General features: G+C 41.2%; 1 protein-coding gene and 1 pseudogene across 1 annotated transcript; both read left to right on the top strand.

Annotated features, from left to right (window-relative positions):
- Positions 1 to 25,673: 25,673 nt before the first annotated feature.
- SDE2 (SDE2 telomere maintenance homolog) lies at positions 25,674 to 41,214 on the top strand. The gene is made up of 7 exons (XM_019976733.2): positions 25,674 to 25,836; positions 31,266 to 31,383; positions 32,863 to 32,974; positions 33,304 to 33,473; positions 34,307 to 34,421; positions 37,314 to 37,818; positions 40,880 to 41,214. The coding sequence occupies exons 1-7, from the start codon at positions 25,717 to 25,719 to the stop codon at positions 41,099 to 41,101; spliced, it is 1,362 nt and encodes a 453-aa protein (XP_019832292.1). The 5' UTR covers positions 25,674 to 25,716; the 3' UTR covers positions 41,102 to 41,214.
- A 24,195-nt stretch (positions 41,215 to 65,409) lies between these two features.
- Positions 65,410 to 67,355, top strand: LOC109570126 (deleted in azoospermia-like; annotated as a pseudogene).
- The last annotated feature ends 4,734 nt before the right edge of the window (positions 67,356 to 72,089 follow it).

Here is a 72,089-nt window from a genome sequence, read left to right as displayed (position 1 = left end):
GCAGGGGCCCAGGAATTTGTATTTCAAACAAGTTCCCATTTGACCCTGATGTTGCTGGTCCATGGACCACACTTTGAGAACCACCACTCTAGCTAAACCATCTTTCCTAAATTACCCTGTTTAAGTAGTGATGTAGATGGACTTGGAGTCTGTCATATAGAGTGAAGCAAGTCAGAAAGAGAAAAACAAATATCGTATATTAACACATATATATGGACTTGGGAAAAATAGTACAGATGGACCTATTTGCAGGGCAGGAACGGAGATGCAGACGTACACTGGATGTGTGGACACGGTGGGGCAAGGAAGAAGGGATGGGTGGGATGAATTGGGAGAATAAGATTGACATAAATAATGCTACCACGTGTAAAGTAGGCAGCTAGTGGGAAGTTGCTGTACAACACAGGGAGCTCAGCTCTGTGCCCAGTGACGACCTAGGGCAGTGGGATGGGGAGGTGGGAGGGAGGTTCCAGAGGAAGGGGATAAATGTATATATTGCTGATTCACTTCATTGTACAGCAGAAACACAACATTGTAAAGCAATTATACTCCAATAATAAAAAATAAATAGAAATAAACTACCCTGTTTCACTTTTTCTGTCACCAATTCCATTCCTTTTTAATTTAATGTCAAGTATGAGCTTTAACTGTCCACTTTGGCCAGCTTCTGAGCCTATTTAATTGATTCTAGAATATGCTGAGAGTCAAATCTTGAGACTTTAGAATTAAGATTTTTCACTGTTTGATCTTAATCTACTCAGCTTCCCAATCTTATCATTCACTCTTCTCCCAACTCCAACAATCTCAGGTTACCTGACTTCTAAACAAGTTAGTCAGATTCCTACCTCAGTCCCTTTGCCCATGCCATCATCCCCTCCTGGAATGTGCTTGTGCACTTAACACACACAGACTCACACACTGAGTCCAGTCCGAGTACCTCCTCTTCCATGAAGCTCTCCTGGGCTACCAGCATCCATGGTGATGTCCCCTGCTGAAAACCTCTCATTTTAAACTAATCAAATCCTGCCTTGTAATAATTCTTATATTATTATTTGTTGGATACTTGAATCTTGTCTCTTCAATATAGTGCCAACTTTGCAAGGGCAGGGGCCATGCTTTATACAGAACTTCTTTGTACAGGCCACAGACTTCAGCCTAGAACTATAGGCAAGGTCATTTATCCTATAAAATGGGGCAGAAGATACTTTTTCTCTAAAGTAAATAATGGGATAGAACCTGAAATCTGCAGATGCGGAAGACATGTCAGTAAGAGGTAATAGAAACCTAATATCTGTTTACCTCCAAGCAGTGTTCTGAGACTAATTAATGTTTACATAGGTCTTTGAGATGTTCAGATGGAAGGGGTTTAAGAGAGTTGGAACGATGATGATGATCCCTGGGACTCTTTCAAAATTTCATACCAAATTTCACAGCACCCCTCAGGTTTACCCAGGCTGGGAAGAGGGTCGAGGGCTACTCTGCTGGTGGCTGAAAGGTGACTTTCCAACAGCGCTTGAGATTTTCAGGGAAAACAAACTTTAAAATAAGGCTGATGTTGTTGAAAATCCCAACATAATAAACCCTTGGCTTCCTGAGCAAAACTGAAACCAGAACGCTCCTTTTCATCCTCCTGTAGGGATGCCGGACCCTATAACTGATTCTCTGCTTCACTTCTGCAATCACGGGCTGTCTGGTGTCAGGACTGGGCCTGCAGCTACCTGGATTATATCTGTATTATGGCAGCTCAAAGGTATTTTTGGCCTGAGTTTATATATATATATATATGCTTTATTATATATATTAATATATATAAATTATAAATATATAATACATATAAAGTTTATATATACACATACATATAAAATATATGTGTGTGTGCATGCTCAGTTGCTAAGTCCTGTTTCACTCTTTGTGATCCCACGGGTGGTGTGATAGTAAAGAATCCACCTGCCAAGGCTGGAAACACAGGAGAAACAGTTTCAATCCCTGAGTCGGGAAGATCCCTTGGAGAAGGAAATGGGAACCCACTCCAGTATTCTTGCCTGGAGAATTCCGTGGACAGAGGAGCTTGGCTGGCTACAGGCCATGGAGTCGCAAAGAGCTGGACAGGACTGAGTGACTGAGCACACATGTATAATATACATATATAAATGTATATATACGGTGGTTTAGTCGCTAAGTTGTGTCTGTATATAGTTCTGCTCTTCAGGAAGCATCCTCTCTTTCTCTTAAGAGAGAAAAAAATACCTCAAGAGGTCTCTTGATTATCAATTGAAAATCTGTTTGTGACCTAAGCTGGAGAATGTTGCATCAACATCTCAACTTAGATTTTCTTCAGCACTCATTTTCTTTCTTTCTTTCTTTTTTTTTAAAATATTTATTTATTTGACTGAGTCAGGTCTTAGTTTCAGTACTTGGGTTCTCTAGTTGTGGCATGTGGGCTATTTTACTTGCAGCATTTGGGATTTAGTTCCCTGACCTTGGATTGAACCTGGACCCCTTGCATTGGGAGCTCAGAGTCCTAGCCACTGGACCACCAGGGAAATCCATCTACCCCTTATTTTCCTTGGTAACAACTCTCCTTTCTCTTTTTTCTTTGCTTTATTCCTGCATCCTTGTTTAGGTTGACTTGGCTTGGTACTACTTTGGTTTTATGGTTAATAATTCATTAACCATTAAAAAAAAAATCTCTGAATCCATAACTATGACTGCCTATGTTAGATGAAAAGAGCTCCAATACCTTTACAGGCCCAGGCAGACATAGGTACGGTTATAATTAAATAGTAAATCACAACAAGATACCGTCAGAGGCATGCCTCAGATGTGCTGGGAAAAGTCAAACGTTCTCACCTGCCAGCAGGAAAGAAAGAAAGAAAGAAAAAAAGAATAGCCCAGTCAAGCTTGACCAGACAAGGTTTATACCTGGTATGATCATAAAGCCACTCCTGGCCTGTATTTCCAGGAATAAAAAAGCCAATGTACAAAGAGCCAGGGTCATATTCCACACCAGATGCTAATTCCTTTCTTAGCTGCAAGATCAGATCAAACCATTTCCTGGTTGGCAATGGGCAACTTTGGTTAGACTAATGCATGAGATTAGAAGTCCTCAGACTGCTGTGACTCGTATGCCAAGAAAGTCTGCAATTTAATTAAAACAAAAATGACAACAACAAATCACAGAAAAAGTCTCCCCTTCGGGCCCTGAATTAGAAGGAACCTGAACCTGGATCTGCCATCAGTTAACCAAGATCTCAGGGCTCCTTCCTTTGGCCTTCAAGACTCATTGTTGACATTGTCCTTGCACAAGGACATCAGTATGGGTGGTCCCTTATTCCTGACTCAGACTTTAGGAAAACAAACAAATAAGCAGTGGAGGAGGCCCAGACTCTCAGTCTCTAACTGCCCTTTGAGCCCAATTCAGGATATGCTTCTGGGAAAGAAGTGTGTCTCTCTCCTGGGCTAATGTAAACGGATGAAAACTTAATGATGCCTCCTCCCCACGTTATTTTTACAGGAAAATGTTCCCTGAGGTGTACACGACTGGCTTGTTACCTCTGGGACACAAATCTCCCAATAAGATGGTGACTGTGTGTCCTCATCATAAGGATCTGATTCTGGAAGAGACCTCACAGATAATACAGTCCAAACTCTATAATTTTTCTCTGCCTTCTTTTAGAAGACTCCAAGGTAAAGGGATCAAAGGACTTGCCACAATTACAGAGCCATGGTCTGTAACGTGTCCTCTCAGTGTAGCTCCCGACCATCTGACAGATACAGCCTCACCTGGGAATGTACTAGAAAGGGAACTTCTCAGGCCCTGTCCCAGACTTTCAGAATGAGAAACCCCAGGGATGGGGCCCAGCAATCTGTTTTAACCACCTGACCAGATGCTGTAAAGTTTGAGGACCACTGGATTGTGGTCCTCAAAAAACATATATTTACAGGGGCAGAAAGTTGGGGTGGGGAGGCAGACTTTATTATCTGCCTTGAAAGAAAAGTGAAAGTGAAAGTCGCTCAGTCATGTCCAACTCTTTGTGACCCCATGGAATTCTCCAGGCCACAATACTGGAGTGGGTAGCCTCTCCCTTCTCCAGGGGATCTTCCCAACCCAGGGATCGAGCCCAGGTCTCATGCATTGCAGGCAGATTCTTTATCAGCTGAGCCACAAGGAAAGCCCAAGAAAATTGGAGTGGGTAGCCTATCGCTTCTCCAGCAGATCCCGAGTCAGGAATTGAACCAGGGTCTCCTGAATTGCAGGCAGATTCTTTACCAACTGAGCTATGAAGGAAGCCTATCTGCCTTGAGTGTGGGTATAAATAGCCTTTGTTTTTCTCCTTTCTTTGCAACACAATTACTTCATGTGAAAATATAAGGGTATCTTATTTTGCCCCCTTAGCCAAGAGAGGGCTGACGATGTAATGCAAGAGCATCCTCTTTCTGCTCGCCTTTCATCTCATGATGGAGCCAAGATTCTGCTCAGAGAGAGGTACTGTCCCTGCCAGTGCCTGCCCTGGAGGCTGCCAGGCAAGGAGCTTTCCTGTATAATTCACAAGCAGCCTGGGCAAGCTGAGGGAAGAAATCCGCAGGAGGACTGCCTGCTCAGGAAACACCTGGTAGGGAAGGCCACACATGGTCAGAGGAGCTGAGGGCCTGGGGCCTCCAAGCAAGGACAAATGTCCCCAAAAACCTTCCATGCGCTGTTCCCAGAATAAAGGATGGAAAGGTGGGGTGTGCCCAAAGGGTTCTGAATCCAGTCAGAGAAAGGCATAGGATGAGGACTATTCATAGAAATCCGTATTTATCACACGTGGCTGGCATTTTCCTGTTTATCTTTCTGCCTTGACAAATTCAGCTGGGACTTTTTTTTTTTTGGCTGCCCGCCACGGCTTGTGGGATCTTAGTTCCTTAACCAGGGATAGAATCTGGGCCTCCGGCAGTGGAAGTGAGGAGTCCTAACCACTGGACTGCCAGTGAATTTCTTCTTGAGGAAAGGGCCATTATCTGGACTTCATAGCCCTGCCACTGGATACCTAGTGAAGTCATTCAGCACTGTGTGTGGAGACAAGTTAGCTGGTTATTGAACTTGGGGAGGCAATATAGGATAACAGTTAGGTGTAGGAATCAGACTGCTTGGCTTTTGCATTAGCTAGCTGGTTGAATTTGGGAGAGTTATATGACCTCTTTGTGCCCAGGATTTCTACAGGAAAAAAAAAAAAATCAGTAATAATATTAGATCTACGTAGTGAGACTTGAAAGAGATAATCCATATAAGTGCCTGGTATGTCAGTATGAACAAAATCAAAGTCCCCAAATCCATCCCGACCCTGCTTGCACCCGCATCTTTGTTTCTGCCATTCTGCTCTTTGGGGATTCCCTGGGCCCAGTCCTCACCAGTCACAGAGGTTAACCTATGCCTCCTGTTTCTCCAGAGTTCACCTCAAGCACCACTTTCTCTCAGAGAGCCTCTTGCTCAATCTCTTGTCCCATCAGCCACACAGTCCTGTGTTTTTATACTTTTGTGGTATTCATCACGTTTTCCCTCCAACTGTATAATGTACAAAGGACCTCAGGTTACTCGCTCTGTTTCATCTCTGTTTCCCTCTGAAGTGCCAAGTGAGAGGCTGCCTGAAAGTGAAAGTTGTTCAGTTGTGCCCGACTCTGCAACCCCATGGATTATATAGTCCATGAAATTTTCCAGGCCAGAATACTAGAGTGCGTAGCCTTTCCCTTCTCCAGGGGATCTTCCCAACCCAGGGATCGAACCCAGGTCTCCTGCATTGCAGGCGGGTTCTTTACCAGCTGAGCCACAAGGGGAGTGCCAAGTGAGAGGAGGCCTAGACTGAACATATTGGTGTTTCTATGTTTTCCTGTCACAAGGATTCAAAAACCCAGTTCAATTCGACTTATGATGTGGAAGGATTTTTCTTTTTTTTTTTTTAGGATTTTTCTTCCTTCCACATTTTTCTCCCTTTCCATGAAATGGAAAATTCCTGAAGAAATACATTCAGGCTTCACGTGTGGTGCCATCAGAGCTCAGGCTCTGTGTCCTGGAATTCCCTCAGCTCTGGTTTCTGAGGTGTCATCTCTGTTCTCAGTACAGTCAGTAGCAACAATCTTCTCAGTTCAAGTCTAGGGAGAGAATGTATTTCTCTAAACAGCAAATGAGAGTCTTTAACTTCACTCTGGTCAGGCCAGTTTACATCAGGTACTCATCCCTTAACCCATGAGAGACAATTGAGGCAAGAGGGTGGGATCCCCCGGTCATTCAGTTTGCCCTCAAATGAGGTGACATTCAACTCCTCTCAAACTCCTGCCGCTCCACACTGGGGACGCCAAACACAAGTGAGGGGCTGCTGAAGAAGGAAGAGATACTGGACAGAAAACCCTTTATTACTCACAGAGTACTCAATCCATGCAGATTAAATAAAAGAGCATAGAATAAATAGCAGTGTGTGTGTGAATATATATATATATATATATATTTATCAATCACACTTGTCTGCTAGTCTTTACAATATCTTTGTCAGGCAGTTTCTGGGTAACTTTTTAGATAACACTTAAGTGCAGCAACAACAATCATTGGCCTTGGAACATTTAGAATTCAACATACCTTATTAAAGTCCATTTCTATATCTTATTTTATTTCATCTTTCAAACCTCAGAAGTAAACATATCCTCATTATTCAAGCAAGTCTCTCCTTTATTTAGTTATTTTTAATCATGTAACAGCACTGGTCATAGAAAACACCCTCTTCCAACAACACAAGAGAAGACTCTACGCATGGACATCACCAGATGGTCAACACCGAAATCAGATTGATTATGTTCTTTGCAGCCAAAGATGGAGAAGCTCTATACAGTCAATAAAAACAAGACTGGGAGCTGACTGTGGCTCATATCATGAACTCCTTATTACCAAATTCATACTTAAACTGAAGAAAGTAGGGAAAACCACTAGACCATTCAGGTATGACCTAAATCAAATCCCTTATGATTATACAGTAGAAGTGAGAAATAGATTTAAGGGCCTAGATCTGATAGACAGAGTGCCTGATGAACTATGGAATGAGGTTCGTGACATTGTACAGGAGACAGGAATCAAGACCATCCCCATGGAAAAGAAATGCAAAAAAGCAAAATGGCTGTCTGGGGAGGCCTTACAAATAGCTGTGAAAACAAGAGAAGTGAAAAGCAAAGGAGAAAAGGAAAGATATAAGCATCTGAATGCAGAGTTCCAAAGAATAGCAAGAAGAGATAAGAAAGCCTTCCTCAGGGATCAATGCAAAGAAATAGAGGAAAACAACAGAATGGGAAAGACTAGAGATCTCTTCAAGAAAATCAGAGATACCAAGGGGACATTTCATGCAAAGATGGGCTCAATAAAGGACAGAAATGGTATGGATCTAACAGAAGCAGAAGATATTAAGAAGAAGTGGCAAGAATACACAGAAAAACTGTACAAAAAAGATCTTCACCACCCAGATAATCACGATGGTGTGATCACTGACCTAGAGCCAGACATCCTGGAATGTGAAGTCAAGTGGGCCTTAGAAAGCATCACTACGAACAAAGCTAGTGGAGATGATGGAATTCCAGTTGAGCTCTTCCAAACCCTGAAAGATGATGCTGTGAAAGTGCTGCACTCAATATGCCAGCAAATTTGGAAAACTCAGCAGTGGCCACAGGACTGGAAAAGGTCAGTTTTCATTCCAATCCCAAAGAAAGGCAATGCCAAAGAATGCTCAAACTACCGCACAATTGCACTCATCTCACATGCTAGTAAAGTCATGCTCAAAATTCTCCAAGCCAGGCTTCAACAGTACGTGAACCGTGAACTTCCTGATGTTCAAGCTGGTTTTAGAAAAGGCAGAGGAACCAGAGATCAAATTGCCAACATCCGCTGGATCATGGAAAAAGCAAGAGAGTTCCAGAAAAACATCTATTTCTGCTTTATTGACTATGCCAAAGCCTTTGACTGTGTGGATCACAAACAACTGTGGAAAATTCTGAAAGAGATGGGAATACCAGACCACCTGATCTGCCTCTTGAGAAATTTGTATGCAGGTCAGGAAGCAACAGTTAGAACTGGACATGGAACAACAGACTGGTTCCAAATAGGAAAAGGAGTACGTCAAGGCTGTATATTATCACCCTGCTTATTTAACTTCTATGCAGAGTACATCATGAGAAATGCTGGACTGGAAGAAGCACAAGCTGGAATCAAGATTGCCAGGAGAAATATCAATAACCTCAGATATGCAGATGACACCACCCTTATGGCAGAAAGTGAAGAGGAACTCAAAAGCCTCTTGATGAAAGTGAAAGTGGAGAGTGAAAAAGTTGGTTTACAGCTCAACATTCAGAAAACGAAGATCATGGCATCTGGTCCCATCACTTCATGGGAAATAGATGGGGAAACAGTGGAAACAGTGTCAGACTTTATTTTTGGGGGCTCCAAAATCACTGCAGATGGTGACTGCAGCCATGAAATTAAAAGACGCTTACTCCTTGGAAGGAAAGTTATGACCAACCTAGATAGCATATTCAAAAGCAGAGACATTACTTTGCCAACAAAGGTTCGTCTAGTCAAGGCTATGGTTTTTCCTGTGGTCATGTATGGATGTGAGAGTTGGACTGTGAAGAAGGCTGAGCGCCAAGAATTGATGCTTTTGAGGTGTGGTGTTGGAGAAGACTCTTGAGAGTCCCTTGGACTGCAAGGAGATCCAACCAGTCCATTCTGAAGGAGATCAGCCCTGGGATTTCTTCGGAGGGAATGATGCTGAAGCTGAAACTTCAGTACTTTGGCCACCTCATGTGAAGAGTTGACTCATTGGAAAAGACTCTGATGCTGGGAGGGATTGGGGGCAGGAGGAGAAGGGGACGACAGAGGATGAGATGGCTGGATGGCATCACTGACTCGATGGACGTGAGTCTGAGTGAACTCCAGGAGTTGGTGATGGACAGGGAGGCCTGGCCATCATGGGGTCGGGAAGAGTCAGACATGACTGAGGGACTGAACTGAACTGAACTGAACAGCACCTATATAGCCATCCCCAAGAGACTCCTGCCTTCCTCCATCTCAAGGAAATTCATCCTGAATCCTGTGTTCTCACTTATTTGCTTGTCTTTTCTTATTACTTTATGTCATCTCTATGTATTTCTACAAAGTACATTTTTATTCTAGTCATTTTTAACTGCATCAAAAGGGTCTCATCATGCATGTAATTGTTTGGAATTTATTTTTCATATATTGCTAAGATCCAACCATATTGTTACATGAGGCTGTAGTTCATGTTGTTGTAATTTCTGAATCATATTCCATTGTGGTAATAAAACAGAGCTTATCCATCTACTCTCCTTTTGATTGGCACTTGAGTTGTTTTGGGGTTTTTTGTTAGAGTGAAGAGAACAGATACTTATAAAAGAAGATCAACAAGGAGAAACTTACTCTGTAGACAACAAAACCTATCATGAAGCTATAGTAGTGAAGCTGTGTAGTGCTGGCTCAGGGACAGACAAACTGACCAATGGAATAGAATGGGATGGTATGAAACTTTGCTGTGTGTCAGAGGTGGTATTTAAGATTAGTGGGGAAAGGAGAGACTACTCCATAAGTAGAGTTGGATAAAATTATTATCCCAAATTCCTACCTCAGAGTATAAGCAAACGTAGACATCAAATGGATCAAGATCTTAAATAAAAAAAAAAAATTTTTTTCTCTTTCTGACTTACTTCACTCTGTATGGCAGATTCTAGGTCCATCCATGTCTCTACAAATAACCCTATTTCTTTCCTTTTAGTGGCTGAGTAATATTCCATTGTATATATGTACCACATCTTCTTTATCGATTCATCTGTCATTGGACATTAGGTTGTTTCCATGTCTTGCCTGTTCTAAATAGTAATGCAATGAAAAATGGCACAGATGAACATATTTGTAGGGTAGGAATAGAGACACAGACATACAGAATGGACACGTGGACACAGAGGGGAAAAGGGAGGGTGGGACAAACTGGGAGATTAGGATCAACATATGTACACTATGGCCGAGAAGGCAACGGCACCCCACTCCAGTACTCTTGCCTGGAAAATCCCATGGATGGAGGAGCCTGGTAGGCTGCAGTCCATGGGGTCGCTAAGAGTTGGGCACTACTGAGCGACTTCACTTTCACTTTTCACTTTCATGCATTGGAGAAGGGAATGGCAGCCCACTCCAGTGTTCTTGCCTGGAGAATCCCAGGGACGGCGGAGCCTGGTGGGCTGCCGTCTATGGGGTCGCACAGAGTCGGACACGACTGAAGCGACTTAGCAGCAGCATATACACTATGGACAAAGCTAGTGGAGGTGACGGAATTCCAGTTGAGCTCTTCCAAATCCTGAAAGATGATGCTGTGAAAGTGCTGCACTCAATATGCCACCAAATTTGGAAAACTCAGCAGTGGCCACAGGACTGGAAAAGGTCAGTTTTCATTCCAATCCCAAAGAAAGGCAATGCCAAAGAATGCTCCAACTACCACACAATTGTACTCATCTCACATGCCAGTAAAGTAATGCTCATAATTCTCCAAGCCAGACTTCAACAGTACATGAACCGTGAACTTCCAGATGTTTAAGCTGGATTTAGAAAGGCAGAGGAACCAGAGGTCAAATTGCCAACATCCATTGGATCATCAAAAAAGCAAGAGAGTTTCAGAAAAACATCTACTTCTGCTTTCTTGACTATGCCAAAGCCTTTGACTGTGTGGACCACAAAAAACTCTGGAAAATTCTGAAAGAGATGGAAATACCAGACCACCTGACCTGTCTCCCGAGAAATCTGTATGCAGGTCAGGAAGAAACAGTTAGAACTGGACATGGAGCAACAGACTGTTTCCAAATCGGGAAAGCAGTACGCCAAGGCTATATATTGTCACCCTGCTTATTTAACTTCTATGCAGAGTACATCATGAGAAATGCTGGACTGGATGAAGCACAAGCTGGAATCAAGATTGCCAGGAGAAATATCAATAACCTCAGGTATGCAGATAACACCACCCTTATGGCAGAAAGCGAAGAAGAACTAAAGAGCCTCTTGATGAAAGCGGAAGAGGAGAGTGAAAAAGCTGGTTTAAAACTCAACATTCAGAAAACGAAGATCTTGGCATCTGGTCCCATCACTTCATGGGAAATAGGTGGGGAAACAGTGGAATCAGTGAGAGACTTTATGTTTTTGGGCTCCAAAATCACTGCAGATGGTGACTGCAGCCACGAAATTAAAAGACTCTTGTTCCTTGGAAGAAAAGTTATGACCAACCTAGACAGCATATTAAAAAGCAGAGACATTACTTTGCCAATAAAGGTCCATCTAGTCAAACCTATGGTTTTTCCAGTAGTCATGTATGGATGTGAGAGTTGGACTATAAAGAAAGCTGAGCACTGAAGAACTAATGCTTTTGGACTGTGGTGTTGGAGAAGACTCTTGAGAGTCCCTTGGACTGCAAGGAGATCCAACCAGTCCATCCTAAAGGAAATCAGTCCTGAATATTCATTGGAAGGACTGATGCTGAAGCTGAAACTCCAATACTTTGGCCACCTGACGGGAAGAACGTACTCATTTGAAAAGACCCTGACACTGAGAAAGATGAAGGCAGGAGGAGAAGGGGACGACAGAGGATGAGATGGTTGGATGGCATCACTGACTCTGTGAACATGGGTTTGGGTAGACTCCAGGAGTTGGTGATGGACAGGGAGGCCTGGCATGCTGCGGTTCATGGGGTCGCCAAGAGTCGGACACAACTGAGCAACTGAACTGACTGACTGAAATATATATATGACTGAAATAAATATATACATGTTGCTGATTTACCTTGTGGTATAGCAGAAACTCACACAACTTTGTAAAGTAATTATATTCCAGTTTTAAAAAGTACATAAGAATTCTAATTAGACAATGTGGGTGAATCTTTTAGAACTTAGAGTTGGAAAAGACTTAAGACACAAAAAGCTTTTAACTAAAAAGGAGAAGCTGACAAATTTGACTACATTCAAGGTAAGAGCATTTGTTTGCCTATAGATTTTAGGCAAACAATTGCCAGGACTAAAGATTATTCTGCTGCTTTAAACCCCACCCCCATGATAAACCTTTTATAACCTGAGATTAGATTTGAATATACATTAAATTGTAGCTGACTTCATCGTCTTAAAGAGAACCATTGTTTCCTTCAAACTGTAAATAATAGTCTTATTGGAGCCAAATGACTCTCTTCAGTGGATATGGCTCCCCTCAACCAGGCGTTCCCCTCTTGCTTCCTGATTGCTCTCTTACTCCCACTTGAATGTGAACATCAGAGCCTTTACAGGCTTGAAATAGGGTTGGGAGGAAAAAAGATTAAAATCTGCAATATTAAAATAAATGGGATGTTATTCCTATCCCAAAGTAAAAATTTGAAGTTCCTGAAAATAAAGTTACTAGGACTTTGCTGGTGGTCCAGTGGTTAAGAATCTGCCCTGCAATGTAGGGGATGTGGGTTTGATCTCTAATCAAGCAACTAAGATCTCACATGCCACGGGGGCAACTAAGTCCTCATGCCGCAATGAAGACACAGCCAAAATGAAATAAATAAAGTTTCCAACGTGAACGTGAAGTCACTCAGTCATGTCCGACTCTTTGCGACCCCATGGACTGTAGCCTACCAGGCTCCTCTGTCCATGGGATTTTCCAGGCAATAGTACTGGAGTGGATTGCCATTTCCTTCTCCAAGGGATCTTCCCAAGCCAGGGATTGAACCCAGGTCTCCCGCATTGTAGACAGACGCTTTACCATCTGAGCCACCACGGAAGTCTAGTTTCCAAAGAAGGTAATGAAAATTAATAAATTTTCCTTCTTCAAATATGTGTTGAGCACCAATGATCTGTCAGACACTGTGCTAGAAGCTATAAGTACAAAAGTAAATTAGATACAGCCCTAACCTTAAGGAGACTGCAATCTGTCACAGTAAGACAAGGAGACAATAGGGCAACAAGCATCCTTGGTGCTGTTAGAATTGTCGTAGGGTCCAGTAGGGCACCAAGGAAGAGATGGCCCATCCTACCAGAAGGGGCAGGGAATGTGGAGGAAAAGTAAGCATAGGAGAAGCTTGAAAGACGCAATTTAAGCAAAGACATGAAGGTATGAATAATAGAGTAATTAGGCTGCTGCTAAGTCGCTTCAGTTGTGTCTGATTCTTTGCAACCCTATGGACTGCAGCCCGCCAGACTCTTCCATCCATGGGATTCTCCAGACAAGAATACTGGAGTGGGTTGCCATTTTTTACTCCAGGAGATCTTCCTGACCCAGGTATCAAACCCTTGTCTCTAACATTGTCTCCTGCATTGGCAGGCGGATTCTTTACCACTTGCGCCACCTGGGAAATCCAAAATAATTATAGAGAAACAAAAGTAGCCAGTATGGCTGAAGCGTAGAGTCCATAGGAAGAGGTTAGATGAGACCACTGTGCAGTGTTAGGCAGAGGCCAGTGGGTGCGTGAAATTTCCCCTGGAAGCCGTAGGTTGCCACGGAAGACTTTTGAACAGGGAGTGACATCATTAAATTTGGTTTCAGGGAGATAACCTTGGAGTGTGGGTGGAGGGACTGAGAATGGTGGCAGAGACCTCCCCCAGGACAGAGACCATAATGGCTGAAACAAGGTATTAGCATCTGGAGAGGAAGGGCTGGGAGTGGTGTGAAGAATTTGGACACTGATTTGATTTCAAAGAAAAAGTAGCGGTACTTCCAGGAGGCCACTTTTACCCTAAAATAAGTCCTCGATGGTGTCAAAATTACAGCATAGCTCCTCTTGCCTAATAGACAGCAAACAACAATTTCAATGCACAGCACAGTATATATCCAATATTACAACAATCACACAAAGGGATGTACCTTAGGGTGACAGGTTCAGCCCCAACATCTTTATCTGTATTCCATGAATATCCTAGGCATCCAGGATACTCCTTTTCATTGGGGTTTTCTTTTTATGTGGATGTATGATGCAAACACACAAGCCTTTTTCAGATTCGTGCACATAATAAGAGAATATCATTATGAATTCATAACACAAACATTGACGGGCTGGAACCCAGATTTGTAAAAGGAAAGGCAAAGAAAAGGAATTTGGCAAGAAATCTATCAAAGATAAAGACACAACAGAAATGAGTCCCTGAGTTTCCCTGCTCAGCACTCAACAGTGATCTTGAGGCAGGAAAAAGATGCTCAAGACTGACCTGTTTCTTCCCCCACCATCAGTTCTCTTCTAGACGGTGGTTTCTCTGTGATTATTCTGTGAGCACGCCAGGTCACGGTAAACAAGCAGGGAACCAGCTATCCATTCTGCTTCCTTAGCATCTCCCACCTGTTCTCTCCTTTTTGCTGTCATACTGTCTGCAGGCCATCATTCCCTTTGACCTTGGCAACAGCCTAACATAGGACCTACTAGTAGGTCTTGATGCTCTGGAATCAGTGTCAGTAGGGAGACCTTCTCAATAAAGCGTGGCTCTTCTGATTGTTTATGCCTCTGATCTCTCTCCAGATTTATTTTTCTGAAATACAGATCTGATCATGTCGCTTCTGTTCAAAACTTGCTGTGGTCTCTCCTTCCTTGTAGACTGAGGTCTGGAAGTCACAGTCTGCTGTTAAGAACCCTATCAATCCCTCTAGACTTTCTCTTCTACAGTTTCTACCATTTTCCCCAGCCTCACGTGCTCTTGCCGTAACTCAGACTTCTTGCCCTCCCTGAACCCTGAGCTCTCCTCCTCTGTGCCTTTCTATCAAGTGTGTGTGTGTGTGTGTGCGTGCGTGCGTGCCTGTGTATTTATTTAATCAGCCTATACAAAGCATGGCCATTTAAAATCCCAAATCCTTTGCTTTTTTTCTATCTCTTGCCTGTATGCCTATAGGATGTAGTTTATGTCTGTCTGTTAGAATGCCAATTGTAGCATCTATTGGTCTGAAATGTTTTAAAGATGATTTTTCATTTATTATGGTTTTAGAGCCTCAGGAAAATAGGCATTCAACTCTTTTTTTTTTTTTTGTATCTCTCTGTCCAGTCTTTCCCGCACTTAGAAGGTAAGAAATGGCTGTTAAGTTGAATTGAACAATTCACTCACACTGCAGGTCTCTAAATCTCCAATATGAGCTACGATGATACAGAGGCTCCTCTTGACACAGTAAATTCCTTTGAGTTTATTGACTCTGCACGTGGGCATGAATAGGACAAGGAATGTCATTGTGTTCACTTATTACCTTATTCCCCAAGAGGCAGAAAAAGAACTTAGCTCACCAGCATTGGTCCTAACAACTTAGAAAAAAAATATGGTGAGGCAGACTTTGATGGTGTGTGGAGAGAAAAAAAATATGTTTGTTTTTTATGAAAGAAAATGAACTTAGCTCCATAATACCCTGAGGAATTGCCTTTGTGTTCAGTGTTTTTGGTTGTTTATTTTGAATCCCCATACATTAATATACAAGAACTCATACAATTCAATAGCAAAAAAAAAAAAAAATCCTAAATAATCTGATTTGAAAATGGGCAAAGGATCTGAATAAACATTTTTTTCAAAGAAGATAAATGAATGGCCAGTAGGTACACAAGAAGGATTCATGACGCGATCATCAGGGAAATGCAAATCAAAACCACAATGAAATATCACCTCACACCTATTAGAATGACTGTAAACAAAAAGACAAGGGAAAATAATTGCGGTGAGGATGCGGTGAAAAGGGAAACTTTGTGCCTTGTTGTTTGGATTATAAACTTGTACAGCCATCATGGAAAACAGTACGGAAGTTCCTCAAAAAATTAAAAATAGAATGACCATATGATCCAGTACTTCTACTTCTGGGAGTATATCTGAAGGAAATGAAAATACCATGTTGAAGAGTAGCTGCACCCCATATTCATAGTGGCATTATACAATAGCAAAGACACGGGGACAACCTAGGTGTCCATCAGTGGATGGATAAAAAAGATGTAGTATATATACAATGGAATATTATTCAGCCATGAAAAAGAAGGAAATCCTGCCATTTGCAACAAAATGATTGGACCTTGAGAGCTAAGTAAAGTAAGTCAGAGAAATATAAATACTGTATGATCTCACTTATACGTAGAATTTTTTAAAAACTCAGAAAAAGAGATCAGATTTGTGGGCAGCAGAGGGGTGGGGTGGGGTGAATTAGATGAAGGTGGTCAACTGGTCAAATCTCGAGTTTAAGGTAGATAAGTACTAGGGAGGTAACGTATACAACATGATGAGTGGAGTTCTCACTGCTGTGTGGTACATTTGAAAGTTGTTAAGAGAGCAGATCCTTACTAAGAGTTCTCATCATAAGGGAAAAGAAAATTTTTTTGGTATCTATATGAGTTGATGGATGTTAATTAAACTTACTGTGGTAACTGTTTCACAATATATGTGCGACAAATCGTGCTTACACCTTAAACTTACGTAGTGCCATGTGCTAAATCATTTCAGTCGTGTCCAACTCTGGGTGACCCCACTGACTGCAGCCCACCAGGCTCCTCTGTCCACGGGATTCTCCAGGCAAGAATACTGGAATGGGTTGCCATGCTCTCCTCTGGGTGATTTTCCCCACATAGTGCTATAGGTCAATTATATCTTAATAAAACTGGATGGAGGGAGTTAGAAACCTCATAATTAACCATACTTCAGTCTCAGCCTTTTTAAATACTAATCATAGGGCATGCTAATAGGTGAATCTAGAAAAGAAGTTCCATAGTCAAATAAGTTTGTGAGATACTGGATTAAACAAAGACAACAGAATTTCTCAGGGCTTTTATCATGTTAATGAACTTTGAATCTCTAGGAGCCAGCATATGATATTCGACTGTTCTTAAATTTATTTGAAAATGGAATTCTTTTATAACAGTGCACTGTAGTAACCTAATATTTCATGGAACACATTTTGGGAAGCACTACTCTAATTTAATATTAATATCTGAAGACTGTATATGAGGATAAATATTTATTCATATATTTATTTATGGATGCATCTGGTCTTAGTTGTGGCACGCAGGCTCAGCAGTTGCCACTCGAAGGCTTAGTTGTTCCATGGCGTGTGGGATCTTAGTTCCCTGAACAGAGATCAAATCCATGTCCCCCGCATTGGAAGGCAGATTCTTAACCACTGGACCACCAGGGAAGTCCCTGTATATGAGTTTTTGCATCTCCTATTACTCTTCTTATAAGGTTCAGAGGATTTCAACAGTGATTACAGAAGAAATATACATTTTATAACTTTTATGAATCCTTTATCTAACCCAGATAGATGGACTGTAGATTTTTTGTAAATATTCAGAGGAAAGCTCTCTAGTAATTTATGGAAAATGAGAGAATTTTTGTATCATTTCCAACCTTATCTTTTTATCCAGAATGGCACAGATTGTCTGTCTTTCAAGGCTCTGGGTAATTAAAAGAGAAGTTATGTTTTGAAATCAATGTCATATTATAGTAACAAGGAGGAAGTTGTTTATTTGTACACAAAGCAGTCTGTCTTACCCTCTATTTGAAATATGTTAGAATACAAAAGTTGTTTGGGAAGTGAGCCTAAACAGCCAAGATTTTGACTATGTTTGGAGCTTCCAGGAAACATGCCATTCTGGATAGCTGAGTTTTCTTAATTCCTAGTATTTAACTTATATTCTCATGAGTGTTAAAAATTCTACCTTTTTGGTAGATCTTTTCTAAAATGTGTATCATGCCACCTTGTCATCTTGACTACAGTACACTCCACATAAGGTTTTCACTCTGCTGTGACATAGGAAGATCTTGGTCAAAATCTTCCCTGGTGTTAGCTTTGTCTTTTTATTTCACTCTGGCCGGCAACTACTACTTCTCGGTTCTTGTCCCCACACCAGCCTCTTGTGGCCCCCATTCTTGTCTCCTTACTTTATAGAATTTGTTGTTGTTGATAAGTCACTAAGTCATGTCAGACTGTTTTGCAACCCCTATGGACTCTAACCCACCAGCCTCCCCTGTCCATGAGATTTCCTAGGCAAGAATACTGGAGTGGGTTGCCATTTCCTTCTCAGGGGATCTTCCTGACCCACGGATTGAACTCCAGTCTCCTGCTTTGGTAGGCAGATTCTTTAACATGAACCACCAGGGAAGCCCCTCATACAATTTATTTTATATTAACTTACTAATTTTCCATAGCAGACCATTACCCTTCTTAGAATCCTCTTTATTTTTTATAAGATGAAATTTCTTTTTTATTTTTAAATTTTATTATTTTTAATTTTGTCTGCACTGGGTCTTCACTGTGGTGCACAGGTTCTCTGGTTGTGGTGCAGGCTTAGTAGCCCCTTGGTATGTAGGATGTTAATTCCCTAACCAGGGATGGAACCCACATCCCCTGCTTTGGAAGGTGGATTCTTAACCACTGGACCACTGGCATTCCCTTAGAATCCTTTCTAAAACTAAGAGTCTAAGGTTCTACAAGAAAAATTTAGTCTTTAGCTGTATAGAGACTTTGGGGCTTATTTTATTTTTAAAAAGTGTGTTCTTAGGTAGGTGAGTTAGCCAGACAGCTGAGTTATTAAGGAAAATCTAGTTAATTTATTTAACTTAGAAGTTTAATTCAGTTGACCAATGACCCCTGCATTTTAATTAATGAGGTACAACACCTTTCATTCAAAAACTCTCAAAGGATTTCACCATATGAACTTTGACCACACCCTGTGGTACAAACCGGAGAAGGCAATGGCACCCCACTCCAGTACTCTTGCCTGGTAAATCCCATGGATGGAGGAGCCTGGAAGGCTGCAGTCCATGGGGTCGCTGAGGGTCAGACATGACTGAGCGACTTCACTTTCACTTTTCACTTTCATGCATTGGAGAAGGAAATGGCAACCCACTCCAGTGTTCTTGCCTGGAGAATCCCAGGGACGGGGGAGCCTGGTGGGCTGCCGTCTATGGGGTCGCACAGAATCGGACACAACTGAAGTGACTTAGCATATAGCATAGCATATGTGATACAAAGATGTGCTTTCCTGATGGCTCAGATGGTAAAGCATCTGCCCGCAGTGTAGGAGACCCAGGTTCAATCCCTGGGTTGGGAAGATGCCCTGGAGAAGGAAATGGCAACACACTCCAGTACTCTTGCCTGGAAAATTCCATGGACTGAGGAGCCTGGTAGGCTACAGTCCATGGGGTCGCAAAGAGTCTGACATGACTGAGCGACTTCACTTTCACTTTGTGGTACAAAGATACATTCTAACAACAGTTGTTGGGTAGCTCTTCAGCCATTTAGAAGTAGATACACAAAGCAGTCAGATGCGTTTCCTGAGTTCACACAGCAAAACCTATGGGGAGTAAGAAATATCTGACCTTTTCTCAGTCCAGTTGTCAAATAACATTTCCTCTTCAGGTACAAAACAAAATAAAATTAGTGAAGTTTCTTTCTTTACTAAAGGTAACTAGTTAATGGATATGATGGTTACTGTTATGTGCCATCTTGACTGGGTCATGAGATGCCCAGACATTTGGTCAGAAGTTATTCTGGGTGTTTCTGGTTGAGATTAACATTTGAAACAGTTGACTGAGCAAAGCAGACTGCCCTCCCTTGGTATGGGTGGGCCCCATCCAATCAGTTGAAGGCCTGAATAGAGTAAAAAGCCTGACCCTCCTCTCAGTAAAGGAGGGCTCCTTTTACCTGGGCTGCCTTCAAATCAGAACATCAGCTTTGTCCTGCCTTTAGACTAGAACCAAAACCTTGGCTCACTTGCTGACCTTCAGTTGAGAACCACACCAGGCTCTCCTGGGTCTCCAGTTTGCCCACTCATCCTGCAGATCTTGTGACTTGTCAGCCTCCTTAATTGTATGAGGTATGAGCCAATTCTTAACAATAAGTCTCTCTCTCTCTTATATAGTTGCTCTCTGTCTTTCTCTCTCTCTCTATATTCTATTCATTTTGTTTCTCTGGAGAATCCTAACACAGTGGACATACACTAATGTCAATTAATTAAAGGAAAAAATACTTCTAAAGGCTTATCACTTCTCCAGCAGATGGAAAAGAAATGCAAAAAAGCAAAATGGCTGTCTGGGGAGGCCTTACAAATAGCTGTGAAAAGAAGAGAAGTGAAAAGCAAAGGAGAAAAGGAAAGATATAAACATCTGAATGCAGAGTTCCAAAGAATAGCAAGAAGAGATAAGAAAGCCTTCCTCAGGGATCAATGCAAAGAAATAGAGGAAAACAACAGAATGGGAAAGACTAGAGATCTCTTCAAGAAAATCAGAGATACCAAAGGAACATTTCATGCAAAGATGGGCTCGATAAAGGACAGAAATGGTATGGACCTAACAGAAGCATAAGATATTAAGAAGAGGTGGCAGGAATACACAGAAAAACTGTACAAAAAAGATCTTCACGACCCAGATAATCACAATGGTGTGATCACTGACCTAGAGCCAGACATCCTGGAATGTGAAGTCAAGTGGGCCTTAGAAAGCATCACTACGAACAAAGCTAGTGGAGGTGATGGAATTCCAGTTGAGCTCTTCCAAACCCTGAAAGATGCTGCTGTGAAAGTGCTGCACTCAATATGTCAGCAAATTTGGAAAACTCAGCAGTGGCCACAGGACTGGAAAAGGTCAGTTTTCATTCCAATCCCAAAGAAAGGCAATGCCAAAGAATGCTCAAACTACTGCACAATTGCACTCATCTCACATGCTAGTAAAGTAATGCTCCAAATTCTCCAAGCCAGGTTTCAGCAATATGTGAACCGTGAATTTCCTGATGTTCAAGCTGGTTTTAGAAAAGGCAGAGGAACCAGAGATCAAATTGCCAACATCCACTGGATCATGGAAAAAGCAAGAGAGTTCCAGAAAAACATCTATTTCTGCTTTATTGACTATGCCAAAGCCTTTGACTGTGTGGATCACAAACAACTGTGGAAAATTCTGAAAGAGATGGGAATACCAGACCACCTGATCTGCCTCTTGAGAAATTTGTATGCAGGTCAGGAAGCAACAGGTAGAACTGGACATGGAACAACAGGCTGGTTCCAAATAGGAAAAGGAGTACATCAAGGCTGTATATTGTCACCCTGTTTATTTAACTTATATGCAGAGTACATCATGAGAAACGCTGGACTGGAAGAAGCACAAGCTGGAATCAAGATTGCCGGGAGAAATATCAATAACTTCAGATATGCAGATAATACCACCCTTATGGCAGAAAGTGAAGAGGAACTCAAAAGCCTCTTGATGAAGGTGAAAGTGGAGAGTGAAAAAGTTGGCTTAAAGCTCAACATTCAGAAAACGAAGATCATGGCATCTGGTCCCATCACTTCATGGGAAATAGATGGGGAAACAGTGGAAACAGTGTCAGACTTTATTTTTGGGGGCTCCAAAATCACTGCAGATGGTGACTGCAGCCATGAAATTAAAAGACGCTTACTCCTTGGAAGGAAAGTTATGACCAACCTAGATAGCATATTCAAAAGCAGAGACATTACTTTGCCAACAAAGGTTCGTCTAGTCAAGGCTATGGTTTTTCCTGTGGTCATGTATGGATGTGAGAGTTGGACTGTGAAGAAGGCTGAGCGCCGAAGAATTGATGCTTTTGAGGTGTGGTGTTGGAGAAGACTCTTGAGAGTCCCTTGGACTGCAAGGAGATCCAACCAGTCCATTCTGAAGGAGATCAGCCCTGGGATTTCTTTGGAAGGAATGATGCTAAAGCTGAAACTCCAGTACTTTGGCCACCTCATGCGAAGAGTTGACTCATTGGAAAAAGACTCTGATGCTGGGAGGGATTGGGGGCAAGAGGAGAAGGGGACGACAGAGGATGAGATGGCTGGATGGCATCACTGACTGGATGGACGTGAGTCTGAGTGAAGTCCAGGAGTTGGTGATTGACAGGGAGGCCTGGCGTGCTGCGATTCATGGGGTCGCAAAGAGTTGGACACGACTGAGCGACTGATCTGATCTGAAAGGCTTGGCTATGCAAAATTCATAAAGGATTGCAGATTTCTGTTGACTAGAGAGAAATTAAATTTCAATGTTGAAAAAAATCCCAGTGCTGAGATACTAAATTTCTAGAAGATAGGTGCTGTGTAAGTTTTGCTTTATAGTTCTACTACTGTGAACAGCATGAAAGAAATTCAGACTTTTTAATATAACAACAGTATTTGATGGTGATGTAAGAATGATGATACCAAATAAGCCTTGGGAAGCCACTGTTGGCATGATAATGCAAACAAGGTAATATCCAGGGCAATCAGGGGTGATAGAATTTACTGATCTAAGTCCACCCTGAGTGAAGATGTTTTCTTCTTGCTGATATTACAAAGAGCTAGGCTTCTACATTCAGCACTGACTGTGAGTCCAGCTTTTTATCTCTTCGCTGCATCTCTACCATATTCTCCTCTTCTGCCCTCTCCAGATCCTTCCCAGCATCAGAGCTAAACACAAACCTCTTCTACCTCTCAACTCCACCTCATCCTTGACGTGTCCTGTTTTCTTCTGTCCAATAAAGGAAGGAGGGTGGAGCTGTGCCTTCACTGGCAGCCAAACATCTTGGGTCCTTGTTTCAGGCTCCACCTCCCACATCAACCACCACCCAGTATGGACTACACAGCTCTTACCCAGAAGCTGTTTTTCCATCCTAGGAGCTGACCTCATTGTTTCTGGGGTTGGAGCCATCTACAAGGCGACACTTGCCAACTGGGGAGTTTATAGCAGTTTTGTGTTTGTGGCATGGGAAGAGTCGGCCTGTACCATTGTCTTTTTTTTTTTTCTAATTTTATTTTATTTTTAAACTTTACATAATTGTGTTAGTTTTGCCAAATATCAAAATGAATCCTCCACAGGTATACATGTGTTCCCCATCCTGAATCATTGTCTTTTGTCTTAAGGACAGCATTAACAACCTCCATTCGTCTCCTCTGAGCATAAACATGGCTGAAAACACAGAAGGGCGATTTGCATGTCACACGTGGATGTAGTCTGTGAATTCACTAGCTCAGGAGCTTTGCTGTCATTTATGAAAATCGCCAGAGTGTACAGCTCTGCTTCCTGTTCTTACAGACCAGCATGATATTCTGGCTCGGTTGAGCCTCTGTCATGGGTTGCCACACAAGCATTGTCTGGTGCTGTCATTTCCTGGTAGTGAACAATTATTCCACATTGCCTCAGAATGCTCTCACAGTGTCCTTCTCGTGGTGGCTGAACCAGTCTTCAAAAAGCAAATGTATAGCTAGAGTCAATCGTTTGGAGAAGATGGGCAGAAACAAAGCCCGCGTGGCTTGTTGGAAAGAACACCAAATAGAGTTCTAAGAGCACAGCTACACACTCTTAATAGGAGAGGAACTGGCCCCCACCCACTCACCATTTAGTGTCATAACCCCCCATGTGTCTTCCTGTCTCTTTTCTCCCTACAATGAGGTTGGAAAGGTGGCAGCATTTGTTTCTATTTTTCCACAACCAGCCTGGCACATAACACCGTCTACTGGACGCCACCACACACTCAACCATCCAGCCAATCAGCTGTCTTTCTAGATGTTTTTTTCCACTGATGTGCACTGTCTTCTTGGCCATAGCCCTAACTTTGGGTACCTTAATTTTCTCATTATTTAAATGTATTCAGTAATTTAATCCAAGTTGAAGCTGTATCTGCAAGAGAGAAAGTGTTCTGTTAGTGCTGACGATGGTGGCACAGTGGTAAAAAATCCACCTGCAAGTGCAAGAGATACAGGACACGTGGCTTTAATTCCTGGGCCAGGAAGATCCCCTGGAGGAGGATTTAGCAACCCACTCCAGTATTCTTGCCTGGAAAATTCCATGGACAGAGGAGCCTGGTGGGCTAGAGTCCATGGGGTCACAAAGAGTCGGACATGACTGAGCACACACGCAGGCAGGCATGTTTCTTCAGACATGTATTGGGAATAATTAGGCTGTCTACCTCAATCCCTGGGTTGGGAAGATCCCCTGGAGAAGGAAATGGCAATCGACTCCAGGACTATTGCCTGGAAAACCCCATGGACAGAGGAGCCTGGTAGGCTACAGTCCATGGGGTCGCAAAGAGTCGGACAGGACTGAACAACTTCACTCACCTCAGTAATTCATCAAATATCCAACTAATATTTATTTAATGCCTACTTTGTGTGTGCCATGGTGCCGCATGCTAAGTGCTTATTGGGAAGATTTAACAACAGATTATATATTACTCAGGAGATTTGTCTTTGAAAAGTTAATAATAGTTATTGCATATTTTAAATGACAAATGCCTTTTCAATACTTTTTTTTTAATACTTGGGATTTTTAACAATCGGAATTTAAATGCAAGAAAGGGATAAAGAAGGAACGATTTAATTTAAACTGGAGGTTTTGGAAAGGCTAGATATAATGTTAGTAACAAACAATGTGGACTTCCCTTGTTAGAAGATAAATACTTGGTGAGACAGTTACTGACTCTGGGGTCACCATGTCACCCACTTTGCAAAACACTGGTCTCTAGCATAGTATTTTTATTATTTTGTGTAATTTTTCTTTATCTCCTGACATTCCCATGGAGGCCCTTTCTCATTTTTCTTTCTATGAAAGTGAAATAAAGACAACGGAATCTGTAACTTCAGAAGTCTTGAAATTCTGTTGTTCATACCACCAGTAAAAACGATTTCTGAATTCTTCGTTGCTTTCCCTTTAGCTGAATTTCATTTGCTAAAGATCTGAGACGCAGAGAATTTGATTCTGTGGACTGATACAATCGTGCTTAATAGGTACAGATATTTCCTAAGAACCCTCCTATCTCGTGGCTTTTAAATTGCTCAGGATTTTATAAATACCATAACCTCAGCATATTAAAACATTAAGGGATTTCTTCAGATTCCCAGAGCCTTAGACTATGCAAATATGTGCGAGTGTGTTTCCATAGTGCGGAATAAAAGTTATGGCAGGGTTTTTCAGAGCAGCATCACTATAAGCGTCGCTCCTGCCACTGCCTTTCACAAGGGCCCACTTGCTGTGAAATATTTTGAAAACCGAGCTGAAGTGAAGATAACGCAGAGCGCAAACAGGCGGAAATACGAATAAACTGAGCGTGGCTGGCAGAAACCGAGAGGTTGGCAGTTTCCGCAAAGGAAGAGAAGGCTTGGTAAACCTGGAGGAAAAACCCGCCCAGAGCTGTTGTTTAGAAACCTCCCCACCTCCGTTTCCCTTGCCCCTAGAGTCGGGGAGCTCCCCAGAGCAGAGGAAGCAGCCCCCCAAAACCGCTTCCGCGACTGCAGCTTCCCTTCTCAGGCCCCCAGGGAGCAGCGCCTTCTCAGGCCACGATTCCCTGTGACCCAAAAATAACTACACGGATAGAAGGGAAAGGTCTGAAGCTTGAGGCACAAGGAAGTACTCAGTTACCTTCTTATCGCTTATAGCCAGAACGCTGGAAACTTAACCCCGCGCCAGCCTTTTATAGAGAGTCCCTCGAGCCCCGCCCTAGCAACTTCTCTTAGCAACGCCTCGCCCTGGTGCTCTGCCTTCTTATCGGCCTCAGCCAGGCCCTTCCTGTTCCCCTCCCCCAGTCGGTTTTGCTCGGCTGCTTCAGGTCACGTGACTATCCCCAGGGGAGGGGCGGGGCGGGCAAAAATGTGAGGGGCGGGGCGCTGGGTGAGCGAGCTTACGTCATCAAGATACGCCCGGTGGGTGGTGGTTCTTAGCGCTCCTGGGAGTGCCGAGGTTCCGCGACTGGGTGAGATGGCGGAGACGGCGGCGCTGGTGTGGCTTCGGGGCCCTGGCTTCGGGTGCAAGGCGGTGTGGTGTGGTTCGGCCCCGTGCTCCATACGAGATTTTATCCGTCGACACTGCGAAGATCAGGTGAGGTTTGTGGTTCCTGGAAAGTAGAGGACAGAGGAGGTCAGGGGCAGGAATAGGTGTGGCGAGGGTGTGTCGGGGGGTCTATTCTTTGGGGTTTTCAGTTTTTGAGGTTGAGGGTTCCTCAGTTTCAAACTGATAGTGAGGGCTTCCGTCGCTTTTGTTTTGTGATGGTTTTGTCTCAGAGAAGGGAGAAAAACCCTTCCGCTCACTGGCGCTATAGTCCGGCCCTCAGTCTGGACTAACAGAATACCCTTTGGTATTATTCTCTTCATCCGTAAAGGAGGCATTTGGCCAAGATGATTTTTAAGGCTCACTTCCTTACGTTCACTCGACGGGTATGTGCATTTTTGTCCTTTGATAACACAGCCCTGTTAGATCCAACCTAAAGAAGTATGTCATATCCAAAGGATGATTGGGAACGAAATGGATTCTTCTGGTCACTGGTCGTGGCCAAGCATTCACATAGGCCCTGTCGAGAGCATGATTCTTAGGGCCTGTCATTTAGATTATTTCATTAATCATATGATGTTCTTATTTGTCCAGGCGTATTTTTCAAAAACTTATAAAGTTACACATGTGTGGTTTACTTAATTTTGACGTAAGCAAGCTTTTACCAACTAAATTACCTGTTATGTTATTTAAAGAATTAGATGCTCTCCTTGAATCTAATTTTAATTTTGACGTTTGACCTCTTACTCTGTTTTTCTTTATAAGTACACCTCCTCCGTGTTTCCCTTGACTTTCTCTGGTTGTTATTTATGAGCTTAACAGATGTTAACACTGCAGTCTAAACCACATCTCTACTTAGATTGGTTCCATGAAGAAGCAGTGTTTATTTGCAAATCATGTAGTTTTTCAGTTTCCCGTTTTCCTCCTATACTTCAGTCCAGTTTAACTGCTGTCAGAACTGACATCAGTTTGCCATCTGTTTGCCATCAGTTCCATCAGTTTGCCATCTGAATGGGGAAATATTTTCAAAAATAGTTGGATTTTAATATCTTTGGAAATAACTCTTATCTCATGAATACAGTTTTCAAACTCATTTACAGTTGATCCAAAGTGGGACCAGAAAAATTTAGACCTTAATTATGAGGAGTCTTGGAAAAAATTTAAAATAAGAAGAAATATGAATGAATGAATTCAGTCATATACTTAAGAAGCATGGCCATAATAACTATGAACAAAACCACAAAACTTATAAAAGGGCATTTGATGAGATACTGGAATAAATAAAAATAGCGCAGTTTCACACCTGTGCCTTTTAAGATAAAACTAATCTGACACATGATAAAGTTGGTGTTAGTTCTCCCTGAAGAAATGAAAAATCAGCCCAGCTGTTCATTAGGCTGGGATAACAGACATAGATAGAGCCAGCTGCAAAGTCAATAAGAAGAAAGTGTTTCTCCCAAGGACATGGTGCAGTGGTGAAATGTCAAAAATGATTTCCTTGAGTCTACTTCTTTTTCATTGTTTTTGAAACCTTACCTTGAAAATCATAGATTATAAGAGTAAACTGCTGTTTGAAGTTGTATCGGTAAGAAGCATCCCACTCTTGCCTTGAGGATCTAAGTCTCTTTGATGTAGAGAAGCACTCTCAATTTCCAGGTGCAGAGCTTCAAATTAAGGGGTTTCTAGACACAACATTGCACATTTATCTTAACTTTGTAGTTTCCGAGGAAACAGGAGCCTGGATCTCCTTCACAGTCTAGACCTGGTATTGACCCTGATACACACAGCCCTGCTTTATTGTGAGCCTTTTAAAACATTGTTCCATTTAAATTTTACCTAAATTCCATCCTAGCCCCCAATCCTATAACTCTATGTTTTTATTTGTTGGTGAGACACCTCATGATTCCTCTGGTGTGCAGTCCCTCGCTTGTAGTGAGTCAAGAAATTTGATTTTGTTTTTCTCTAGTGCCCTTGGCTGATTGGCCCACGACACACATACTTTGTGTTCAAAATGCCTTATAAAGGTTAAAAACAGTTAAATTGATTCTAAATTTTCTTTTTTTTTTTCCTACTAGAAAGTTGACAAGAATCTTAAGTAGAAAAATGCAATTTTGGTAATCAGTTGTCTGATTAAATAAGCGGTTCTGTTCAGAAATAAAGTATGATGTATAATCTTTGTGCCTTCATATTAAAGTTTTTGAAGTTATTTAAGATTTTAGAAATACCATACTCATTGGATATACAAAATATTAAAAGAAACTAAAGTGGCTATTAATTTATAAACATTATATAGAAGGTATATTACTTGTCTCATTTAATTGTGCAGCTTTTTAAAGTAAACAGGATTTTATAGACAGGAATCATCCTTCATTCACATCATTGTATATGGCCTGAGTTCCCTTCCTCTCTCCTGGTACTATATTTGCCTGGGAAAATGCCGGACAGTCTAAATCCAGCTCTCCACCTATTTTGAGTGGCATCTAGGCAGTGACCCTGGTAGGGGAACTAATCAGTCTCATGACAAATTCACATACACCAGCCTTAGTGCTGCTTGGCAATTCTACTGTAATTGCATTTGGATTAGAGAAATCTGCTGGATTGCAGGACTGCTGAGAATATTGATCCCGCTAGCCCTTGGGCAGCTGGACAGAACCTGGGGGTGCCCAGAATCTCAACCCATCCTTGGTAACTTTACTCACTCCCCAGGGTGTCATCCAGATATTATTGGTGTTTACCGTGGTATGAAAAGGATTGAGAGGCACTGCTCAGTTCATCACTCTTTGACTCTCCTGGATTACTCTCGCACATCCTCTCTCTTTAAATCTCCAAGACTTATTCCATCTCAAGGACAAACTTTGTATTCAAGCAGTAAGAACAGAATTTTCCTCTCCTCACAGCAGTGCTCTGGTAGGTACCTGCTGTATATTCAGCCTTCTTGTGTATTACTGTGGATGAACTGTCTTTATTTTACAAGTAATGTGCAGTTCTCTTCTACTTTGTAGAGTAACCCCTCCTTCTCACCTACTGAAAGACTTACTTGGCATTAGTGCTTTCTCCCCTGTATTTTCCAGTGTTTTCCCTTTTTCCTGGATCATTCCTACCAGTGTGCAAACATGAGCCCACATCCCTTCCAGCTATTGCTTTATTTTCTCTGATTTTCTTGATTAAAAAAAATATGCTTGAGCATAAAGCTCTTCTCCTTTAGAACCCACTCTAGTTCAGCTTTTCTGTTCCCATCACTTCAACAGCTCTGTGTCATTCTGGTCAGTATCTTCTGTGTGGCCGTATCCAACGATCAGTTTTCAGTTTTCATCTTGCTTGGCCTGTCGGCCTCAGTTTGCACAGTTGACCATTCCCCCCCTTAATACACTTCTCTCACTTGTGCAGAGGACACCCTCAGTTCTCTTCCGTCTCGCTGGCCTCTCCTTTCCAGTCTCTCTTGCTGCTTCGTCCTCATCACCCTGAACTCTGAAGTTGGAGGGGCCCCTCCCTCATCCTAGTGGTTTCGTCCATACTCAGGGCTTTCAGTGCCATCAGTGTGCTGATAGCTTTCAAGTGTAAATCTTCAGCACAGACTTCTTCTCCAGACTCCAGACTTGTATAGCACCTGGTCTACTCGGCATCTCCATCTGCTTGTGTAATAAACATCTCACACTAAAATATCCGAAACGAGACTGATTTTCTCTTTCAAATTTCCTTTTCTCTCTTAATAGGTGGCAACTCTATTTTTCCACTTGTCAAACCAAATTTTTGGAATCTAGTTTCTCTGTTGAGCTCACTCCCTTCACTAGAGCGTTAGCATTTTCGTTCAGAGTGTCCTCAGAATCTCACATTTCTCTTTCACTCTGCCACTACTGCCCTGGTACACATAGAACTGTCTCACCTGGATTATCCCAATGATCTCTCTGCTTCTGTAGTCTTATTTTTACAGTTTAACAGTTTTACAGTTTAAGAGCATGACTCTGATCTCAGTTTGTTCAAAACTCTACAATAGTTTTATTCAGAGTACCATCCAGAATCCTTACAGTGGTTTTGAAGGCCTTATCACTCTCCTTTGTGTACTTCATTCCAGCCATGTCGGCTGTGTTGCTCTTCCTTGAGTGCTCTAAGCTCATCTCAGTTGCAGTCTTTGCATTTGCTGTTGCCTCTGGAATGCTGTTCCCCCAGACAACCATATGACTTATTCTCTCACTTTCTTAAATTCTCTGCTTTCTCTGACTGACCATATATATTAACTAGATTACCACCTCACCTATCCACATATCTTAATCCCCTTTACTCTGCATATCACCACTTGACATAATATATAATTTGTCAATTACATAATTATATCAAACATAATATATGTTTGTTCATTATTTGTCTTCCCCCACTAGAATATAAGCGTCATGAGCCAGGATTTGCATTCACTGTGGTATTCATGGTAGTATTCCAATACTTGAAAAGTACCATGCTTATAGTAGGCAGCTGAGTGAAGGAATGGGTCCCATTAAAATAGCTGTGTGATGTGCCTCAGAATGCATGTTCATAGTTTCCACTTCAGGAAGATGCCAGAAATGCCTTTTTCCTTTATATTTGTATTTAGATCTCTTTATTCTTCATGTTGCAGATTTAATTGTCAGCCTCCTATATAACCTCCTATAAGTTCCATATAACTTTGGAGACTACTCCTCTGTTGTGTTATTTTATGGCATCAGAAACTTGTTTAGGGACTTCCTGGCAGTCCAGTGGTTAAGACTCTGAGCTTCCACTGCAGAGGGTATGGGTTTGATCTCTGATTGAGAGCCAAGATCCTACATGCCAAGTGTTGCGGCTTTAAAAAAAAAAAGAAACTTGTTTAGAAAACTTTACGGTATTTATATTTTCTTTACATCACTTGATCTGACATAGAGTGGGTTTGGGGGGAGGTATGTGGGCTTCTTCAGAGATTGGCTGGAACTCAGGAAGACGCTGGCAGAAGAGATTAGTTACCAACTGCCAGCTGATTCTAAAACCGTTAAAGCTTATGTAAGTGTATTAAAAACCATATTTTTGTCTCCTCCTCTCCCCTCTTCTTATCCCTATCTACACTTTTCAAGATGTCACTTTTAAATTTTGGGCCACAATGTTCAACTTGGTATTATTTTTAAAAGTCAGAGGAAATGGGACCGTCAGAGTTACTAGATCTGAGCCCCTGTAATCTTCCACCTTTACTCCTATTTCCTATTAGAGAATGAGAAAGAGCAGTTTTAATTTTCACCCAAGAGGCAGAAAGTTCTTTATATCATGATTAGGTAATATTAGGAAAAAGTTATACCTAGAATACATCATAAAAAATGACTTTTTTCTTTTAGTGGTTTTCATTTTTTTTCAATTCAGCAGATATTAACTTATCACATCTACTATCTCCTTGTAACTGAAATAATAAAAAATAAGCTAGGTCCCTTCCTGCAAAAAACTCGTCTCATAAACAGCATTGAAAGAACCCTCACTGTCTCCAGGTTGTTCCAGTGGAATGCTTCTTTGTGAAGTGCAATGGATCACTCGTTAACACCAGCGACACAGTGCAGCATGGAGCCGTTTACAGTCTGGAACCCAGACTTCGTGGTGGAAAAGGAGGTAGGACGTGAATGTTGACGGCTTAGTAGTAACATATCTGCATTCTGTGGCCAGATGTATTAAATTAACAAACTCCTTGATCTCTAGTGTACCAGCCTTGATTTGTCTTATGAAGTTCTTTGTTAATTTACCTAGTTTTGAATATTTTCTCTTTTATTCTTTTCGGGGAAGATACAGTATGATAAAATTCCCACCTTCTCCAGCCCAACCAGATCACTCTTTGGCACCCTAGGCTCTCAGTCTTTGGGGAGAATTAGATGAAAAGAGGTGACGGCTGTTCTGTCCAGTTTGCTGATGAGTGTTAGAACAATCAGATCTCCTTTTGCTATTCTCAGCATTTTGTCTGGTTATTCTAGTTCCCTGGGAAGTCTGACGTCACTTTATGAAATACAACTGTTTACAGATTGAGGTAGATTAAGGTCCTGGTTGTAGTAACTTGTCTTAGAGAGAAAACAAACTAAAAGAGCAAAAACTGAATATGAACAGTTCTTGGTATTTCTCCTGATAGACTAACATATAATTCTTAGGCTTTCTCAAAATCTGTGGTGACTTGGTTTGGTTTTCAAAGAACTAACATCTCAGATTACAGTCATTCTGCTGTTTGAAATTCTATCAATATGAAGCTTGTTGTGTCAGCCAGTGACAGATTAAAATTGCTTTATTGCAAAATCTCATCATATAAATTGTAAAATTCTTAATTGTGGAATTTTGGGATTTCTGTCACGAGGTATAGCCCTCTAAAATATCCCAGTGGTGCAGGTACAGTATTGCAGAAGTATAAGAGAAAGTGTGACAACCACGAGATTGAATCACATTTATCAATATTCTTACCTTTGCTACCTGGGTTAGAATCTTGACGTGCATTTCCTTTAAAACCAAAAAGAAATAGAGATCACCTTTACTCTTAAGATAATCTTATAATATAATAATACTCTTTTTGCAAGTTCGGCTTTTGTCCATCCTTGAATACTTAAAAAAATTTTATTTATTTATTTTAATTGGAGGCTAATTACTTTACAATATTGTGGTGGTTTTTGCCATGCATTGACATGAATCAGCCACGGGTATACATGTGTCCCCTGCTCCTGAACACCCGTCCTCCCCATCCCATCCCTCTGGGTTGTCCCAGTGCACTGGCTTTGAGTGCCCTCTTTCATGCATCGAACTTGGACTGGTCATCTATTTCATATATGCTAATATACATGTTTCAATACTATTCTCTCAAATCACCCCACCCTCGCCTTCTCCCACAGAGTCCAAAAGTCTGTTCCTTACATCTGTGTCTCTTTTGCTGTCTCGCATATAGAGTCATCATTACCATCTTTCTAAATGCCATATATATGTGTTAACATACTGTATTGGTGTTTTTCTTTCTGACTTACTTCACTGTATATAATAGGCTCCAGTTTCATCCACTTCATTAGAACTGACCATCCTTGAATACTTTTTAACCTGCTTTCTCCAAATACATTTGTTTAGGTTTTGGCTCAATGCTCCGAGCACTCGGTGCTCAGATTGAAAAGACAACCAATCGAGAGGCTTGCCGCGATCTCAGTGGAAGGAGATTACGAGATGTCAATCATGAAAAAGCGTAAGATGCCCCCCTGTTTTGTTTTTTAAAGAGACATAGTTTTCTGTCATTAGTGATGGCACATGAACCACACGTATCAGAAATGTGAACTTAAAATACTTATGCTCTAATTTGTTGTTACCAGACTTAACCTTTTTCATGATTGAATAATTATCTTTGGGTTTTAGTCAAGTCCATAGCAGTATGCTAGTAAGCATGGCTCGCCTTTCTGAGGGACTATCACAGTGTGAATAAGAGTACAATAATTTGTATAGGTGGGGTGTTATCTATATAAAAGTATGTGTGTATAACTTAGCCATTTAGTTACGTCTCCTCTTTCCCATCTCCAGAATGGCTGAATGGGTAAAACAACAAGCCGAGCGAGAAGCTGAAAAGGAGCAAAAGCGCCTGGAACGACTGCAGCGGAAGCTTGTAGAACCCAGGCACTGCTTCTCCAGCCCCGACTACCAGCAGCAATGCCATGAAATGGCCGAGCGCCTGGAGGATTCCGTCCTCAAAGGTGAGGAGGAGGGTTCCTTAGTGCCATCCTCAGGCATCCTGGAAGCCAGCTCTTCCACACCAAGGGCAGTTCTTGACCCTTCTTAGGTTACAGACTTATGAGAATCTGATGAAGCTATGAAATTTCTTCACTCAGTAATGAACACAGTATGCCTTACTACACGGAGGGGAAAACCCACATATCCACACAGCATTTGACATAGTTGATCCCTGAGCTCTGGGGGCTCATGGGCCCCAGGTAGGAATGCTTTTTGTGCTTCCTGGGAATAAGCTAAGTCTTCAGGAGGTACTAAGACTCCCACATATTTGCTTTCAGTTTTAGGTCCCCTTTTAATTAAATGGTTTTTAATGGGAATGATTATTCTTAGCTTTTATGTTTTAGCATCAAAAGCATTATGCTAGGACTATTGTGCATTCAGCTGGATAAGGGGAAGTCTTTTCCATCAAAAGGGAGAAGCTGAAAAGGAGCAAAAGGGGGAAAGATAGTTGTATGCAAATATGGGGATGCATAAGGGGGTGAATTGTTAGGTTTGTGGAGTGTTAGGAATGGATCTGTAAGCTTCAAAGTTACAAATTGAAAAAAAAAAAAAAAAAACAACAAAGTTACAAATTGGACATTGTGGTTTAAAAATCTGGTTCAAGAGCCAAAATGGTTATTTTAAATCTGTAAATTTAAGATTAGTCTCATTTTAACTGGATTAGATTTTGGTATGCTAAGAAATTTAAATCTAGAACTTTAGGTTGCAGCTCTTTTTGCAATCCAGATTATTTATAAATTCTTTAATTAAACTTGGTCCTGATAGTAGAAACTGAGTTGTTAAAATTTGTGGCTAGGCATGCAGGCTGCCTCTAGCAAGATGGTATCGGCAGAAATCGGTGAGAGTCGGAAACGGCCAAACAAATCAAAAACAGACGGAGGAGCCAGTGCAGGGAAAAGGAAATGCTTTTGGTAAGTATGTTCATTTTCATTCCAAATAGATCTTTGAGGACTGAAGAAAAATATTTTTTTCTTTCTGTTTATCCCTCTAGAATATCTTGTTCTGAAACTTACCTTCTATATGTCTTCCTTGTCTTATCTGGTATAAACACACTTTTAAGTAAAGTCTAATGGAAGCTCAGAAATTTTCCAGAGTGTTTCAGATCAGGTTTCAGTGATTCTCACATTATACACATTAGTAATGGTTTCTGCCATAAGTGCCCTTAATAGAATCTAAGGGATAGTTTGTTTGCCTTCAGTGAAAAATCACACACAAAATAGCTTTATACTTGAGTTATTAGTAGATGTTGAAAGAGGTACTTTTCAAAGTTCCAGGGGGAAGCCATGGCTTTAGTTTCCAAGTTGTTCTGTTTTCTCTGGTTTTTCATAGTCATCATTGAGGTCTTTGGTCACCTTTCCAGACCTCTCTACATCATTTTGCGCTTGTGGGTGAAAAGCACAGCGGTACTTTTTCTTAGCCCTTTTACTCTTAGTTCCTCCTCCCTTCCCAGCTGGTCTTCTGGTTACCGGCTTAGTTCTCTTGGGCCAAGTTCTAGATGATGATAAGTTGAGTTGGATCTTGGCTTGTTTGTTGGCTTCCCCTTTGGGGATAGAAAGGTAATTGTTAACTAAGTACTATTTAACTCAGTCCAGCATAGACTTTTTTGTGTTCTTTCTGAAATGGAAATTAAATGTTTCTGAGAGAAAATGTAGTGGTATTTCCTGTGGGTCTCTTTTTTTTAAGCCAGTTTTATTGATATATAATTTATATACAGTAAAATTCACCCTTTTTGAACAGTTCTTCAAGTTTTGAAAAGTTTATAATACATAATTATGTAAGCATCACCAAAATCAAGCTGTAGAATGTTTTTGTCAGTCTCAGAAGTTCCCTTGTGTCCTTTTGCAGTTAATTTTCCTCCCCCCACCTCTACCCCTGTCAACCACTGATCACTAGCCTGATGTTTGTTCCTATGGTTTCTTTTTTTCTAGAATGTCATATAGCTTTTTGTGTCTCTTTCTGTTTTTTTTTTTTTTTTTAATGCTTCTAAGAGCATTTGTTATCAGATCTAAACTATTAAACTATTAGCAAGGAGATATGTTTCCACTGAATTACTTAACAGTGCATTCCTATAATACAGCCAAGAGATGCACACACGACAATCAGTTCAGTTCAGTCGCTCAGTCATGTCCGACTCTTTGTAACCCCATGGGCTGCAGCACACCAGGTTTCCTTGTCGATCACCAACTCCTGGAGCCTACTCAAACTCATATCCATCGAATCGGTGATGCCATTCCACCATCTCATCCTCTGTCGTCCCCTTCTCCTCCTGCCTTCAACCTTTCCCAGCCTCAGGGTCTTTTCAGATGAGTCATTTCTTCCCATCAGGTGGCTAAAGTATTAGAGTTTCAGCTTTAGCATCAGTCCTTCCAATGAATATTCAGGACTGATTTCCTTTAGGATGGACTGGTTGGAGCTCCTTGTAGTCCAAGGGACTGTCAAGAGTCTTCTCCAACACCACAGTTCAAAAGCATTAGTTCTTTGGTGCTCAGCTTTCTTTATAGTCCGACTCTCACATCCATACCTGACTACTGGAAAAACCATAGCTTTGACTAGATGGACCTTTGTTGGCAAAGTAATGTCTCTGCTTTTGAATATGCTGTCTAGGTTGGTCATAACTTTAATTCCAAGGAGTGTCTTTTAATTTCATGGCTGCAATCACCATTTGCAGTGATTTTGGAGCCCCCAAAAATAAAGTCTGACACTGTTTCCACTGTTGCCCCATCTATTTCCCACGAAGTGATGGGACCAGATGCCATGATCTTCATTTTCTGAATGTTGAGTTTTAAGCCAACTTTTTCACTCTCCTCTTTCACCTTCATCAAGAGGCTTTTTAGTTCTTCTTCGCTTTCTGCCATAAGGGTGGTGTCATCTGCATATCTGAGGTTATTGATATTTCTCCTGACAATCTTGATTCCGGCTTGTGCTTCTTCCAGCCCAGCGTTTCTCATGATGTACTCAGCATATAAGTTAAATAAGCAGGGTGACAATATACGGCCTTGACGTACTCCTTTTCCTATTTGGAAGCAGTCTGTTGTTCCATGTCCTCTAAACATAGGTACCTTACAAAAATGCACATACAGACCCATGGTTATAACTTAAAACTGTCTTCTAGATAATGGAGATATTAGCCAAGAGCCCTTCCTCTCACCCTGACTCTTACTCCTGTCTTCAGCATTTCAGTGACGAAGTAGCAGATTACATTTAGTTCTAAGAGGTGGATTAACATACACAGTCCCAGAAGACACAGCCCTTCATTGTTATAGGAAGGGCTGGGCCTTCTTTTTTTCACTTAGCATAATGCTTTTGAGACCAGTAGGTGGTGTTGTATGTATCGATAGTTCATTCCTTTCTACTGCCAAGTGTTGTTGCCTGGTATGGCTGTACCACAACCTGTTGATCCATTCTTTAGTTGTTAGGCATTTGGGTAGTTTCCAGTTTGGGGCAGTTATGAGTAAAACTGGGTTTTCTTTTAACTGTTCACTTTTTTATCTAATTTCCAACAGTTAAAATTCATACAGTATTAGGAAAAAGGCTTTAAGCAAAATCAATTAAAGAGAGTCACATATTTTAAAGAGTGATCCTTAGTATCTTTGGAATGTTGTTCTCAGTCTCACTGAAATTTTTTTTTGCTTCTGTTTATACCTTTGGGATATCTTGTTCTGAAACTTACCTACTCTCCATCTCAAATAGCAGATATCCTTATTCAGAGTCTGTTTCCTGGACTAACCGCAGCTCTCTCTTTTTATTTTTTTTTTAAGTTGAAGCTGTAAATGGCATTAAATCTTTCTATTACTTTCTGATAGGATGGGCATGGAAGGACTAGGGACCACAGAGGGGTCCAGCTCTGAGAACTCTGACAACGACAGTGAAGAAGCACCTGGTACTTCTGGAATGAGCTTTCATGTTTCTCAAAATGGCTGTGATGGTGTTGACATGGCAGCTGAAATTCCGAGTAGTTCTCAGCAGGCAAGAGTATTGAATACAGACTGTAGATCACCAGAAAAACTACAGAGCCCTTTGACTGACTCTGGGAACAGTATTTCAGAAGACTTGCATGCTGAGCTGGGGGAGACACCTACCCAGGAGTACATGGAGAGGAAGAGGGCTGTAGAAACAGAGAACACCCGGGAGAAAAAGGAGGCGGAGGGTAGAGAGCCCTTAGAAAAGGAAGCAGCTGGAGGTGGGCAGAATACGGAGCAGGAAACAAAAGAAACGACTGATGGGGAGAGAGCTGCCAAGGGAGCACCTGGAGAAGATAGGGAAAACATTGCTGTTGCCAGGCTGGCGGCCAGCCAGTCAGGAAACACGGTAAGTAAATTTTAGGAGTCGATGTCTAAAGCCAAGTCAGTTTTTTTCCTTAAACCTTTTATTTTGTATTGGGGTATCTCGATTAACAGTTTTTGATAAATTCAGGAAGTAACAAAGGGACTCAACCATACATATACATGTATGCATTCCCCCCCAACCCCTCTCTCATCCAGGCTGCCACATAACACTGAGCAGAGTTCCATGTTAAAGCCAAGTCAATTTAATCTCTGCAGTAGGTCATTAAAAAGAAAACATGTGCTTTTCCCCATCAGCTGCTTAGTGGAAGGGCTTGTTTAATAATCAGAAGTCGATGATAGTGAAGCTTGTCGTGTCTCCCCCCCACCCTATCCCCCAAAAGAAAAATCCTTGGATTTTTTTGTTTTTAAGCGGTGGAATTGGTATTACTTTGCCACTAGGTGGTATCCTTGGTTCTATATTTCATCAATTCTAGGATGCACATTTTTCACATTTTAGTATCTCTGAGTTTGGATATATATCACATTACAGTTTGCTTGATATGATTTATTCTTTCTTAATAATACAGGCAGTAGTAAGGCATATTATGATAGATGTCACTTTTAGATTTGATGAAATGTACCCATTTTCCTATCACTACATTTCTTGTTAGTTTTTCTTTCTCAAGTGAGTTACTGTTTGAACACAGTTGTCAGTTGGATGTGAACACCTTTCCTGCAGAAGAGGAGCAGTTCCTTTTAAATTTATCATTAAATCTTAAGCCCTACACTCAGATTTTTAAAAACTCATTTTCATTATGCGTGCTTTCCCTTAAATAGTTATTTGCTATCTTCAGTGGACTGACTTCAGCAAAAATCTTTAACGTTTATTTTTCAGTCTAATGATTTCCTTTTTAGGACAGATGAAACCTGACTTGGCTTCCTTTGATAAACACAAAGCTTACCATTATTTATTTAAAGCATCTTCCCTACTTCCAGGAAATAAGCAGAAATGCATATATTGCTCTTTAAAGGGGAGATAGTGAAATTTTTTGAGCTAAGGGCTTTAAATTGACCCTCACACCATCTCTGGAGTTATAACAATGTTCAGCTTTTACATAACTCATATATGCTAGGAGTTTATCCTGAGCAAAGTCTTAGAAAAATGAAAAAGGAAAATAGAATAAAACCTGATTTGACTTTTAATCTTTGAGCTTTTAACTGTGGAAATTTTGTTCTTGATGTAATTGTAGCTGTTGTATTCATAATAACTGTGCAGCCATGTGTGATTCTCCAGAGACACATGGTGGGTTAGGATTTGGCCATATATAAAGAAGTCAAGATGCACTCTAGAAATCTAACAAAATAACATTAAAAAAACAGATCAACTAGAAAGATAAAGAATCTATCTGTAGAGTTGTTCAATATTTTTTTTATTTTATTATTATTTTTAATTTTATGTTTTAACTTTACAATATTGTATTCGTTTTGCCATATATCAACATGGATCCGCCACAGGTATACACGTGTTCCCCATCCCGAACCCTCCTCCCTCCCCCAATATTTTTTTAAAAACAACTTAACTTTGAGAGAATTATCCTTTGAATATGCCGACAAAGGTCTGTCTAGTCAAAGCTGTGGTTTTTCCAGTAGTCATGTATGGATGTGAGAGTTGGACCATAAAGAAAGCTGAGCACCGAAGAATTGATGCTTTTGAACTATGGTGTTGGAGAAGGCTCTTGAGAATTCCCTGGACTGCAAGGAGATCCAACCAGTCAATCCTAAAGGAAATCAGTCCTGAATATTCACTGGAAGGACTGATGCTGAAGCTGAAGCTCCAATACTTTGGCCACCTGATGCGAAGAACTGACTCATTTGAAAAGACCCCGATGCTGGGAAAGATTGAAGGCGGGAGAAGGGGACGACAGAGGATGAGATGGTTGGATGGCATCACCGATTTGATGGATATGAGTTTGAGCAAGCTCTGGGAGTTGGTGATGGACAGGGAAGCCTGGCATGCTGCAGTCCATTGGGTTGCAAAGAGTCAGACACGACTGAGCGACTGAACTGTACTGAATATGTTTTTTAAAAAACTAAAAAAAAAAACCAACTCCTAGGTGAGGGACTTCCCTCGTGGTCCAGTGGTTAAGAATCCCCCTTCCAATGCAGCGGACGTGGGTTCAGTCCCTGGTTGGGGAACTAAGAACCCACATGCCTGGGGGCAGCTAAGCCCTTGGCACCACAACTGGAGAAAGCTGATGGGCTGCAACAAAGACCCAGTGCAGCAAAAAAAAAAAAAAAAAAAAAACCCAAAAAACCCTAGATGAACACTTTCATTCCTGGCAGAGCATCCGTCATTAGAAGTATTTAATTTTGTGTAAGTCTGTAAAGTTACTTTGTTGATAGAACATTTACAGGTCTTGAACAGCATTTAAATTTGTCAAGTGAGAACTTTGACAATCATGATTATTTGATTAGAAAGCTTAAGATTATGGGGTTAGGGAACTTCCCCTGGTGGTTCAGTGGCTAAGACTCCATGTTCCCAGGACAGGGGCCTGGATTCCCTCCCTGGTCAGGGAACTAGATCCCTCATGCCACAATGATGAAGGTTCCATGTGTGACAACTAAGACTTGATACAGCCAAATAAATATTTTTTAAAAAGATGATGGGGTTAATATCAGTAGAGTCATAGGCATAGGATTCTCACTAAAATGAACCTTTATAGGATGCTGCTTTTTTCTCCACTCATAGTGCAAAGGGTAGGCGAGGTAGGTGAAGTAGGTTTTGCTGTTTGAATTTTTACTAGATAAGTCAAAAAAGAAAAGTTATGTTCATACATATTAAGATTTATCTGTTTTGGAATCTTACCACTTAGGTTGTTTCTGAATACCTGTTTCTAAGTATATAGATTAAAAATTAATGTTTACTTGAATTGAGAACATGTATAGAATAACATGATTATTAGGATTCAGTAGTAAGATATGGCATATTAAACAAAAATTTCTTGAAAAATAGGATGTCAATGACAGTTGAAGAAAGTTTTAATTAGAGACAAAGGAATGGACGACTTACTTAAAATTTCTGTCTTTTTTTTTCTTTTTCTCAGGATATCAGTCAGGAAACTTTAGATTTACTGGCAATCAGTTCTGTTGCAGAAATGGAGTTGCTGGGCTTGGAGAAGCTCAAGTGTGAACTCATGGCCCGGGGACTGAAGTGTGGGGGCACTCTCCAGGAGCGGGCAGCGAGGCTCTTCTCTGTCAGAGGACTGGCAAAGGAGCAGATAGATCCAGCTTTATTTGCCAAACCTTCAAAAGGGAAGAAGAAGTGAATTTCATCAGAGCTGATTTTCTGTTTCTTTATAGTCTAGTGCTTATAACCTGTATAATGTTGACTCTTGAACGTTATTCCTTTTGCTATTAAAGGTGACTTTTTAATAATACAGTTCTAACTATCCTCTTTTTCATTATTAGATTTATGGAATTAATTTGTGAAACCATCTGAGCCTGAAGATTTTTTTTGTGGGAAACTTATAGCTCGTTTCTTTAATAAATATAGGGCTATTCAGAGTTTGGGTTTCATTTTGTGTCTTTTAGATAAGTTGTACTTTCAAAGATTTGTGGACATAAGATTATTCATAATATAGTCTTTTCTATCCTTTAATATCTGTAGGAGCTGTAGTGGTAATTTCTTTTTCATTCTCATACTGGTAATTTCTGTTTTTCTTGATCAGTCTAGGTAGAAGTTTATTGTTTGTTGATCTGTTCTCAAAGAACCACTTTTTGGCTTTGTTGCTTTTTCTTAATTGTTTTTAATTTCACTGATTTCTACTCTTTATCCTTTCTTCTAGTTTGCTTGGGTTTACTTTGCTCTTTTTTGTTTTTCTTCTTAAGGTATGTGCCCAGTCACTGACTAGACTTCGTCTAGTATAAATATTTAAAGCTGTGAGTTTTTCTTTAAGCACTATTTTGACTCCATCTCAGAATTTTTAATATATTTTCATTTTCATTCAGTTTTGAATATTTTCTAACTTTCTTGTGAAGTCTCTTTGACCTATATGGATTACCTAGAAGTATGTTGTCTAATTAGCAAATTTTAAAACTTCAATTTATTTAAACTAAAAAAAATAGTTTACCCATTTCTCCCATCCTGTACTCCCTGCCTCTGACAACCACCAATCATTTCTCTGTATCTATGAAGTTGGGGTTAGATTCCACATGTAAGAGAGGTCATACAGTATTTGTCTGTATCTTACTTAATTCACTGAGCAAAGTGCCCTCAGGATCCATTCATATTCTGAAAATGGCAAAATTTAATTCTTTGTTAACGGCTGAATAATACTGCATCGCGTATATTGTTCATTTGTCATCCATTTATGGGTACTTAGGTTGTTTTCATATCTTGGCTATTATAAATAATGCTGCAGTTAATATGGGAGTGTACATAGCTTTTCAAGTTTTTGTTTTCCATTTTTATCATTATTTATTTATTTATTTTTGGCTGTGGCTCATGGCTTGTAGGAGCTTAGTTCCCAGACCAGGGATTGAAACCCAGGTCCTCAGCAGTGAAAGTGCAGAATCCAAATCATGGGACTGCCAGAGAACTGCCTTTTTTTTTTTTTAGTAAAGAGTGGGTGGATGGTGCATTTTCTGAACCCTCACATATCTGGCAGTGTTTTTCTGTTACTTTTGCATATGTGATAACCTTGACTGGATATCAAATCCTAGTTTGCAGTCTTCTTTAAAAACAATAGATATTTGCTATTGTTTTCTGGGATATAATATTGCAGTAGAGAAGCTTTTGATTCTGATTTTGAGTTTCTTAATGTGAATTTTTTTCCTTGAATAGATACTGCTTTTTCTTTATGCTTTAAAATTTAAAATGTCACCATGTTATTTCTAGGTATGGTCTCTTCCTTAATATTTCTTAGTATTAGGTGACTTTTTTCCAGTCTAAAGACTGGCCTTTTAATTTTACACCATTATTTTCCTATTATTTGATTATTGCCTTTATTCTTTGTTTCCATGGAACCTGATTTTTGCCATATCCAATCTGCTGTTTACCACTCTTGTATTTGTAAACAATTAGGCTTTTCCCTTAGAAAATCTTTATTACTTTCAGATTAGTCCATGCTTACTTGCTTCTGTTTTTAAATATGTTCTCTTGAAACTTGGTATGCATATGCTTTGGGGTCTTCTATGTTTTCTGTTTCTCTTTGATAAGGGCACCTTTCCTCGAATTCCTCAAATTGATTTCCTTATAATTTTTCAGGCTTTTAGTGTGTCTGCTTGTGCGTACATTTAGATCTTCTAGGATAGGATTAGCTATACAAGAGATTTATTGGGGGCTGGGAACTGGTGTCGGAGAAGGCAGGGGAGAAACTTCAGGTGTTGGTTTGATACCATAGAAGGAGAGGGAACAAAGGAGGGTTAGGAAGAATCTCGGACTCCAGTCCAAGGAAGGTTGGGCCAAGCACATGGAGAGTTCTCAAGCCACAGTCATCTGTGGAATCCAGCAGCTCGCTGAACGGGCCTGTCTTACTCTCCCACTGCACCCGTCGACTAGAAAGAGTCCCCTGGAAGTGAAGGTTGGGGTGGATCTGTGGATCCAGAGGGGCAGCCAATGGGACCATTGGTCAATGATGTTCTCCACCAGGGGATCTGAAGGGTATTTATTCATGGTTGCTTAGGATTATTTTTTTGGCTCAGGTAGTTGAAATCAGTTTTCTTCAAATTATATGGGTACTTGTGCCAATATATATTTTTAATATTTATCTGACTGTGACCGGGTTTTAGTTGTGACAATTTGATCTTTGTTGTGGTATGCAGGGTCTTTAGTTGTGGCGTGTGGGATCTAGTTACCTGACCAAGGGTCCAACTCAGGCCTCCTGCATTGGGAGTGTGGATTCTTAGCCACTGGACCAGCAGGGAAGTCCCCTTTGCAAATCTTAAAAAGCACACTCAAAAGAGAAAGGGGAGAGTTTAGATTTAGTGGAAGATTCACTTTGTCAGATTAGAGGTTCTTGTATGTGTGTGAGATTTGGGCAGCCATGTCCAGAGACTTTCTTTTCTGTTGTGGCAACATGAAGTTGGCTGCTCAGTGCCCCTTTCCTGATTGGCATGGTTGTGCCCTTCAGTTGCCAGTTCAAGCTGTGCTCTGCTTCATTTAGTGTGGAAGTGTGAGCAGCCCTCACCCTGCTCCTCACAGCATGTAGACCTTCACTGGAAAAGTTAAAAAACCCATAATTCTGAAATTGTCCCTTGGAGCATTAAAGGAAGTTAAAGAGGTTCACAACGCACAGAGACTGTCTTGAGATCATTATTTGTGGCTGTGGTTTGTCCAGCTTTCACTGGTGCACATGTGGGATGGTAATGGGCTTCTGTTGGGGTTCATTTCAATGGCTTAATCTTTTCCCCCCCTGCTTGATTGAGAAATAATTGACATACATCACTGTTTAAGTTGAAGAAATACAGCATGATGATTTGATATACATATTTTGTGAAGTGATGACTACGATAGTTTTAACTAACATCTGTCTTCCCAAATATATACAATAAAAAGAAAAGAAAAAAGGAAAAATACTGTCGTGATGAGAACTCTTAGGATTTACTCTCTTAACGTTCCTACGTACCACACAGCTGTGTGGAGTAGAGGTGATTTAAATGTGTTTCGAGTGTACAGCAAAGAGATGCAGTTATACATACACATATATTCATTCTTTTTTAGATTTTTTTCTTACACAGGTTATCACAGCCTAGTACTTTTTAATCCTAAAAGTATGTACCTTTTAACTATCTTCCTCCAGTTCTCCCTTCCCCACCCTCCACCTCGGGTAACCTCTCTTTTTCAATAAAAGAGTTTGATTTTCTTTGCAGGGTTCCACATGTAAGTGAGATTATGAATTTGCCTTTCTCTGACTCAGTGTTACTTTCTTGCTCACAGTTTGATTTTGAGGTACTAACCTTTCCCCTCATTCCTAGTACTGCTACAGAGCTTCCTTGTATTCCTTTACTAACTTCAGAGGGGGTTGGCAAGAAGGGGTTCAGTGTGCGTCCTCAGCTGACCATCCTGCACCAGTCCCTGTTAGTAGATTTTCTAAATCAAAAGTGCCTCCTAGAAAGTTCAATGATTTAGTAGCAGATGTTAACAACTCTAGGCTGCCTCTGATCAAAATCAGTAAGGTGCCAACTGTTCAACTTCACGACACCCCTTGTGTGTCTCAACTAGCACATGGAGGAGGTGGCACTGTGTCACATAGGCCCTCGCTCTCAGCCATCTGTCAACCTGTTTCTGGGGAGAAGTCTGATTCAGGTCTACTTTCCTTCACAAGTAGGAAGGAAAAGAAGTGAGGAATTAGGAGTGTAGACAAATAATAAAACGGGTATTCAGTACTGAGAAGGCCCCCAGGGCTGGATATATCTCAGTTTACAACTAGATCACTTGCTACATTTCCAGGATAGGGAGGCCTGTCAGGTCTCTGCCTGTTGAAGTTCTCATCTTTCCAGACAGCTCACATTACCTTCTGCAACTGTGGGTCTCTGTGAAAGGAAACAGTGGGCTGATCTTAAGGGTTTATTCTGCAGACCTACAGTTTCTGAACATTGTTTATTGTGCACGTCTATCAGTAAAACTTTGGGGGTGTGCACCCCAGATGATATCACTCATTTATTTAGAGCTCCATCGGCCTTTGACTAAAAAGCCCAAGGGCTTACTTAAAATCCCTGGCAACCCCTTCAGTCTATGCCCTCACCCAGCTCTGACCTTATCTACTCCTACCTCGCTCCATCTCAGCCAAGGCAGCCTCCTTGCTATTGCTTGGATAAACCGAATCCACCAAAGACACTCTGCTTCCACAGTTCCGCACTCACTTCCTTCTCTCTGGAACATTCTATCTCTGGTTGTCCACAGGTGTGCCTCTTCTCTTATTTAAAATAGCAGCTACTCCTCCCCCCATAGACATCCCTATCTTTCTTTCCTGCCTGTTCTTTTTCATAGTACCAATTTCATGCTATATATTTTGCTTGTTTATTATATGTTGTCCCCCCCCCACCACTACTTACCATAGAGATAAGCTCCATCAGGGCAGAAATATTTGTCTGTTTTGCTAAAGCCTGGTACATAGAAGCTGCTCAAAAAATATTTAATGAATGAATGAATGTACTGCTTTCTTAATATGATGTGTTTTATGAAACAATAAGCAATTCCAAGTATATTTGCCATCCATCTGTGTATTGCATGGCATATCCCATGGTGTACCTTTGAAACCTTTGCTTGTAGACTTGGGGTGCCTTTGAAGGTCGTTGTGGAAAATGACCGGAACTGAATATTTTATCAAAATAAAGTATTTTGATATTTTATCAAATATTTTGAATAGTTGAAGTCAGGGAAGGAAGGGCAACCCTACAGAAGGATTCTATTGCTCAGCACCTGCCAAGCAACAAAACGCGGCCAATTTGTGGAGGAAGAAAGACTTTTCGTGTTGCCAGTAGAGGGCGCTGGTCACCAACGAATGTGAGCAAGGGCAGGGGCAGGAAGGGAACCTGCTCCGAGGTGAGGTGACACAGATAAATGGCAAATAGAAGGCAGCTGGCCTGATTTGACCAGGCTCTGTCCTTTCTGATCCTGGGATTCCCATATTTCACTTCAGCTTTCACTCTACCAGGTGTGAATAAATCATGTATAGGCTTGCTGAATGAGGGCTTTGCTGGTGACTCAGTGGTAAAAAATCTGCCTGCCAAAGAAGGAGACATGAGTTCAATCCCTGGGTGGGGAAGAACCGCTGGCGAAGGAAATGGCAACCCACTCCAGTATTCTTGCCTGGAGAATTCCGTGGACAGAGGAGCCTGGCAGATTGCAGTCCAAGGGATCGCAACTAGTTGAACACGAGTGAGCCATCGATCACTCGAGCACACAGGCTTGCCAAATATCCCAAAAAACTGCTGCTGCTGCTGCTAAGTCGCTTCAGTCGTGTCCGACTCTCTGCGACCCCAGAGACGGCAGCCCACCAGGCTTCCCCGTCCCTGGGATTCTCCAGGCAAGATCACTGGAGTGGGTTGCCATTTCCTTCTCCAGTGTATTAAAGTGAAAAGTGAAAGTGAAGTCGCTCAGTCGTGTCCGACTCCTAGCGACCCCATGGACTGCAGCCTACCAGGCTCCTCCGTCCATGGGATTTTCCAGGCAAGAATTCTGGAGTGGGGTGCCATTGCCTTCTCCCAACTGCTACTTTTCAACAAACAACTCTTTCCTAATCACTTGCTGCTGTTTTCTGATGGAGGAATTTGAGTATCCAATTTGAGTAACAACTGCTTTGTTTTTGTGTTATAAAAAAATTAGGGGGACTTTTCTGACGATCCGGTGGTTAAGAGACCGCATCCTGGATGCAAGGGCACGGTTTGATCCCTGGTAGGGGTTGCCAAGAGTCGGACACGACTGAGCAACTTCACTTTCACTTTTCACTTTCATGCACTGGAGAAGGAAATGGCAACCCACTCGTGTTCTTGCCTGGAGAATCCCAGGGATGGTGGAGCCACAGGCTGCCCGTCTATGGGGTCGCACAGAGCTGGACACGACTGAAGTGACTTAGCAGCAGCAGCAGGGGAACTAAGATCCTGCATGCTACGAGGCGGAGCCTAAAATAAAAAAAATAGGAGAGGCAGGTACAGCTGTATTTTGTACACCTCTGCCATATTTATTTCTACTGGCGTCCTCAGGTCACTTTAGTGGGAACTGTGTGCTCTGCCCTTACAGCTGGCAAATAGCCCATAGCCCATCTCTGTCCCCAAACACAGAGACATGAGGAAATATACCATCTTCTCTTTCTTCTCTCTGCAGAAAGGTTGCAGGGAGATTCGACCACAGACTAAGAGCAGACGGCAAAATGGGGACAACAGGGAGACCTCAGGCTGGGAGTGGGGGGGACAAAACCCCCTCCTCCGCCCTGGAAAATCAGAGATAAGTGGCTACTTCTGTTTAAAGTCAGTCCCCCAAGTCACCCTAAGTAGTGTTGAGGCAGACAGGGGTCCCTTAGAGAGGCAGATGGGGTCCCTTAGAGACGCCACTTCCCTTGGCTCACTTGATGGAATTAGGGAGGCTCTTTGGAGAAGGAAATGGCAACCCACTCTAGTATTCTTGCCTGGAGAATCTCACAGTCAGAAAATCCTGGCAGGCTACAGTCCATGGGGTCGCAAGAGTCGGACATGACTTAGCAACTATACCACCACCACCTGGGACTGCCTGGAAATCCAGAGTGGGCACAGCTAGGCATGGAGAGGGAAACCCAACAGGCAGGCTCCTGGGGAGCTGGCGGGTCTGTCCCCTTCTCTGTGGAGCCACCACAGAATGCCTGGATGTTCAGGGTGCTGTGATTCTGTGGCTCCTCAGGGGCTGTAATACATCCCTAGGCCCCAATTTTGTCTTCATCTAAATTGACTTAGTGTGCATGTCAACTGATGTTATCAAAAACAAATACCAGGCCTTTGACTTCGAAAGTGATTTTATTTGAATAAAATACTATCTCTTCGTAGATTGAAGTTCTACATAAGATTCAATTTATAAAAACAAGGTTTCTTCATATAAAATATCATGTAGGAAACGAGTTGCCAGTCCAGGTTCGATGCATGATGCTGGATGCTTGGGGCTGGTGCACTGGGACGGCCCAGAGGGATGGTATGGGGAGGGAGGAGGGAGGAGGGTTCGGGATGGGGAGCGCATGTATACCTGTGGAGGATTCATTTTGATATTTGGCAAAACTAATACAATTATGTAAAGTTTAAAAATAAAATAAAATTGGAAGAAAAAAAAAAAAAAAAAAAACAAGGTTTCTTGATAAAGCAACTTTGAAAGCTTCGAGACATTAATTCTTTATATTGGTATTTTGGAAATATGATTTTTGGAAAAATGGATAGTCCAGAACAGAATAATGTAGGGGAAAAAAACAATGAAAAATAACCTTGCAATGTAAGAATGAAATATTGTAACTGTTATAATGTTGAAAGAGACCAGACATAAAAATGGCATTTACAGATTACAAAATTATTATGTAATTTGTGATTTTATAATAATGTAAACACCGCTTATCTAGGGAAAAAACAACTGGAAGGAAATACAGGTTAATGTTTACCAATATGATCACTGGAGGCTGTGAAAACAGATTACTCCCTGCTTCTCCCCAATCTCATATATTTCCCAAATATTCTATGATCTATGATCAGGTTACTTTTGTTGGGGGGACTACGCACCTGTTCTCTGTATCTACGAGTCATTATTTTGTTTTGTTAGACTCCATGTATAAGAGAGATTATACAGTACTTGTATTTCTCTGATTTATTTCACTTAGCACAATGCCATCAAGGTCCATCCATGTCGTCAAAAATGGCAGGATTTCCTTCTTTTTATGGTTGAATAATATTCCATTGTGTGTATATGTATATACTTTTTATAATAATGAAACACGTTCTGACTCTTTGCTGGAATATGTCACTGTCTTGCTTTTGTTCAAAAAAGTACTGGTTGAGCACCGGCCTTGCACTCTGCTCCTGAGATGCCTTTCTCATAGAGCTCAAATCCAGCAGCCGCAGTCAATGTTTACAATGTGGCTACAGCAGTTTTCTATGGAGAACGTGCAATAATAAAGCATATTCATGGGCGATGTGGCACGAAAAAGGAGGAATCATTCCATCTGGCAGAGTGAGTCAGGGTCACTGGGGAGACAGCTGGGAGCCTGGGCTTTAAAAATAATCCTCTATCCCAGACCAAAAAGTGGATATAAACTGAGGGAGTTCTTAATAAGAAGTAGTATTTGCAGGCCACACATGATTCAAAAAGTCCTTTCCAGTCCCTCGGCGGTGCCAAGGCTGGTGGTGGTGGGGAAGCCTAGCTGTTGCCTTCTGCCTCCCATAACAGAGCTTCCCAGGCCTTCCCAAATAAACAGACAAATCTACGTTGAAAACGATGCTCAAATACTTTATCTAATTTGCTCCTCATCACAGCCCTTCCAAGTAGATGTTGTTATCATCCTCTTTGCGCACAGGAGACTAGCGCTTACAAATAGGAAATGACCAGCCCCAGAGCACACAGCTCTGGAGGGCTGAGCTGGGGATGAAGCTGGGGACTTTGAGCCTACACGCTTTCCATCCATCTTCGGGCCTTGTCCACTGACCTTCCCCGAGCCCAGCCTGATAGGGGGATGCCCTGGAGGACCCCTGAGGCCAGGGCGGCACAGCTTCTCCAGACACACCCGTCAGAGGAGACCCAGGCCCTCAGGACCCCTGATTCCTATCTTTCCCCACTGGGCCCAGAGCATTTCAGGATGAGACCCCTTTCACACCTCTTTCTTCCTTTGCTGTGAGGTAGCTCAGTGTCCATCCCCTCTGCCTTGCCTTCAGAATCCACTGGGAATTCCCTGGCTGTCCAAGGTCTGGGACTCTGCGCTCCCCATGCAGAGGACCCACCTTCGATCCCTGGTCCAGGAGCTGGGTCCCACAGGCCACAACTAAGAGTTCACAACTGAAGATCCTGCAAGCCTCAACTAAAAATAAAGAAGGATTCCTCGTGCCTCAACTACAGTGATCCTGCATGTGGCAACTAAGACCCACCCAGCCAAATAAATAAGTAAATAAATATTAAAATGAAAAAGAACCCACCATGGGCTACTGGGAGATAGTTGCATTTGCCTGGTAGGCAGGGCCCATTCTGCCAGCTGTAGGCAGCAGAGATTCACAGCTTAATGAACCTCTGAAAGGCTCACCATGTCTCTTATTTGTAAAATAGGGACCGTAGTCCCTGCCCTCGGAGAAGGCAATGGCACCCCACTTCAGTACTCTTGCCTGGAAAATCCATGCACAGAGGAGCCTGGTGGGCTGTAGTCCATGGGGTTGCCGAGTCGGGCATGACTGAGCGACTTCACTTTCACTTTTCACTTTCATGCATTGGAGAAGGAAATGGCAACCCACTCCAGTGTTCTTGCCTGGAGAATCCCAGGGACAGGGGAGCCTGGTGGGCTGCCGTCTCTGGGGTCGCACAGAGTCGGACATGACTGAAGCGATTTAGCAGCAGCAGCAGCAGCAGCAGCAGTCCCTGCCCCATACAGTGATCTCCAGGATTCAATAAGATCACTTTCCTAAAGCACCCGTCAGGGTGCCTAGTGCTTTCCAGAGCTCAGAACAGGACTTATTCCCCTCTATTGTCAGGTCAGAGTGGGCAGTCAGCTCCTGAATCAAACCCACTGGAACACAGCCCTGTGGACGGGGGTCTGATGCAGCATCCTGCAAGCTCAGACAGGCTGGACTTGGAGCTGTAAGTGGCCTTCTGTGTGGGTTTTAAGACCTTGCTAAAGAAAAAAAAAAAGATGTATAAATACAACAATGTTAAAGACAATTCTGAAAATGAAAACGTGGACTACTACCCTAGCACAACTTATTTTGCAATGCTTTCTAGTTACTCCATTTCGTATTCTGTTACTGTCACTTGTTAGGTCTCAGACATACTGACCTGTCCCTCCCCTTCTCCCCAGTCCAATCCACGGCCAAGTCCTGAATGATTGGCTGCCCTCAATACTTCAGTCTTCAAAGGTCTCTGAGCTTCCTCTCTGAAGCCCCAACCCTGCTATTCATCCTTTTCACAGCAGGCAGAATTATCTTTAAAATGTTTTTCTTTTATTGTGGTAAAGTATATACAACATAAAATTTACTATTTTTAACATTTTAAGTGTACACTTCGGTGGCATTAATTACATGCACATTATTGTGTAACCGTCTACACAGTCTGTCTCCAGAACTTTTTCATCTTCCCAAATGGAAACTCTGAACACTTTGAAGAATAACTCCCCATCTCCCTCCCTTTCCAGCCCCTGGCAACCACCATTCTATTTTCTGTCTCTACTAACTTGAGTACTCTGGGTACCTCCAGTAAGTGGATTCACACAGTAGTTGTCTTTTTGTGACTGGCTTATTTCATTTAGCATAATATCCTCAAGGTTATAGCTTGTGTCAGAATTTCCACTTTTTTAAAGGCTGAATAATATCCCATTGTACGTGCATGCCAAACTTGGTTTATCTGTTAGAATTATCTTTTAAAATACAAATTAGATCATGTCCCGTTATTGCTTAAAACCCCTCAGTGGCTTCCTGTGGCTCTCAGTCAGAGCCTTCTCACGCCCGGGACCCCCTCTTCCAGCCCTGCACCCTTTGCTCTGGCCACCTGGCCCCTTTCTGATCCCAGAAGAAGCCCTTCCCCGCCCAACACTCACGTCGCCCTCTGCCTGGAGCCATCTTCCTGGCTCCCTCTTGCACTGGCTTAGTCTCACTCCAGATGTTGCCTCCCAGGTGGGGCCTCCCCAGCCACTCTCTCTTCCCTCACCCTGTTTACTTCCTTCACACTATCTGGCTTCTTTGGTGGCTTGTTTATTGTCTGTCTCCTCTCTTTGGAATAGGAGCTTCACAAGCCGCAGGCCCGGCTGTCTGGGGAGCTACCGTGGGCTCAATAAAGATGCTCTGAGGAGTGCCTCATTGAATGGGGGCTGGGGGGCTATCTGCAGGGGCTGTGGCCTGCTGTGATGTGGTGTCACTTGTTCTAAATACTCGTTTATAAAAATATCATACTGATGTTAGGAGGTGGTTATGACCTTGGAAGGGGCTGAACTGGATGGTTAGGAATCCAGGTTTTATCCCTCTCTTCCATGCTGCTGCTGCTAAGTCACTTCAGTTGTGTCAGACTCTGTGCGACCCCATAGACGGCAGCGCAGCAGGCTCCCCTGTCCCTGGGATTCTCCAGACAAGAACACTGGGTATCCAAACCCCTCAATCATGTAGCTGGACTGAAGGTCTCAATTTCTTCTTAAATCAAACCATAGTGGGGGATGTGGACAGCACGAATCTCCTGGGTTTCCAGCATGTTGTGATAATGTAAAGAGACAGAGAAATGAAGAATATTGGGTAAACATAAAGAGTTTTTAAAAGAAATATATCAAATCCTTCAACCAGAGGAAAAAAGGAACCAAGAGGAACATAAATAATTTGAAAAATTCCCCCAGAGAAAGAGCAGAATTTCCACTCATTTGCATTAAAAAGTTTGTTAATGAGGGAAAATCTGTTCAATAAATAAAAAAAGTAATTTATTTTCAAATTATACATATCTATAGAAACACATAAAAATGCATAGAGGAGGATGAAGAGATTTTAAAAGGCAAAGCCCTTAATTTAGCATGCAGGCAAAGAGCTAAGTGATATATGTACTGGCATATTTTTTGGGTGTTGCAAATATCTCCTCCTACTCTCAGCTTGCCTTTTCATTAACGGTGTCTTAAATATATTACTGAATATAGCATGCATACATACAGAAGAGTGACTACATCATACAGTACAATGTGAAAGCTTTTTACACATGAACTGTGTGACCAGCATCCAGATTGAGAACTGACATCACCAGCACCCCAAAGCCCCTTTATGCCTCCTCTGGCCACCATGCTCCAAGGTAACCACTGTCCTGACTTACACACATGGGAGATGAAGTGTGTTCTCTTTGGTGTGTGTTTGCATGTGGGATGCAGCACACTGATTCGGGCAGTTGTCATTCACTCACGTTTGTTGCATTATAGCCATCTATTACATGACAGTTTATCTGTCGTATGACTGATGGACATGTGGATAGTTTCCAGTTCAGAGGCACTACAGATAGTGCTGCTGTGAACGTTCTCGTATGTGCATTTGATGAGCACGTGTACATGTTTCTATTGGGTATACGCCTATGCTGGTCATATGTATATTATATACATAATATAGGTGTTTATATTCCGCTTTAGGAGACATTGAGGGAAATAGGCCAACACCTGGTTCTTTTTGTCTTTCCATGATATTGATTCTTTTTAATTACAATTGGAGGATGCTCATATTGTATTATGTTTTATTTTGCATTTCCCTGATGATGAATTGAGCATCTCTTCATATGTTTATTGGCCATCTGGATAGCCTCTTCTGTGACACATCTGTTCTAGTTTATTGCCCATTTTTCTGTTAGATTGTCTGTTCTTGTCTCATTGTCCTTTTTTTATTGACTTTTGGGAAATCTTTATATATCTCGAATACAAGTCCTTTGTTAAAGTATATCTTCTCCCAATCTCTGGCTTAAGTTTACACTCTTTTTTTCAAAAATTGAAAAAAACGTTTCACTCTTAATGGTGGCTCTTGAGGAACAGAAGTCTTAAATTTATCATTTTTTTCCCTTTATGGTTAACATTTCTATTTCTGTTAAAGTATCTTTGATAAGTAGATATCTCCGATTTTAATATAGTCAAATTGAGCAGTCTTTTATGACATTTTTTTAAATTAAAAAATGTATGTATTTATTTTATTTTGGCTGCGCTGGGTCTTTGCCATGGTGCATAGTCCCTAGAGCGCTTGTGCTCAGTAGCTGTGGCACGCAGGCTCCCTAGTTGTGCTGCATGGGCTTAGTTGCCCCGCCCGCATGGGATGTTAGTCCCTGAGCTGGGGTCAGACCCGAGTCCCCTGCACTGGAAGGCAGATCCTTAATCACTGAACTTCCAGGGAAGTCCCCATGACAGTTATGTGTCCAAGGAATCTTGCCCTACCCTTTGTTCATTAAGATATAAACCCTCTATTCTCTCCTAAAATTTTTTTAGCTGTGCCTCACACATTTAGGTCCATAATCCACCAAGAATTGATTTGAGGGATGGGTGAGGGGAAGGATGGACTGGGAACTGGGGATTAGCAGATGCAAACTATCACATATAGAATGGATAGACAACAAGGTCCTACTGTATGGCACAGGGAACTATATTCAATATCCTGAGATAAACCATCATGGAAAGAAATACAAAGAAAGAATATATATATATATACACACAAATAAAGGATGTATATATATATATACATTCATATATATATGAATCTGCTGTACAGCAGAAATTAACACAACATGGTAATTCAGTTATACTTCAATTAAAAAAAAGAATTGATTTGTATGATGTGAGATAGGGGTCCGATTTTACTTCTTTCCATATAGATACTTCAAAGAGCACTACTTGTTGAAAAGACCATTCTTTCTTTATTACCATGTTGTACATTTTTAAAATGCATAAATAAATACATAAAATACATAGATAAATAAATACATAAAAATAAATGTACAAAGCTGTACATTTGTGATAAATCAAGTATTCATACATTCATGGGTCTGGTTCTGACTCTCTTTTGTTCTGTTGGTGTACCTGTCTTCCCTACCGATACCACATTGTCTTAATCCCGTGAACCCTTGCCCCCTGCACTGGAAGCATGATGACCTAACCACTGGACCACCAGGGAAGTTCATGCTGGTTTTGTTACTATAGGTTTACGGTGTGGTCTGAGGTCAGGGAGTCTGTTTCCTCCAGCTCCATTTTTCTTTCTCAGGATGGATATTTTCTGCAATTGATGTCTAAAATTACCCTTTTTCAACATAAGAGAGTCTAGAAGAAATAAAACCCTAAATATGAAAACTAAAATCATAAGGAAGGGCAACGTAAACAATATTGAGCTGCTAGATTATCAATAGCTACTCAAGAAATCTAGTTTGAAAATTCCCAAAATTTTGGGAAACAGATGCAGTCATTTCATTGCTAGAGACTTAGAAAATGTAAACATTCCTTTTGGAATGCAAACAGAGTCGCAAAAGGGCCCGTACCACCTGTAAATCTACCCCTACCTCCTCCAGGTCAATAGAAGAAAAACGCTGCATGCATAGAGATGTTTATAACAGCAGTGCTTCCAGTAGTGAAAAACGAAACAAACTATGGTGTTCCACATGATGACAACACAGAGCAATCAAAATGAGGTGTATAGTAACTGTATAAAACAGGGAAGGGTGTGGAATTCTTCTAAGTTAAAAACAAATTCCATCAAACAGGTATAGATTATCTACTAAAATTTGTAAGGGAAAAAAATACTAAAAGTTGTAAGGGAATAAAAGGAGGAATGAAAATTGTAGGATTATGAGTACCGCACCCCATCTTTAAGTTTCAAAATGATCATGAAAAATCTGGCTGTTTGGGTGTTTTCAACTTAAAAGTAAGAGCAGGGAGCAGTGAGTCACCAGCCTGGAGCAGTTCACCTCTCTTCCCACCACTCTGCCTGGCTGAATCCAACTCATTCTCCACATATCATATTAAGTGTTAGCTCATCACAGAGACCTGACTCATCTCCCTAAAGTAGAACCCAGATATGCACTTTCATTTTCTCTTAGTGTGCTCTATAATTCACACTTTGCACACTTCTTCCTTCCGTCCAGATGGCTTGAGTTTAAACCTCAAACCCCAAATTACTAACAAGCTACCACTCTGTGCCGCAGGTTCCTCCTCTGCGAAATGGGGGCAATGACCGCCCTTCCTGGTGAGGAGTTGGTGAACCGGTGCTTGTAAAATTCACTGTGTTCTGGGTTCACAGTAAGTGCAGCTGTGGATGGAATTGCATCCCCTCAAAATTCATATACGTGAGTCCTAACCCCCAATGTGGTGGAATTAGGAATTGGGGGTCTTTAGGGATTAATTAGGTTTAGATAAGGCAATGAAGATGAGACCCTCATAGTGGAATTAATGCCCTTATAAAAGAGGAAGCTGCAACAGAACTCTCTCTCTGCCATGTGAGCACACAGCAAGAAGACGGCCACCTGCAAGCCAGGAAGTGGGCTCTCACCAGAGACCGAATTAGCTGGCACCTTGACCTTGAGCCTCCCAACCTCCAGAAGTGTGAGATGATAAGTGTTTGTTGTTTCCATCTAGTCTGTGGTATTTTGTTATGCAAACCTGAGTTAACAAAACCATGTTATGAAAGTGTTGGCTATGATTATTATTTAACTGTGTAGTCATTAAAAACCATGTTTTTGAAGACTTTTATTCCATGCTGTAACAACACTAAGTAGAGAACAGGATAAAAATATACAAACACCAACACCTTAAATTTTGAAATAGCATGGAGGAAAACATACCAATATGTGGTAATAGAGGTTAATATCTAGGAGATATGATTATAGATAACTTAAATTTTCTTTTTTATAGTTTTCTGTATTTTCAAATGTTTTTCTACATGAGCAATAGAAAAAGTGTAAAAAGCAATGCATTTTTGTAAACATTTTTTTATGCATTTGACAAGCTCATGTGCTACCCTTTCCTCTCTTACCCTGGTCCTTGTGGCCACTGCCTAAATCCTGCTTGGCCTGAAGTTAGAGCCACAGGTGTTCTCCCCTTGGTGACCCTGGACAAGTTCTGTGACCTCTCTGGTCTTGGTTTCTTCATTTGGGAGGACCTTGTGATCTCACGGGGTTTTAGAGAAGAGAAGACGACCACTGAGCCAAAGTACCTTGGAGATTCTTTGGATGGGCAGGGTAACCCCATGACTCCCATAACATCAGGTATTCTGCGTCCCTCCTCTACCTGCCAGCAGCCAGCCCAGTCTCAGTGGCAGGGTCAGAGTCAGGAAAAGCTCCCACCGCTCCCCTACCTCTGTACTGCCCAGGAGGGCACTGCTCAGAGCCGGGTCAGAGGCTGGTGGGGGTGAGTGGGAAATACAGAAAAATCATAAAGATGACACCAAAAATCACCCAGATTTCTTCAACTCAGTAATAATCAGTGTTGACACATTTGTAAATTTCCTTTTTTCCCCCTTTAGTGTGTTGACTGAAATCATACATTTTATTTTTTCATATTCTTTTCCATTATGGTTTATTATGTGATATTGAATATAATTCCCTATGCTATACATTAGGGTCTTGGCGTTTATCCATTCTATGTATAATGGTTTGCATCTGCTAATCCCAAACTCCCAGTCCAACCCTTCTCTGTCCCCACCCCCTGGGCAACCATAAGTCTGTTCTCAATGTCTATGAGTCAGTTTCTATTTCTGTTTTATAGATAAGTTCATTTGTGTTATGTTTTAGATTCCATATGTAAGTGATATTATATGATATTTGTCTTTCTCTGATTTCCTTCACTTAGTATGATAATTAGAGAAGGAAATGGCAACCCACTCCAGTGTTCTTGCCTGGAGAATCCCAGGGACAGGGGAGCCTCGTGGGCTGCCCTCTATGGGGTCACACAGAGTCGGACACGACTGAAGTGACTTAGCAGCAGCAGCAGCAGTATGATAATCACTAGGTCTATCCATGTTGCTGCAAATGGCATTATTTTATTCTTTTCGGTGGCTGAATACTATTCCATTGTATATATATACACGTACCACATCTTCTTTATCCATTCATCTGTCAATGGACATGTAGTTTGTTTCCATGTCCTGGCTATTGTGAACAGTGCTGCTATGAATATTGGGGTGCGTGTCTCTTTCTGAATTATAGTTTTCTCTGGATGTATACCCAGGAGTAGAATTTCAGGATCATATGGTATTTCATATCTATTTTCATATCTATTTCATGTCTATGGTATATCACATCTATTTTTATTTTTTGAGGAAACTCCATTCTGTTTTTCACAGTGGTTGTACCAATTTACATTCCCAGCAACAGTGCTACCTTTCTGTTGATTACCCCTGTCCTCTTTCAACTGCTCCATGGATGGGATCTTGGCTGAAGGCAGGGGAACCAGTTAAATAGCTTCTTGAATCCTTTCTCTACTCTTTTAAAAAAGGTCTTCCATAGTGTTTTCCAAGTCCTGGAAACTGTTTAAGTGCTTAATAAATAGTGATTCAAACGACCCTACAATGAAAGCTCTATTATCATTCTCCTCATTCGGTAAATGTGGAAACTAAGTCACGGGGAGCAGCCCAAGGCTGCTTTGACAAGGTGAGCTGGACTTGGGCCCACTCAGAAGCAGGGAGGGGTTCCTGCTGCGTGAAGAAGCCAGCACCTCCTATCTGGGTCTTAGCCACACATTTCCTGACTCATCATGCTTCTTTCTTTTAGGGCTCATCTTATTTCTTCAGGTGCCCTGAGCACTGGTAACAGGCAGACTGGCCAGGGTCCTGGAGGCGCCAAGGATGACACTTTCTTTGCAGTCAAAGTTGTGGCACAAGAAAGTTTGGAAGGGATCATAGGCATGATCACCATGCCTGGGGCCTTTCCCAACCCTACAGCTCAGGGCTGCCTCTGCTAGTCAGCACGGAAGGGTCACACCAGGGAAATTTGACATGGACTGCTCCCTGGGAAGCTAGTGAGAATCCACATCAGCCTCTCTTCAGCCCAGCCACACTTATCACCCCGAGTAGCTGTCTGTTTACTAAGGGTGGGCTTCCTACTGGCTGGGACTCTGTCTTTGTTTCCCCAGCTCTGAGGTGTCTGGTGATTGATCGGTGCTCAGTGAATGTTGATTGAATGAATGAACTGTGGATGGGATTAGCTGGCTGCCCAGAGGTAGCCCATCTACTGAGACTGGGAGACTGTTTACCCATGAGATTAAGGTGCTGTGGGTGCAGCCTACACTGGTCAAGGGGCCTGTGTTCAAATCCCAGGGGGTCCCTGACATTCAGGCTCATGGCTTTGGACGATATTGTGTTTCGTGAATGGTGTTGTGTGTTTCGGCCTCGATTTTCCTTCTCAAAGTCCCCCATTGCTGTGGGGGTACAAATGGAATGTATGTGACTGCAAGGAGCCCCAGGTACGCAGAAAGATGGGTGCTGAGCCTTCGGACTTGGATCATGGAGCCGTGATCTGCTCTTACCCTTGCTCCTTCTCAGCGAAGGCAACACACTCAGGGCTCCAGGGTTGCCTTCCTGTTGTTGTTCCGTCACTAAGTCATGCCTGACTCTATGCGACCCCATGGACTGCAGCAGACCAGGCTTCTCTGTCCTCCACTGCCTCCCGTCGTTTGCTCAAATTTATGTCTGATGAATTGGTGATATTATCTAACTGTCGCATCCTCTGACTTTCCTGCCCTCCTTGAAAATGCTTTTCCTGAAGAGAGGGCTCTGCACTCCTGACAGGGCTTCAGCCTCTGGGAGGCAGGAAGCTGATGTGCAAAGAAGTCTGGAGTCTGGTTGGACACATCTCACACTGGCTGAGCCTGGACTCCAGGAAGTTCTAAACCTTCCTCCCATCGTTAACATTTAAGAAGCAACCTGGTGATGTGGTGAAGGCAGAGGAAGAGGGTGTCAGAGAAGCAAGGGCCCATCTCCACGGCATCCTTCCTGACGCTCCTCTCTCCACCCTTCTCCTTTCTCTCTCCACCCTTCCTTTTTATCTCTGTCCGGTCATTCATTCTTCCACAGAGCCCTGAGGAGGTGTCAGGGGCTCAGCCTCCCTCCTCTGGCCTCCATCAGAGGGAGATGGCTCCTCGTTCTGGCACAGAGCAAACGAGTCCTTGGGACTGTGAGACCCACCTGAGAGCCTTTGCCTCAAGGTCCTGTCCCCAGACCATCTTGCAGATGGAGCTAGAGCTGTCCTTGTTTTTTGTTTTAAATTATTTATTTTTGGTTGTGCTGGGTCTTCATTGCTTTTTGCAGGCTTTCTCTAGTTGCGATGAGTGGGGACTGTGCTTGGTTGCAGAGCTCTAGAGCACAGGCTCAGTACTTGTGGCCTCACTGCTCCACTGCATGTGGGATCCCTGTGGATCAGGGATCGAACTCATGCCCCCTGCATTGGCAGGCAGATTCTTATCCACTGTACCACCAGGGAAGTCCTATAGCCTTCCTTCTTGTAAGGACTCTGTTTTGAAAAAAGTAATAGTCTATTAAAAGTGTATGTAGGCAGAAATGTAATATTGAAAAGTGGTTGCATTACTGGGGCCAGTTGCAATCTGAACATGTTTGAAGTCATCCCTGAGGACACAGTGATCTATGGTGCAGACTGGCTTTGTCAGGTGGAGACCAAGTAGCCACAGCCCCAGACACTGCAGCTGGATTTCCTGATGAAAATCTTACCAAACTACCATCACCTAAAGAAGACTATGTATGAAAGGAAGCTCAGCTAAGAAAACATATGATATCAAGATAACATTTGTCTTCTGAAAGAGTCACAGCGTTTATATTCTTTTGTGACATATTTGTATTGTATGTATTTATATTGTTAAATATTTATATATAATAGCATTTACCAAACTAAATAAAAATGTTAATGACAGGACTTTTAGTCAATATACTTTAATCATTTTTTTTACTTGCATTGACTTTCTGAAAATAACTCTTTTGATTTTAACTGTGCACTAGCTATATATTAAAAGTAATGGGTTTACCTTTTCCTTTTGCAGATTTGTAGCTGTTGAAAATTTCAATAGCTGTTGAATTAATTTCAACTTCATTTTGTTCCCAAGATTTCTTATTTTTTTTTCAGTAAAATAGAAGTAAACAGGGAAAGATTGATTCAGTAGCATACCAAGTCAAAAAGAATGGTGTCTAATGAAAAGGACAAGTAAATGACTGTTGAGTGGTATTCTTAAGTTTCTGAGGACAATGAAAGTAGAAGAGATTTCAATATATTCATAAATATGTGAAATTATTTTGGCATATTGCCAGGCACTAATTGTTGACTTTGTCATAGTTCTATTTACCTAAGTACATAATGGGCAAAATACTGACAATTTTATTGTAATTTCAAGTTTTCAAAAAAATTCAGATGCATAAATTTAATGGGACATACTTTTTAACTTTTGAATCAGTAGATGTTAATACTAAGACATTAAAATGCTAAAATATTTTCTCTTGAAACTTGACTTTTTAAAATTGAGGTGTAAAAAAAATAAATAAATAAAATAAAATAAAATTGAGGTGTAATTGATTTACAGTATTGTGTCAATTTTGGGTGTACAGCAAGATGATTCAGTTATATGTATACATTTTCATTTTCAGATTCTTTTCCACTATAAGTTATTACAAGATTAATTTTTAACTTTGGATAGTGAAAGACTACTTTTGAATTTGTGAAACTGATGGGTACAAACTAGCCTTTGTTCCAAAGGTGAATGACTTGATTTTGGTAAGACTATTCATGACTCAAGTTAGAAAACTGTACTACTACATATGGGTTTCCCAGGTGGTTCAGTGGCTAAAGAACCTGCCTGCAATGCTGGAGATACAGGAGATGTGGATTCGATCCTTGAGTTAGCAAGATCCCCTGGAGGAGGGCATGACAACTCAATCCAGTTCTTGCCTGGAGAATCCCATGGACAGAGGAGCGTGGCTACAGTCCGTAGGGTTGCAAAGAGTAGGACACAACTAAAGCTGCTGAGCACCCAGGCACTACTACACACAGTGGTTTGAAAAAGAACATCACATAAATGTCCTGTTTTTGATAGCTGCGTTCTATTCATTTTTCAACACCTGGTGATCAACTTCGGATTTTATTGATCATGAAAATTTCTAGATAAAAAGGCAGAAATTACAAAACTGCCCTTGAAATGCTGTGGTGGTTCTGAATATCATCTCTGAACAATCTCTGATATGCTAATAAAGGCCCTGTGCTCTAAACTAAAAAAAAAAAGAAAAAGTATTATTTTGTTTAGAGATACCCTGTAACAGGCAATATTAACATACAGCAATAGCAAGGTTTTCCTCTGAGAGGCTGCCCACTGCAGGTGCTTGTGTGAGAGTTAAAGAGCAGGGGCTGCGCTGTCCGGATCTTTATTTTGCAAATAGCATGTCAGTTTCAGCTCAGACATCGTTGCCTCTTAGGCTTCTGTGGGGCACGATGGTTGCTTTCCTTCTGCAAGCTTTTGGGCAAATTGTTGGTCTCCTGCATTCTAGTCCCTCAATTTATCTTCCTCAGAGGCTTCTCTGGGCTCTGGGGACAGGGGGGTGGTGGTGGGGCTCCTTTTCTTGGAGAAGTCTTCCTTAGGAAAGAGAGAAGAGGCTGCACGGTTCTGTGGTTAGTGCCTCTGGGGGAGCCTAGAAGACGCCCTTGGACAAGGGATTTGGGTGACTTCCAGGGATATCTCTTTCATTCACAGAACCTCCCATTGCAGATAAGGCTGAAATGCACGCATCTTCCTACAAGGAGCAAGCTGACCTTTTATTCACAATGGGGAGACATGGTCTCAGGTCTTTGCCAAAGAAGAGGTTTTGATAGTGAAAACTCACAGTCCTATTTTCTCCAAAGAAATAGGTGAGTCTCTTTGAAGGATTGACTCTAGAGCAAATGAGTATTATTTGGGAATATTAAATGCTCAAAAATTACAATTAGAATTCTCAGAATGATTTTTAATTGAAGTATATAGTTGATTTGCAATATTGTATTAGTTTCAGCTGTAAAGAAAAATGATTCAGATATATATATTTTTTTTCCAGTTCTTTTTCATTATAGGTTATTATAAAGTATTGAATATATTTCCCTATGCTGTACAGTAGATAGGTCCTTGTTTAATTATTTTATATATAGTGGTGTATATCTATTAATTCCATACTCCTAATTTATCCCTCCCCCTGTATGTAGGTTGCTTTTAGTTTTGTTTACAGTTTCCTTTGCTTTTCTAAAATAAACTTTTTATTTAAAATAACAAACAGCAACAGAAGGGCTAGACTATAAAGTCATGAATGTTTGAGAATGTGAAGCCATGGGCACAAACAATAAATATCAGTACACATAAACAAATGAAATGTGCAATGTAGAGGTTCAACCAGGTCTAGATACAGAAAACAGAGACCTTGAAGAGAGGGTGGACAGGGTTGGGAGGATGAAATTTTATTAAGAGAAAAAAGAAGAGGAAGAGAGATGAGAATCACAACAGATAAGAAGGGCCCACATATCTTAAAGGAGGCATTCTTTTTTTATTATTATTTTTTATTGAAGTATAGTTGTGTGCACCACTATATATAAAATAGTTCAACAAGGACCTATCTATCAATATATATAAGGGCTTCCCTGGTGGCTCAGATGGTATAGAATCTGCCTGCAATGCGGGAGACCTGGGTTCGATCCCTGGGTTGGGAAAATTCCCTGGAGGAGGGCATGGCAACCCACTCCAGTATTCTTGCCTGGAGAATCCCCATGGACTTCATCTCCAGTCCATGGGATGGCAAAGAGTCGGACACAGCTGAGCGACTATACATAACATATATGTGTAAATTCTTTCTCATATTCTTTCCCATTATGGTTTATTACAGGATTGAATACAGTTCCTTGTGCTATAAAATAAGACCTTGTTTAAATATAATATAGCATAGTCTGCATCTGCTAGTCCCAAACTCCCAATCCAGTCCTCTCCTGCCCCCGTTCCCCCGGCAACTACAAGTCTGTTCTCCATCTGTGAGTCTGTTTCTGTTTCGTGGATAAACTCATTTGTGTCGTATTTTAGATTCTGCATATAGGTGAGCGTATGGTATTTGTCTTTTTCTGACTGACTTTGCTTAGTATGAGTGGTCCAGGGTTTATTTTGGACTCTGCTATTTATTGGCCCTACAATAAAGAATATTTACATAATAATGGTAACATAATTGTCACTTATCAGTTTTCAGCATTTAAAATCAACTTTTAAACAAAGGACTAAATAGAATATTATGGTTACCAACCTCGATATTAAAAACGCCAGGGTGTAACTGGTACAGGGTTAGGAGACCAGAGCGGATGAGGAGGTGGAAGACACGGCTGCTTCATAGTCTTATTTTATGTGAAGCAATATTAAAACACTGTCTGCAGCTCAAGGAGTGAGAAATAGAGGTTTTCGTACATTGTTGAAATTCGCAAAAGTGTTGAGAAGAACTAAAATTACCAACACATTTATTAAAAATCTGAGAGGAGGATGGAATCCAGAGTGAGGAGGAAAGGAGCTAAATCCTTGCGTTTTGTAGCAAAGAGTCAACAGATATAGCAAAGTTAAGGAGTCAAGCATACTGTTTATGGTTTGGGAGGTAAACTGTCAGAAGAGCTGTTTGAGGACAGGGGAAGGATGCAGTGGGAGGCTATTACTTTTCATTCTAAATCTTTCTTTGCTATTTGATGCAGCACCGCAGATACATCTTTGAACACACGCACACACACAAACACACATACACAAAAGGCTCTTCAGAAGACTCATCAGCTCCCACCAGGAACCCCTCAGAGCTCCAAGAGCAAGCAGCAGGCCAAATGCTCTAAGGACAGCTTAGAGCTGCATATAAGAGGAAGCAAAAAGTGTTTCCAGGAGGTGTGGGGGCTGCCTGGTGGCTGGAGTGTCACATCCCCTAATGAACATGCAGGAAGTGGGTGAAACACGCCAGAGTGGATGGCAAAAGCTCGTTTCCTTTCCATGATAGATGCAGTGCTGAGCTATTGACAAAATGCTGAAGTATGTGGGAAAAGGATCTGGCCCAACAGGACGGTGCTAATCCTAGGGATTTCCCAAATGACTCTATGCTCGTTGTTATGTATTTTGTTTACTCAGGCCACCTTTCCAATTACCTGTCAGAGGGGCAAATCCTTCCTCCCAGCTTTATCAGGTGTGAGAGGTTAAGAACCAGGTAAAGAAGAGGGTAATGAGAATACCATAATAATGATTCTGATACCACATATCAATTAATGATAACAAATATCAATACCACTGCCCTCCATTAACACTTTTCCCCTGGATTGGGTAGAACTCTAGCTCCACAAGAATGAATTCAGTACTGACAGCCTAGAAAAATATGCTCTGATACAGACCTTCCAGAATTTTCCATCTAGAACACGTTGATCCTAAAGAAAAAGTCAAGGGAGCTCGCCTGCTCCCCTTGGCCTTGCCACTCTTCTCAGCTTCCTCTACCCATGTCTGCTGCAAATCCTGAGAATCCAAACTCAACCATCTCCAGAGGCCAGCACCCATTCTTCATCAGCTATGACCCGCCAAGGCTATGTTTTACCAGACGGTAATGTATATTGTCACCCTACTTATTTAACTTATACGCAGAGTACATCACGAGAAACGCTGGGCTGAAAGAAGCACAAGCTGGAATCAAGATTGCTGGGAGAAATATCAATAACCTCAGATATGCAGATGACACCACCCTTATGGCAGAAAGTGAAGAGGAACTGAAAAGCCTGTCGATGAAAGTGAAAGAGGAGAGTGAAAAAGTTGGCTTAAAGCTCAACATTCAGAAAACTAAGATCATGGCATCTGGTCCCATCACTTCATGGGAAATAGATGGGGAAACAGTGTCAGACTTTATTTTTTTGGACTCCAAAATCACTGCAGATGGTGATTGTAGCCATGAAATTAAAAGACGCTTACTCCTTGGAAGGAAAGTTATTACCAACCTAGACAGCATATTCAAAAGCAGAGACATTACTTTGCCAACAAAAGTCCGTCTAGTCAAGGCTATGGTTTTTCCAGTGGTCATGTATGGATGTGAGAGTTGGACTGTGAAGAAGGCTGAGTGCTGAAGAATTGATGCTTTTGAACTGTGGTGTTGGAGAAGACTCTTGAGAGTCCCTTGGACTGCAAGGAGCTCCAACCAGTCCATTCTAAAGGAGATCAGTCCTGGGTGTTCATTGGAAGGACTGATCCTAAAGCTGAAACTCTAATACTTTGAGAAGAGTTGACTCATTGGAAAAGACTCTGATGCTGGGAGAGATTGGGGGCAGGAGAAGAAGGGGACGACAGAGGATGAGATCTATGGATAGCATCACCGACTCGACGTACATGAGTTTGAGTAAACTCCGGGAGTTGGTGATGGACAGGGTGGCCTGGCGTGCTGTGATTCATGGGGTCGCAAAGAGTCGGACACAACTGAGCGACTGAACTGAACTGAACTGAACCGAACTGAAAGTCATGCCAAATACCCTTTTTTTTGCTCGTGGAATTGATGTTAGGATGGACGAAACTGAAATTAGAGGTTCCTTTACTAGGTATTCGGGTTCCATCCCTGGGTTGGGAAGATCTCCTGGAGAAGGAAATGGCAACCCACTCCAGTATTCTTGCCTGGAGAATCCCATGGACAGAAGAGCCTCGCAGGCTACAGTCCATGGAGTCACAGAGTCGGACGTGGCTGAGTAATGAACACTTTTGCTTTACTAGGTATGTTTCAGTAAAAAAAGTGAAGATAATCACAGATTGAACTTGTGTGTCCAAAGGCTATGGATTGTTGCATTTTACAATGATGTGAATGGGCAGAAGACAGTAGAATCACAGATGAATTTCCCTGATAAAAAGCTGAAATTGAGCTCTGCACTCAGGAAACAAAATTTACGTGCTTATCACGTATAGCCTCGTCCTCTGGTTTTTAATCTTCGTCCTCTACCACAGTTTCAGAGTTCTGGAGTAACTCAAACACTGAAACTTACAGGCAGCCTCTAACCACGATGAATCCTATAACTCAGTATGTTCAGGCTTATCCTCCATATCCAACTTCACTGGTCCAGAATATCACTGGATATCAGCTCCCTGTTTATAATTATCAGATGCTACCGCCGTGTCCTGCTGAGGAACAACAGAGTTACGTTATTTCTCTGGCTTATACAGCTATTAACTGCCACTCTGATGAAGTTGATCCAGGAGCTGAAGTTTTGCCAAGTGAATGCTCAGTTCATGAAGCTACATCATCCCCTGGAAATGGCCCACAAAAGAAAACTGTGAACGAAGCATACGGACAGTGGTATCTTGACTATTTAATCCAGAGAACAGACTGAAAAATTCCCTTGTTAATCATGATGACTACTGCAAGGATAAAAGAGTTCATCGCTTTAGAAGTCAGCCATTGCTTAAGTTTGTTTGATCCTCTTTGCTAGCTTTCTAGTCTCATAGGAAGTTACACGTTTTGAATAATAAGAGACTGAAAGTTTTCCCACTATTATAGAAATTTAATTCTGAATTTTGATAAATTGCACTCAGAGTTTCTATGCAAGTCATATTGGATTGCTTATTTTTATTTTACACTGAAATTGTTTTTCATTAGACATTTACTTAGAAAATCATTCTGTGTTGAATATAGTTAAAAGTGAAAAAACAATTGAGACTGAAAGGAATAACTTTTTATTTATCTGTATTTATCTATAACTTTTTATTTATCTATAACTTCTCATTTATCTGTAAGGACTTTTTAATTGACATTTTATGCATTTGAAAGCAAATGCTGATTTTCTGAAAAAAAAACAAAAACAAAAACAAAAACTATTGTATTAGGAAACCTATTTTGAAAGGTCAGAATTTTTTTAACATTATCGCAATAGTATGTTTATCAGTTTTCAAAATCAGTAGCCAGACAAAAAATAAAAGATAGTTACAATTGCAAGCCATAATGGGAACATGATTAACCTAACAATATGAAATCATTACATACAGTTTTGGGGGGTCAAGCAGAGTGTTGTGGTAAGTGGAAGTGCATTTTTTTTTTGACATTTTTGAAAGGTCAGAATTTTGATAGTTTAAAAACAAGCACTTCACTTCCCCAACAAGTATGTATGAACAGTACAATATCTATAATATTATCTTTTATGATTTGTTTAGAAATTTGCCACACAAGCAGAGATTTTAAAACGGCATTTTCAATCAGTGAACCTCAGTATAAAGTTGGCTTTATTGAAGTTTTCCTTATCTAAACCCAGTAAAACATATTCTAAACAGTCCAGTCAATGGGTTTTACATTTATTATGAGCATGTGTGCTCAGTCCCTCAGGAGACTCTTGGCGTATCTGACTCCTTGTGACCCCATGGACTGTTGCTCGCCAGGCTCCTCTGTTCCTGGAATTTTCCAGGCAAGAATCCTGGAGCAGGTTGCCATTTCCTACTCCAGGGGATCTTCCTGACCCAGCGATTGAACCCCAGTCTCTTGCATCTCCTGCATTAGCAGGCAGACTCTTTACCACTAGTGCCACCTGGGAAGCCCCCAAAATATTTTATCTTTTATCTAGAATCCACACATTAAGATATCCAATTGGAATGGTAATTAGGATAACTAAAATTCCAGGCCTAATTTTTTTAAAGAATCCAAAACAAACTGAATCATAAGCTTCTCAGTGAGTTACTATTCTCCTTTTTTTCCATTTACTTTTTTTTTCCTTGAAATACTAACCTCAATGGCTGTATTTTAAATTATGCAAAATATTAAAGTATTAAAGATTTTTTTTAATTAAAAAAAGATTTTTTTAAAGAAGATATTAAAAAGGCCAAAACTTTTTTATGTCACTTAAAAGTTAGAGTATCTGAAAGAAATTGCATATTACAAAAAACATTAAAATGTTAGTTGTTATAGAACAGATAGATTTTTATTTTTGTGTTTTTTTTTTTCCTATTGTATTTCCTTTTTAAAGTAAAATACGTCCAGGAGAGTCAAGGTTGTTTTTGCGGTTCTAAACCACAAAAGTTGTTTAGTAATATCCTCAAAATACACTAAAGTCAGTATTAACAATCTGTATTGTAATATCCTCAAAATACACTATTTTTTTGAGTAATACACTATTATTTTGAGTAATATCCTCAAAATACACTAAAGTCAGTATTAACAATCTGTATTGTAATATCCTCAAAATACACTATTTTTTTGAGTAATACACTATTATTTTGAGTAATATCCTCAAAATACACTAAAGTCAGTATAACAATTAAGTTTAAGATTATTTTTTAAACAGATTTAAGAATCTGTTTTACTAGATTCCTAGTTAGACATTGCAAATCGTGACAAACCGCTAGAGATCCAGAGCCCCTTTGCTGTATCCATGGTCTGGCTTTTCCAGTCTGTTACCACCATGTGTTCAGGAGGTTTGCTCCTAGAACAGGTGATGGAAAGAAGAGAAGTAGCACTGCAAGCATTCTGAGGGCTAAGCCTGGGAAAGGTAACAGTGGGGTAATAGTCTTTCTAAGGGTAACGCTTTTATCAGCATCATTTGACCTGCCATGGACAGGAGTTTAAAGTGGCTTCCTGGCTTTTGTTTCATTCGCCAGCCCCTTCACTAAAACATGGAAACTCCGTTTATGCCTATCCTAATGAAGCTTCCAGGGCTTCCCAGGTGGCACACTGGTAAAGAATCCACCTGCCAAGGCAGGAGACACAGGTTTGATCCCTGGGTTTGGAAGATTCCCTGGAGAAGGAAATGGCAAACTATTCCAGTATTCTTGCCTGAGAAATCCCATGGACAAAGGAGCCTGGCAGGCTATAGTCCACAGGGGTCGCAGAAAGAGTTGGGCACAACTAACGTAGCTTCCATGGGCCACATCAGCAGTGCCCATTGTCTTACAATTTCTAATAATCTCCACTCTACTCTGAAGGGAGAAGTCTTTTAGCTTAAGGATCCCCAGAAGGGCTTTCTTATGGCTCAGAATTCGAAAGTGCCCTGAGATTTATTCATTCTATTAATAAAATTCTCTGTTCTTTTCTCTGTGTGTGTGCTATAACCTTCTTACCTGTATTATTCTGTGGTTAAATCTCCAGGTTACTATAAATGATACCAAAATTCTAAAGAACCAATTTTAATTATCTCAATATGGCCTTAAGAAAAGTAAAGGAATAAACTTTTCATTTGTCTGTTATTTTGAGAAAAGTAAGGGAATAAATTTTCGACATATTTAAAAGAGTAAGGTAGAAAGAAGAGACAAAAATCCTGAACTTTTCAAAATGGAAAATTAATTTTAAACTTAAAAGTGTGTTCCTATTACCTATGCTGATACTGTCTTAGTATGAATGAATAAATAGAAATAAACTATTTTTTCAAAAATGTTTTGACCCACTTTTCATGTCTAAAAAAGAATTTTTCTATTATCTTAAAAAAAAAAAAAAAGAAGGTAGAGCTTTGGGTGGGTAGTATGTGACAAGATTCAGATCCTTGAAATTCAAAAGTATAAATATTCTTCAGTTTCTTAATCTGGCCAAGTAATTTATAAAAGCAAATTTTGGTACATTGAAAAAAAAAAGAAAGAAAGAAAAGGCCTAGGGAATCATGTGAGGTCAGGAAAGCCAGGACCGAACACTGATGACTCCTGGCTGTGTCTCCAGGGAGGTGGTCCAGGACATGCTGCCAGGTGAAAACAAGAGAACACATTCCCACGTTGATGATACCACACACCTGGGCTTGTGCAGGTCCAGACATTCCAAAAACGCATACAGGATTCAGCATTGTTTTGAGGGAAGCTGAGCAGAGGTTAGGTGTTAACACAGGAGATGCTTCTCATCATCTGTCCATCCGCCAAGTTTGTCAACTTTAAAGATTTATGTGTTGAGGACTTCCCTTGTGGTTCGGTGGTCAAGACTCCATGCTCCCCATGCAGGGAGCCTGGGATTGATCCCTCGTCAGGGAACTAGAAACTATATGTCACTACAAAGATCCTGAGTGCTGCAACTAAGACCCAGCATAGCAAAAAAAAAAAAAAAAAAAGGTTGGATATGTTGGTTATTAGTTTATTGCAAAATTCAGACTTAAATTGAAGAAAGTAGGGAAAACCACTAGACCATTCAGGTATGACCTACATCAAATCCCTTATGATTATACAGTGGAAGTGAAAAATAGATTCAAGGGATTAGATCTGATAGAATGCCTGAAGAACTATGGACAGAGGTTTATTGTATAGGAGGCAGTGATCAAGACCATCCCCAAGAAAAAGAAATGCAAAAAGGCAAAATGGTTGTCTGAGGAGGCCTTACAAATAGCTGAGAAAAGAAGAGAAGGTAAAAGGCAAAGGAGAAAAGGAAAGATATAAGCATCTGAATGCAGAGTTCCAAAGAATAGCAAGGAGAGATAAGAAAGCCTTCCTCGGTGATCAATGCAAAGAAATAGAGGAAAACAATAGAATGGGAAAGACCAGAGATCTCTTCAAGAAAATTAGTGATACCAAGGAAGCATTTCATGCCAAAATAAGCACAATAAAGGACAGAAATGTATGGACCTAACAGAAGCAGAAGATATTAAGAAGAGGTGGCAAGAATACACAGAAGAACTGTACAAAAAAGATCTTCATGTTCCAGATAACCGTGATGGTGTGATCACTCACCTAGAGCCAGACATCCTGGAGTCCGACATCAAGTGGGCCTTAGGAAGTATGAACAAGCTAGTGGAGGTGATGGAATTCTAGCTGAGCTATTTCAAATCCTAAAAGATGATGCTGTGAAAGTGTTACACTCAATATGCCAGCAAATTTGGAAAACTCAGCAGTGGTCACAGGACTGGAAAAGGTCAGTTTTCATTCCAATCCCAAAGAAAGACAATGCCAAAGAATGTTCAAACTACTGCACAATTGCACTCATCTCACACGCTAGTAAAGTAATGCTCAAAATTCTCCAAGCTAGGCTTCAACAGTATGTGAACCAAAACTTTCTGATATTCAAGCTGTATTTAGAAAAGGCAGAGGAACCAGAGATCAAATTGCCAACATCCATTGGATCATAGAAAAAGTAAGAGAGTTCCAGAAAAACATCTGCTTCACTGACTACACCAAAGCCTTTGACTGTGTGGATCACAATAAACTGTGGAAAATTCTGAAAGAGATGGGAATACCAGACCACCTTACCTGCCACCTGAGA

Source organism: Bos indicus, chromosome 16 (genome assembly GCF_029378745.1).
Source record: "Bos indicus isolate NIAB-ARS_2022 breed Sahiwal x Tharparkar chromosome 16, NIAB-ARS_B.indTharparkar_mat_pri_1.0, whole genome shotgun sequence".
Classification (NCBI taxonomy): domain Eukaryota; kingdom Metazoa; phylum Chordata; class Mammalia; order Artiodactyla; family Bovidae; genus Bos; species Bos indicus.
Note: the sequence above shows the minus strand (reverse complement) of the source record. Positions and strands in the feature narration are given on the sequence as shown.

Coding starts and splice junctions, on each gene's coding strand:
- SDE2 (XM_019976733.2), top strand. CDS start 25,717: ATGGCGGAGACGGCGGCGCTGGTGTGGCTTCGGGGCCCTGGCTTCGGG. Junction 31,384..32,862: donor ACTTCGTGGTGGAAAAGGAG/GTAGGACGTGAA, acceptor ACATTTGTTTAG/GTTTTGGCTCAATGCTCCGA. Junction 37,819..40,879: donor CCAGCCAGTCAGGAAACACG/GTAAGTAAATTT, acceptor TCTTTTTCTCAG/GATATCAGTCAGGAAACTTT.